Raw genomic sequence first — 65,912 nt, 5'->3', positions numbered from 1 at the left:
AGCTGTGATAAGAGACTATTTGGCAAAACAAATTTTCCCTCATGTGTAACCCATAGCTCGTCTTGTCTCTTTATACATTGTGATTTAATCCAGGAATCTCTTTCATCCTCCCTGACATTATTTTGTAGTGCTTTTAGTTCTTCTATTGTACCTACGACCTTCAAGGCAAATGCTTCAGCTGGTTCGAGTTCTGGTTCACTTATTGTATTCCAATCATCCCTTAGCAATATACAGTTCAAAGCACAAAATCTTGCGACTTGATCTGCATATGCATTTCCCAGAGACACGTAGTCCTGACCTTTCGTGTGAGCACTGCACTTTACCACTGCAACTTCAGCTGGCACTTGAATGGCGTGTAACAATTCCCTTATTCTCTCCCCATTTTTCACTGGGGATCCTGAAGAAGTCAGGAAACCTCTCTGTGACCATAGTTGTCCAAAGTCATGCACAATCCCAAACCCATATTGACTATCAGTGTAAATGGTGACTTTCATCAATGCAGACAATTGACATGCTCTAGTAAGGGCTACAAGTTCTGCTACTTGTGCAGAATAGACTCCTTGGAGCCATCCTGCTTCCAAGACCCCTGTTACAGTACATACAGCATATCCTGCTTTCAAAATTCCTACCCCATCTCTTAGACATGAACCATCAACAAAAAGAATTTGGTCATTTTCATCAAGTTTTGTGTCCTTGATGTCCGGTCGGGGTTTTGTGCAAAATTCAGTCACCTGAAGGCAGTCATGCTCGACGTCTTCAGCGTTCTCAATTTCAGCATTTTCTCCAGGAAGCAAGGTAGCTGGATTCAACGTAGTGCACCTTTTCAGCTGCACATTCGGTGAGCCCAGAATAGTCGTTTCATACCTTGTGAGTCTTGCTCCAGTCATGTGCTGCGTTCGGGAGCGGGTCAAAAGTATCTCGACTGAGTGAGGGACCATGACTGTTACTGGGTGTCCCATCACTATTCCTTCACTCTGAGTGAGGCTGATACCAACTGCTGCTACGGCGCGCAAACACCCTGGGAGTGCTGCTGCAACCGGATCCAAAGTAGCTGAAAAATACGCTACTGGTCTGTTTACGCCACCATGGGCTTGAGTCAAGACAGACAAAGAACATGCATCACGTTCATGGCAAAACAATGTGAAAGGCTTTGTGTAATCAGGCATACCTAAAGCTGGAGCCCTGCACATGCATTCTTTCAATTCAACAAAAGCATCCATCTCATCCCCTTTCAGTTCGATCTGATCCAAGGCATCCTTCTGGGTCAATTTCAGTAAAGGCTTCGCTAGAGTCGAGAAGTTGGGAATCCACTGACGACAGTATCCCACCATTCCCAAAAACTTCCTCACCTCCTTCCTTGTCTTTGGTGGACTCATTTGAAGTACACTTGTAATTCTTTCCTTCATTATTCTCCGTGATCCTTTCTCTATCTGGTGACCCAAGTATCTCACTTTCTTCTGACAGAACTGTAATTTGGAAGGAGACACCTTGTGTCCATTCCCTCCCAAATGGTTCAACAGAGCAATGGTATCGGCTGTGCAGCCACTTTCTGTCTTTGATGCAACCAGTAAGTCGTCAATGTACTGTACTAAGGTTGACTCGAATGGCAACTCTAACTCTTCCAAGTCTTTCTTTAGAACCTGATTGAATATCGACGGTGACTCAGAGAACCTTTGAGGAATTCGACACCAACTGTACACTCTGTCTAGGAATTTGAAACAAAAGAGGAATTGGCTATCCTCATGAAGAGGCACAGAAAAGAATGCTTGTGACAAATCGATGACTGAGAACCACTCAGCTTCGCAAGGGATCTGAAACATTATCACAGCCGGATTCGGTACGACAGGACAGCACTTGATTATGATGTCATTTATTTTCCTCAAATCCTGTACAAGTCGGACTTTCCCACTTGGCTTTATTAGTCCCATTATCGGTGAATTACATGGGCTGCTTAATACTTCTTTCAGTACTCCCTGCTTCACGAATTCGTCAATAAGTTGGGCAACTTTCATGAGGGTATCTTGTGGCATGTGGTATTGTGGGGTCTGGGGAAAGATCGCATTGGGCTTTACCATCACTTTTACTGGTTCTACTCCTTTCATCAATCCCACCTCTTTCCCTGTCATGTCCCACACTTCCTTTCCGACTGCTTCCCGTAATTCTGCTGGGATATCTTCTTCAGTTATCATTGGTAAAAGACAAATCAGAGGATACTCTTCGTCAACTGTTTCCATCTCATCGCCCTCTACACTGTCCTCTTCTTCCCCATCACTGCTCGTCTGTATTGTTATTCCCTCGTTTGAACACATTATCGAACAACCCAATTTGCACAATAGGTCTCTTCCTAACAGTGCAATCGGGCTTGAGTCACACACTACAAACTGATGTACCCCTTGATAGTTACCAATGTTGACTGGTATCGGATCTGTTATTGGGTTCGTCAGATGTCTGTTTGCTACCCCCACCACTTGAACTGTCCTCCCTGAGAGTGGCAAATTTGGTATTTCACTGCTCTTAACAGTTGAACGTGTGGCTCCCGTGTCAACCAAGAATGAGACACGATGACCCATTACTCTTCCCTCTACGTACGGACCCCTTTGATCAACTTCTAGGGATGCCGCAAGCACACAATCTCCTTCCTCTTCCGAGCTTTCACTCTCCCATACATTGTTTATTCCACTCTCACTGTGTAATGGGAACTGTTGTACTGTGCCGTTTGTGCTCATTACCTGACCCGTTACCTGTGGAGGAACCATCATTTGCTGCTGACTCATTGGTGCCAAAGGTATTTGCATTTGCTGATTAGGTACCATAGGTAACTGCTGTTGCATCGGCTGCATTTGCGTCATCTGCACACGGGGCATCTGCATCTGCTGCGGCTGCATAGGTTGTAATCCCTGCAATTGATTTATGGTCTGAAAATTTGGGTTTGGACCTCTCATTTTCGGTCCTCTCATTGTCTGAAATGCATTGACATCATTGTTTTGCTGACCAACACCTACACCTGCACCTGCACCTTCCTGCACCACCATCGGACACTCGCGTTTCCAATGACCTACGTTTCCGCACGCGTGACACGGCATCACCTTCTTCATTGCCTGCACACCCGTCACAACAGTGTTCAAATCCGGACCATTATTCACAAAACCTCCTCTGCCTCTGCCTCTGGCCTGTGGCTGAAACGCCATGTTTCCTTGCAACTGCGGCTGCTGTTGCTGAAACGCCATGTTTCCCTGCAACTGCGGCTGCGGTTGCGGCACCTGCTGTTGGAACCCTTGCATCCCTGGCAACCCTTGCAGTCCTTGCAGACCTTGCAAACCTGTTTGAGCTGCCTTAAGCTGCATCATCATCACCTTCTCTTTCAGCTTTTTCTGTTTCACCTCAATTTCGTCGCTACAGTATTTCGCATAAGTCAAGACTTCATCAATCGGTTTCGACTGCCAGCAGATCAAATGCGATTTTATCATCTGACTTATCTCTGGTCTCAGCCCTTCCACAAATCTGAACACAAAATGAAGCATATCTTTCGCCTCTATTGCTTCCGTGCCACTGTAATTCTTGAACGCCTTCAACAACCTCTCATAGTAACTATGAATCGATTCTTTAGCCTCTTGGGCAGTTCGATCAATTTTCTGCCAATCCACATTTTTCGCGGCAACCTTCGTCTTCAAATGCTCAATCACCTTATAGTACAGACACATCACCATAGGTGATGGTGCACCCGTCTCTCTGTCTCTCTCTGGTTCACTTGTCGGCCAACCTACAGCTCTTTTGCAATCCTCCCACAAATCTGCCGGAACCACGATCTCGAATAGAGTGTTCAGGTCTTCCCATAGACATTTTGCAAGCTTCACAAACCTATCAGTCTGTTGATACCATTCAATTGGCTTCTCTCTCAGTTTGGGAAAATCATTCGTAAAAGACTGAATATCGCTCCTGTGCCATGGTACATGTACTAATTTTCCCCCTGCTGTCTCCCTCATTGGTAACATGGTTACCGTCTCGATGCTCTGCGGTCTTCTCTCATTATGCTCTGTAGCACTGTCCCTCCTCTTATCCTTCCTCTTTACCCATCTGCTTTCCCACTTGTCTAGGCACCTCCACACTTGGGCACTCTGTAACAATTCTCTAAGGTGTGCCTTCATGCCTGCTGATCTCATGTGTTCAAAATCTGTGGTCCCAAAATCCAACCTATAGCTCCTGCTCAAGTGTTTCGTCTTGCCTATGTCAATCCCGTTCCTGTCTGCTACTTCCTGCAAACTTTTATGTACCTTGTTTACTTCTTTCGTGATCTTTGGACATAGATACCTCAACTCCTCTTCCGTGTAGGACTCCAACCTGTTCACACCCATATTCCCTTCCACCAATTCTTGTGCTTCCATGTTCAGCCTCATCCTGCTCAAGTAATCTTCTCCTTTCCCACTGTCTGAACTTTGTGTGGAATTTAGACTGTTGAACCACTGTGTCAGCTGTTGTGCATTTACCCCCATCAGTGTAGCATTCACATCGACTGCCATCGATGGTTGCGGCAACTTTTCAGTGTTCGATGTTAATGGTATTATCAGTGGGGGGCTCGACCTCACCAGTGTAGACTGAGCACATACGGGACTAAATTCCATCAGGGACCCACACCCAGTTGGCTGAGTCGCTATCGGAATTATCCCTGGAATGTTTTCTATGCACCTTCTTTCTGTCCCATTTTGCAGCATTGGTCCCTGACTGTTCATGCCTAAGTTAGGCTGACTATACAGAGGTACCACTGGACCTACGGTAATGGGCAGTGATATTGCATCCGGATTCTGTCCATTTCCCATATTCTGAGGCATGTTCATCCCCATATTATGGGCCATCATTGCCGGCATGCCCATCTGACTCCCCGTCATTTGAGCATGAGCGTTTCCTCCCTGCATCTGCTTTTGAGGCATCATAAACTGAGTTGATTCAGCTTGTGCCATTGTTGGGTTGTAACCATTCTGTACGCCCCTTACGGTTGAATCTAGAATCATCCCTCCACTGTTATCGCTGCTGTAGTACCCTGGCATCTGCGGCTGATAATTTTCTGCTGGTTTCAATACGGGCACATCTGGATACATTCTCCTAACCTGCGGTATCTGCGGGGTGCGCAGTAAACTCGGATCCTTAGATCCCGATGGTACTCCTGAACTCTGGGTTTCACTGTTCTGTACCGATCCCGGAGGGGCAGAACTGGTACTTGGACCTTGTCCATTCTCCGCATAGGGTGGTGGACGGTCGTTCAGCAATTGCATTATCAACTCCTCATCCTCTAACTCCTCTTCTCTTCTCAACTTTTCCTCGTCCTCTCTATCCTTTGAACACTTCCTGTCTGTCTTACAGGCAGCTTTCTTACCTGTCTCCTCTTCATCCTTAGTAATTGCGGGGAACAATTTTATTCCCTGCAATACATCTGACCTCCACACCTTCTGCTCATTATCCCACCTAGCATCCGCTAGTGTCTTTTCTACTTTCCTCATCCTCGTTTCAAACTTGTTCTTCTGTTGCTGTCTAGCCATGAGTTCCCATATTGCTAGAGCCTCAAACTGTGCTGGCCTTGGAGGCACCTTCATGTCATACATTGTGAATCTCAAATTCTCTAGGACCCTTATATTGAATGTCCCGTGTATCGGGAATGCTACGCTCCCATGTTTCTCTGTCCACTTGTGCCATTGTTTTAGCCAAAGACACGGAGCTACCCCTTTTTCCTCCATTACAATGTAAGCTGGTGTGCCCTCGGGCGGCGTCTCCTCCCCTACGCTCGCTTTAATGTAAGACTCTCCCTTCATCGCGCTCCTGAATGCTTTAAGGAATTTCATTTTTCTCGTCTTTTAATTCAAAAAAGCTTATAATCAACCGGTCACTTTTATTCCACAAAATTTGTAATCAATAGGTGACTTTAATTCCCGGAATACTCTTCACTTGCCTTTCCTCTTCCAATCGAGTCCCACGGACTGCGTCCAATCCGTGCGCGACCCTTCTCTCCAACCAACCTATCCCAGCGCGGCTCTTAGTGACGTCACACTCACACACACTGCGGCTGACAAAGCCTCGCGGCTAGTCCTCCTTCACTCAGCTCCTCTCGTAACAACTTTTTGCATATATCGCGAGCTACCAAAACTAAAACAGATCTGTCGGTTTACTACAGGAAGGGTAACGTAATCGCTTCAGGACCTTAGGGACCTTTCACTAACCTCGGCCACTATTCGATCTCTTTCACCAGCCTCGGCCGCTATTCGGTCTTTCTCAGTCCCCACATTCGCAAGCAAATCTGACCCGCAGACCTACTCTCAACTTGTCAATGATCTGTTCTAGTGCACTTAGAATCTTGTCAAAGCCCGAAGTCGAAGTTTCTATCACTCCCTAACACACTTACCCACTCGTTGACCACGCCCGATCAACCTACTAAACCGCCCAGACCACAACATGGATCAACATACTCCGGAGTCTCTTGACCTCGCAGGGCCCGTCTCAACAACAACAACCACGTGGACCTTTTTATGCACAAAGCGCCAGACGCACATGAAGTTCGACGACTTCCCTACTCTCACACTCGGAGCCGCACCTCCGCTATCTCTATGAAGTTCGACGACTTCTCTACTTCTACACTCGGAGTCGCACCTCCGCTATCCTTAAAAGAAAATCCTCGCAACCTTTTCACACACCCTGCGGCAATAAGCTGTGCAAGCGCAAAACCCTAACTTCACTCATACCATCACTAGTACTGCCAACGCTGTTTCCACATCTCCTTTCTCTCCATTCGCAAGCTTCGAGATCCCGGGAAAGTCGCGGTGGACCTAGCCCATCATCATCTTGTCAATCAATTTTATCCAAGAAAAATCTAATTCAACTTCTCGAATGAGGCCTCAAAATGCGTAACCGTTAATTCGACACCATGTACTTTAATAGTACAGGGTCCCAAAAGACGTAACCGTCCTCTGCTACCATCTACTGATAGAGCGAACCGTGGTAACAATTTTACCTGCGTTCGGACGCTCTTTAGGTCGATGAATCTTTTGACTATGTGGGAACTCTCTGTACTCTTAATCGATCAATCACCTCAAATCGATAATCAATAACGTACATAAGCAACACCTTGAACGACATAACACTTAACAATTAATCCAGAATACATGTCGGCGAAACCCTGACCTTTCAGCCAGGAATAACCACACCAGTTTATTGCAAAGTTAGTGAATTTATTTCCCTATATTAACAAAGTTAGCACAATATAAATGTGTCTCAACACTAAATGATAAACATAAATGAACATTAATAGCTGTCCATATCGTCGAAACAAGTGTAATCTATGTAGCATTTGAATCACAAGGCATTCGATAATGGCAATGCAAAGCACTAACACGATAATCTGTAATGGGCTAATTGCGTACATCTAGTCAGCATAACAAGATCTCAAATTGCATCATGCGACATATGGAATCCTCATCTAACCTCAAATTAGCATCAGCATGTGGGACTTCATGCAAAAACAATTTGGCAACATCAATTTAGAAAACTCCTAGCTAGGGTCCTTATCAAAGTCAGCAGTTGGTTACCTAAAAGAAACACAATGCAATTTTACAATTTCCTTTCATAATTACCAATTCCGATCAGCAATCAATGAATTCTTCGTCTCACAGGTATCGTTTCTCGATCAGCATAGGGCCGGGACGAAAGGGGCAAAGGTGAACGGGGCAATTGCCTCACGGCGGCAAGATAAAACTACTACTTCATGCAAAGGGGCAAATCAAAGTTAAAGTCTCTAGGGCAAGAATCATTAAGGTCTCTTTCTCTCGATTAGAGAAAGCATCAAAGTCTCTCAAAATGGCGTCGCAGCAAAATGGGTCATAGTAGCTACGAAGTCAAGATGGTGGGATGTCCGAAGATCGAGAGAGCTTTCCTCTCGTGCACCTGGGTTTTTATAGACAACAGTTCAAGTCCAGTAGGGTCTCCATTGGAGGGTTCATAGGTTAGCTTCAAATTGACCAATCAAAAACGACAGTTCTCAAGCTTTTACTTAAGCATACATTATCCTTGGAGATGGGTACGCAAATTGCAACATTGTCTCTCGATTAGCTTACTCTCAGAGCCTCCATTGTCCGCACCTGCAAGTCGACCTTGAATTAAAGAGAAAATATGCCAGGCTGGCACTAACTTTAAGATAAGCATGTGAACAGTTTCTGTGGAAAAGTACAGCTTCAAGCAGAAATACACGTTTAATAGCACAGTGGAAAAATACGAACATCTAAACCGTGAGACCAGGCAACTAGGCCAAAGCCTCCGTTAAAGTAATGCTAAGCTAAAACATTTCAAACAAGCAAATCGTAGCACACGTTTATGATTATGTCGGATTAGTGCAATTCTAATACACCACGTTATATAAAGCACGCGTATAAATGATGGCAAACTACTCTGAGGGCACATTTTGTCCCTGTACAATTTTTATTAGTTCGGTTAATATCACACATGATTGTTTTACACTACGTTTATGCGTTAATAAATCAAAACCTTCATTTTCTGCTTCATCACAGTTATCAGCTAAGCTGGCCATGCTGCTATGCCTAACAGCTTGTCGACTTTCTTCGGATGTGGTAGCCTTGGATCTTGCAGGTAGAGTTTTTACACTGGAAGGTGTCGCTTTTTCCATTTCTAGAAGAACAAAAACAATGACTACCTGTATAGAATACTTTGCTTTTCCTTTTTCTAAGAAATTGTGTGTTGTTGCTTGTCTAAAAGAATATGAACAATGTACTAGATCCCTTAGACAGAGTCTGACAGGCCAATTATTGATTTCTCTTTGCAAACCTTTCAAACCTGTGTCTATGGCTACCATTGCCAGATGGTTGCAATTTGTAATGGCTGAAGCGGGAATTGATACGCAGGTATTTGGTGCGCACTCGGTTCGGGTGCGGGGGCTTCAAAAGCTGTAGGTTTGGGTATGTCAGTGCTGGATATTATGAAATCAGCAGATTGGTCTTCAGATTCCACTTTCAAACAGTTTTATTACAAACCTGTGGGTGATTTTGCATATAGTGTGTTTCAAGCAGCTTTGAACTAGCACAATCTGAGCCTACGGTCCTGACATAGAATGAAAAATTTGCTAGCATTCGTGCCAAGAATTTTCAGTTCTATGAAGGACACAGAGTCGAAGATTATCCCGCCCAAGAGTTGTGTTTGTTTAGGCAACCATTTTCGTTAAATGCAGTTTTTCTGTTGAGATGTGTCGTCATGTTCCCTCCCAACTTTATACTACTGTTATGTCGATAAACTTATTGATGCTAATAATATTTACTAGTATGATTGTTATTATCATTATTGTTGTTATTGTTATGATCTTTCTTGTCTACCTAGGATCGGAGCAAAAAGTGGAGTAAGACGGAATGCCACCGGAAGCTCTCTGCTGGAGGAATGTTATCTTCAGTCAGCTGTTAATGCTCCCAGGCATTCTTCAAGTTCGTGTTTATGGAATATTACTATCCAGTTCGTCACGCAAAGAAAGAGGAAGTCCCTGAGCGTTTGTGGACTCTAATATGATTAAAGGGCTGTTGATTGATGGACATTTTTCTGCAATGATTTTTGGGAAATGTAGTTTGTATTTTGATTGGCTGCTGATATTTGAGCAGTAAAGAAAGAGAAGCATAATCTTCACCTCCGTGTCCTTAATAGAATTGAAAATTCTTGGTGCGAATGCTAGAAAACTTTTCATTCTGTTAGGACACAGAAGCGAGTATTATGCTTTCCTTCTTTGCTGTTTAGTAAATGTAAAGAAAACACAGCAGCCAATCAAAATAAACTTTTTCCAAAGACTACATTTCCCATAAGCAATACATTATTTCGTCTTATTTGTGTGCAAGGTCTCATAAATCCTTTTTAATCTGTTACATCTTGGTGTCAGAGATCTTTCTGCGGTATATGATTACATCTGCCCAGATTCTCGAAGGTTTGGTTTTTTGCTATTTGTAGTCTTGAACGTGATTGGTTGTGAGGCTGCTCCTATTGCTGCTTTGATGTTATGGCTTGGAATGTGGGATAACGTACACCTATCCTTATATTATAAGAATATAGCAAGTTACAGAGGCATTGCATGACTATTCAGAGCAATGGGGCCTAAAGGAGGGCTCCTTTATATTAAATATAAATATAAATGATGTAAGTGATGAGTGATGTAAATATAAATAATTATGGCAATTTTTTTTTATTTTTGCTGCAGAAAGAGGAAGAATGTAAATGTTTAGTTATATGCAAGGTCACTGGAATTATCTGGCAGAAATGACAAAATTATGCAGCAGGGCTGAGCAATTTATGTGGCAAGAAAAGTCCAGTTATGTATTTAAACCAACAGCTCTAACTCAGACAAATGTGAGACCTATTGCATTGCAAATGCTTGTTTTACATTTAATAAATAGCAAAGAAAGAAAGCATGATATGAAGCCTCCGGTCCTGACATAGAATCCCTGACACGCCTGAGAAGAGCTTCCTGCATTCGCTGCTGGTGCTGACTCTGCCGCCGCTGGCCCGGAAGTGATTCTCTGGATCGGCTCATGAGGACCTCCAGGGTATTTTCTGTTGGTGCTGACTCTGCCGCCGCTAACCCTGGAGTGATTCCAGTGACATGCCTGAGGCGAGCTTCCTCGCATTCCGTACTCGTGCTGACTCTGCCGCCGCCGGCCCGGAAGTGATTCTCTGGATCGGCCCATGAGGACCTCCAGGTTATTTTCTGTTGGTGCTGACTCTGCCGCCGCTAACCCTGGAGTGATTCCACTGACATGCCTGAGACGCACTTCCTCGCATTCGCTGCTGGTGCTGACTCTGCCACCTCTGACCTGAACACTGTAACACTTCAATATCCGAGAGGCCCTTATCGGTATCCGTTGCTAGTGCTGTCGCTGCCCCAGCTTACCCGGATATTATACTCACGTGCCTCAGAGGAGCTTCGCAATATCCGGTGCTAGGCCTGACGGGCTCCGATCACCCGGAAGGGAATCTGTTCAGCAGTTCCTCGCAGAGGGTGAAGTGGAGATTTCCAGACCAGACTGAGGTGAGTCTTGGGGGGGCTCGAGGCAGATGGAAGCGGGGGGGACACTGCAACGGGGGTAGGAGGGCCTGGGGTGGGGGAGGAGCCGGTGCAGGAGGGGAGGAGGCGGACACTGAAATGGGGAGGAGGCCCGGGGTGGTTGGGGAGGTGGGAGAGGAGGAGGGGCTGGGGCAAAGTGTGTGTGTGTGTGGGGGGGGGGGGGTGCCTAAGGGGAAGGGGCTGTTTCAAAGGCAGAGGGGCAGGAGGAGGGGCTGGTGCAGAGACGTTGATCTGTGTTGTTAGCTGTTGTGCCCCTTGGGGTGTTAACTCCAACAGCATCAATTATTGTGATGTCATCAGAGTCACCTACGACACTTCCTGGGAGAATTAAGTGACAACTCTCATATGTTGTCACTTCCTGTGTTGGCATCAGGGCAAAGGGCAAGTGATGTCACTTCCTCTGTCCCTGGTATCTTGATGAATACAACATTTTCTAGCTTCGCGTTAAGAATTTTAGATTCTATTAAGGACAGAGAGGCGAGGATTATGCTTCTCAATCTTTACTACTCAAAAAAACAGCAGCCGGTAAAAAAACAGTAAACACGCACTAAATGAGGCTTTGAACCACGCCTCTCATAAACCACCAATAGTAGTCCAACACAGTCAATAAACTGGAGAGGCACAATCTGACTTCCTCTTTTTTGTAAAAATTCAATACCACTCTCAGACCATATCCGGAAAAGACTCTCCTGGACGGCTTGAAATCATCAGACTCATTGTCATTTCTGCCAAAAACAAACTCAGAAGATCCACAAAACTTTACCCCTGTTTGGAATCTGTTTCTGAAAGAGAAAACAATTATGAGACTCAAATCTAATACAACTGGTAAATTCAAGGAGGGGTAAAAATACCTTCATAACAATGCAAAGTATGCAATTAATTTTATTTACTGGGTGGGATAATCATCTCCTCCTTGTCCTTAATAGAATCTAAAATTCCTAACGCAAAGCTAAAAAAGTTTGTATTCTATGTCAGGACCGGATGCTCCGAATCATGCTGGTTCAAAGCTTATCCACCATTAAATTAGAAACATGTACTACTTACTTATAATAAAACATTTTAAACATGGAATCACTAGACCAATAGGCAGCTCTAAGAATATCTTCTAGCCTAGAACCCAAAAGAAAAGCTTTTGATGCCATAGCACCTCTGGTGGATTGAGCACCATATAAGGACATATCAATGCCTGCTTCTGACATTACCCATCGAACCCAGCATGCCAAAGTGGCAGCTGAGACCAGTCAGAAAGGTTTTTGAATGGATAGCACAAGAGGTCCAAGAGGATCTATTCTATAACTAGCAGTGTGTTCCTCATAAACCTTTAAACACTTAACCACACAGAGATTTGCATTATGAGGAAAAGCATGATAATCAACAGAAGTAGACATGCTTTTTGTACGTTTAGATATAAGAAAAGAAAGTCCAGAAGGAGAGAATACCTACCTGCTAGATCTAAGGCTTTCACATCTGAAACTCTGCGACATGAGATCAAACACACCAACATGGTCAATTTGGCCGATAATTGTTTCATTGATAACAAATGATTTTCAGGCCAGTTGCTCAAGAAGCATAACACAATATTTACACCCCACAGCTGTAAGTAATGTGGTTTGGGTGGATTCGCCACCCGGATACCTTTAAGCAATTGACATACTAAGGGATGTTGACCTACTGGTTTATTATTTATCCATGAATGTCCTGCAGAAATAGCTGGTCTAAAGTTATTTACTGACCTGTAACACAAGCCTGATCTAGCGCATTCAGACATAAAGTTTATAATGTTTTTGATCTCGGATCCCACTGGATCCACCTCCCTTCGAAGGCACCAACCCACTCACTTTTTCCATGCCAGAGAGTATCTTTTGTGGGTGGACAGAGCCCAAGCTCCTCGTATAAAAGAGGTAGCTGAAGACGAAATGCCTTGCACTTGTGAATGTCTCCGGATATATTCAAGGCCCTGAGATGCCCTGATAGAAGAAGGGGATGAGGAGATCCCACAGAATCCAGAAGGAGCTGAGCAAAGACCAGGAGCTGCAGAGGTAGAGCAATAGAGAGTTCTAGAAGAGATGGAAACCACAGCTGACTCTTCCACACCGGAGTGATGAGACCCACAGATGCTGCTTTGCGTCGTGTGAGCACCGCTACTCTTGGGATCATGGCAAATGGGGGAAAAGCATCATTCATTTGTATTGACCCATCCTATAAAAATGCATCTGTTGCCAATTCCGACAGATCCGGTCTACAGCTGAAACATTTTAGAATCTGAAAATTGAGATGAGATGCAAACAGGTCCACCTGACACAGACACATCAAAGACGTGATCTTCTGAAACACAGAAGGGTGAAGTATCATATCACTGGAATTCTTCAGAAACCGGGAATTCCAATCTGCCACTAGATTGTCCTTGCCCAGAAGAAATTCCGCTATCACCATGATCTTCTGAGCTAGACTTAGATGCCAAAACTCTGGCAATATTCGCCAAAAGGCGTGACCTGGTCCCTCCCAAATGATTGATGTATCTCACCATGGACACATTGTCCATCCTCAGGAGAATGCAACAAGTGCTCTTGAGCAGGAGAGGGATCTGTTGGCAAATGAACCCGCTAGGAGTTCCAGACAATGGATGTGAAGCTAAAGCTCCTCTGAAGACCATCGACCTGTCAAACTGTCCTCACCTCGCTCCCCAGCCCCAACGACTCACATCTGACTCTATCACAAACTCTGGAGACCCTCCGAAAATGGCTCTGCCATTCCAGGCTTCCATATGAGAAAGCCACCACTGGAGTTCCTCTCGGGCTTCGAGAGGGAGCGGAACCAAATGATCATACGAAAGGCCATGTTGAAGGTAGTGAATCTTCAGTCTCTGTAAGGCCCTGTAATGCAGAGGCCCTGGGAAAACTGCTTGAATCGACGAAGCAAGAAGGCCCACAATCCGTGCTGGTGATTTTAAAGATACAGGGGGTCATTCTAACTCTGGCGGGCGGCGGAGGCCGCCCGCCAGAGTTCCCCCCTCCGAAATACCACAACGCGGTCAGTAGACCGCGGAGGGTATTCTAAGTTTTTCCCTGGGCTGGCGGGCGGTCGCCAAAAGACCGCCCGCCAGCCCAGGGAAAAACTCCCTTCCCACGAGGATGCCGGCTCGTAATCGAGCCGGCGGAGTGGGAAGGTGCGACTGGTGCTGTTGCACCCGTCGCGTATTTCACTGTCTGCCAAGCAGACAGTGAAATACTTGTAGGGGCCCTCTTACGGGGGCCCCTGCAGTGCCCATGCCAGTGACATGGGCACTGCAGGGGCCCCCAGGGGCCCCGCGACCCCCCCTACCGCCATCCGGTTCCCGGCGGGCGGACCGCCGGGAACTGGATGGCGGTAGGGGGGGTCGGAATCCCCTCGGCGGCGCAGCTAGCTGCGCCGCCTTGGAGGATTCCAAAGGGCGGCGGTACACTGGCGGGAGACCGCCAGTGTTGCCGGTCCGACCGCGGCTTTACCGCCACGGTCGGAATGCCCTTGGGAGCACCGCCGGCCTGTCGGCGGTGCTCCCGCCGACCCTGGCCCCGGCGGTCTTAGACCGCCGGGGTCAGAATGACCCCCACAGTCTGATTCGATAATGTCACTCTCAATTCCCTCTTGATCAACTTTATTTTCTGGGAAGGAAGTAACCATTGAGCTTTCACTGAATCCACCTGGAATCCCAAGAATTCCATTTGCTGAGACGGTATCATGGATGACGTCTTGTAATTGATCACAAATTCTAGGTCCTGAAACAGAGAACGCACCCAATGCATGTGAGTCAGCAACAGGGACTGATCTTGTGCCAGGATAATCATTTCATCTAGATAGATTATCAGGGGAATACCCCTCCCACGAAGGTGTTCCACCACATGTTTAAAAAACTGAAGACAGGCCGAAAGGGAGCATCAGATATTCGTACCAACTGTCCCTCCAATTAAACTGAAGAAACCTTCTGTGTGAAGGGGCTAGAGGAACCGATAAGTATGCATCCTTGAGATCCAGACAAACCATCCAGTCTCTGTCCCGAAGTAGGTCTCACAAAAGATGGATGCCTTCCACCTTGAAATGGCGGTAGACTACAAACAGATTGAAACTTCTGAGGTTGAAGACTAACCTCTGACCGGCTCCTTTCTTTTGAACCAGGAAAACGCTGCTGCAAAAACCCACTGGGTGACGGAAAGTTAATGCGATAGCTTTCTTTGCAAGCAGATCTCGAATTTTGCAATCTATAAAGGGTTTGGTCTAGTTGGGAAAAAAGGATAGGAGGCAGAAGCGCAGGTTGCAGAGGGATGGAAGTTAACTCTATGGTGTACCCTTGTACTGTATTCAGAACCCATACGTCTGAAGAAATAGAGGCCTAATTTTGAACAAAATACATTAGTCTGCCTCCTAAAGGGATTGAAGGAAAAGGAAGTTTTATTACATGCAGAGGTGTTGTCAGTGGCTCTGAAACCTATGCCGGACCCTCGGGTGTTGTGCTTGCGTGGGCCTCTGTATCTGGAGGGGTAAAAACCTGCTGTGAAGCCTCTTGGGCATAACCCCTGCGTCATGAAAAATGTCCCCTTGAAGGACCTTGCTGGTATCCTCGGATGGTCGAACATCCTCAAAATCGACCAGCCCTCCCAAAAAGGGAGTTCTTCATTTGTTTGAGGGAAGACTGAGACTTATCCAGGGATGTGAATGTGTTCACAAATTTTGCAATATCCTTCACAAATCTGTCTCCAAATTATTGCCTCTCAGCCAGGGGACCTGCTTCAGCAAAAGCCAGATCTACCAACCGCGGATCAATGCACAATAAGACAGATTTCCTTCTTTCTGATGCCAAAGCACAGTTTACATTCCCAAAAAAACAAATTGCTCGTTGAGTCCACCCAGCCAGAACTTCTGGGTGGATAGCGGCTCCTGTTTCCTGACCCTAAAGGTCTAATTCTAGAGTTTTAGCAAGAGGTCCTGAAACATCCAGAAGCTTGTCCTGACAATCCCTGAGAGCTCTATCTATCCCTTTTTCAGATCTTTATTATATTTCTTGAGGAAAGTCACCATGGTATTATCAATTTCAGGGGTGACCGCAGTTTTATGGGGAAGATCAGGGCGAGGACATTCTGACTTCAATCTGAATCTGACATCTTTTTCAAACCCTTTCCTAAAATGCAACTGCATATAATCTGCCTCCACAGGGGCTGGGGCCCAGTCAGAAAGGTTCAAAAGCGAAGGGAGAAGTAGTAGTAGAGGAGGAAAGTTTGAGCTTCTTAGCTTGTTTCTTAGCTTTAAGGGAGTCATGCGAAGAAGAAAAGTCGGAATCAGAATCTGCAAGAGGAAAAGATAAAGGAGATTATTGAAGCCCCAGCCTTCTTTGGTCAGGGGCGTCAAAATCAAAAGGAAGCTGCGCTAGTCTTTAGGAACAATAAATCCTTGAAGGAGACGAAGCGATTTGACAGAGGAGGATAGTTATCTTTAATAATGTTCAAAACTCCTCCATTATTGCAGCCTGGGACTGGCATCACTCGACGTATGAAGAGGGAAGTTGACAAATGTTACTTCCCCTCCCAAAGACCGTGCTCGGGTGTGTAGCCCAATTGGGCTATACGACGCGTCTTGCGGTGCGCTTCACTAAAGCGAACCGGAAGTCAGGCAAAAGCTGCCTGACCAACCGGTCACGAACAAAAAAGAAAGGATTCCTGGATGCCTCCGATGAGGCGAACAACCGCTTCAGAAGTGGCCAAACAAGACTGATTTCTGTCATTCATCGACAGGGAACCAATTAAATAGAATGCGACGCTAGCAACACCCACCCAGACGCGCACACAAGAAGAGGAGCACGCGTTATCAACAGGAAGACAATACCATGAAAAACAAGAAATACTCTAAGAAATACCGAGTATACACAATATAACACCTTGAGTGAAATAGATCAGTGAGATGGGGAGGGACTTATCTGACTGCGGAGCAGCAAAGAAATAGGAAGTCAGATTGTGCCTCTCCAGTTTATAGAATGTGTTGGACTACCATTGGTGGTTTATGAGAGGCGAGGTTCAAAGCCTCAGTTAGTGTATTTTCTGTGTTTACTGTTTTTTTATTGGCTGCTGTTTTTTTGAGTAATAAAGACTGAGAAGCATAATTGGTGCCTCCGGGCTTGACATAGAATCCAACAGCCTGCCAGGCCCTCCCCGATCAATCAGGTTCACTACTTAACTAACTGAGGTTCCTTCGTTATAGACTTGGACTCTAGTCATCAGCATGTCTAGGGTGAGTGACCTAGAGCCCTCATTATGATGCTTCTATGCCCTTCTGGTTTGATCTGTCAGACCCAGACCCTCCCTACTTAAGCAGGTTCAGTACTTAACTAACTCAGGTTACTTGGTTATAGATGTAGACTCTAGTCATTAGCATTGCCAGGGCTGTGAGTGACCCTGAGTCCTCATTACAATGCGTCTGTGCCCTTCTGGTTCTATCTGTCAGACCCAGGCCCTCCCAGTTGAAGCAGGTTCACTACTTAACTAACTCAGGTTACTTATAGACTTGGATTCTAGTCATTAGCATGTCCAGGGCCATGAGTGACCCTGATCCCTCATTATGATGCTTCTGTGCCCTTCTAATTTTAACTATCAGCCACAGGCACTCCCAACTGAAGCAGGTTCATAGCTTCACTAACTCAGGATCCTTGGTTATTAATGTAGACTCTAGTCATTAGCATGTCCAGGGCAATGAGTGACCCTGAGTCCACTTTATGATGCTTCTGTGCCCTTCTGGTTCTATCTGACAGACTGGGGCACTCCCAGCTGAAGCAGGTTCATAGGTTTCAGACCCATAATCTGCAGCTCTGCCATGGTCATTAATCACAGACCTACATTCCAGTCCTGTGCAGGCCCAGACAGTGCCAGGGCTGTGAAGCACCCTTGACCACATTAAGGTTCGACCGTGCTTTGCAGTGTTCAAAAGACAAGAGTTTCTATTCATCACCCAACAGATCAGTACACAAACCGATAACATAGAGCTCCACCCAACCTTGAGCCAACATATCCCAAAGCAGAATACATGGTAGGTCCTAAACACTACTTTGTGGACATCATAGTCCTAATTTCTTTGCTTCTTTCTGAAACATGCATTTAATACCTTCATTCTGCCCAGAGCCACTTTCAGCACTACCAGTGATGGACAAACTACCCTACAGAGTCTTCCTAAAAAGTTCAAAAGGTATTGTCCCCAGTTGTAGTATGTAATGCGTATCTGTACGATTCACCCTGTTCCAAATCTCTTTTAAGAATAGTTTCTATATCTTTGGAGGTCAGCTGATCGCCATTATCAGCCAAAAGAACTTTCTGATTACTCTCTTTATGACAACCTCCTTTGGAAATGTGATCACAGAACACGTGGAGACCTTATTCGCAGTATCCATTTCAAGCCCCTAGAATGCTCAATCGTTAACAAAAAGAGATAAATGGGAATCATACGAAGTAGTAAAGGGCAGAGAATGTCCAGAGCAATTTGATGCCAGGGGTGAGTGGTGTACTCTCTGCACACTGATGGGATAATCCGCACCTTTTTAGTCTTATCACTCTTACTGCACTCTAAACACTCCCTCCCGTTGCACCCAATCTGGAGATCCATACCTGGCCACCAGTAACTGCTTCTCAACCTTACTTTTGTCTTGCACATCCCGAAATACCTTACGTGATCTTAATCGATAAGCTGTCAGTGCAGAACAGTGTGCTCCCAGGCAACACTGTTCTGCACTGACAACTTATCCTTGATTTTTGCTGATAACAGTCTTTCAGTGCCACGCCCATGGCTTCTTTTCGATCGTGCCCCTGTTTCAGTTCCACTCCTAGGCCCTTGCACTGGAATCCGTAACAACACAATGAGGCAATTCTGTGGCAAAACTATGCAAATTGTGAACATTCACAAGATACTTCTTAACATCTTCAAATTCCTTCTCACGTTCCTTACTCCACACTTAGCCTACACCCTACCTCAGCTCGGCTCCTATGGCACAAGTGAATAAATGCAAACTCAGGACAAAATCTGGCTTAACAAAAAATCTTTGTGCCTCTTCTTCTTTCAGGAGTCTAGGTATTTCTTCTATGGCTTTAAATAAATCATCTTTTGGGGCAGACCCCATATCAGCAGAGATTACATGACCTAGGTGGTCCAATCCCTGAGAGGTAAACTTGTATTTTTTCCTTTAATTAAAATCCATTATCCCTCAAGACTCAACTACAAAAGTTTGTTAAATGATAGGTTTATGGTTCATCAGATCATACTGACAAATATAAAAGCTCTGGATAGGGCAGTCCTTTCAGGCAGGGCAGAGCACACATGAATGAATTATAACTATATCACAGAGGGGCAGCACTGACCAGGATTTAGATGTGCAACAGAGCAACTCCTGATACTGGTACTGCCAGAAGTAGTCTGCTCAGAACTTCACAACCTGCACATGATGAGTCTTATTTGTGCAGACACCTTCAGTTGAAAGAAGTGTCTTTGTGATGCTTGTAATGTTCCTCGAGAGCAGCCTGACCTCGGGTAGCGTGGATCCTATCCAGCGCTTGACATCAGCTAGTTGTTTTGTTTTAGCGACCAGTGTTTTATGCTGATTTGGCTACTGCTGTTAGAACTCCTAGAGGTGGGGGTGAGAGGTTGGTGGAGGCTAAACAAGGTTCCAAAGAGTTCTACATTCCAACAGCATACATAATTAATTCAAATTTTACCAATTTGAAAAGGACGGCATATAGCATTAAAATAATGAATCATTAATTTGACTTAAAGCCCAACTGAGAACACAGGGGCTTGGCAAGACAGGAATAAGAATTTTGGCTTAATTCTCCTGTGGTAACGTGTTTTCTTTTCTCTTTTCCTTCCTTCCCCGACACTTGAATATCAGAATGGGGCGAAGACAGGCTCCAGGGAAAAAAGAAGATTACAGTGGTCACCTTAATGTGTAAGAGCCACACTCCCGGTTTCGCCTGTCCTTAATGTGTCAGCTTCAAGAGCACAAAAACATGTTGAGCGGGACCATGAGCTGGAGCCGCTATCGAGGAGCCTGCCCAATGTGATCCTTTTATCTATGCTAGAGCAGTTGTAAGCCAAACTGGATAACTTGCAGAATACCCTAGAGGACATACCATCTAGAGTCACTGGGCTTATGGAGCAAATCTGTATAGAAAAGGGTCAGTGTGGTGGTGTGTCCTTGGGGATGGTCAGTCCGGTGACAGTTAGAGATTGTTCTTTCAGAAGATCCCCTCCAATCAATCTTTCAGTCAGGGCAAAGGACCTGAACCAGTGCCTTCAACCTACATCTCCACATGGTTGTGAACCATATCAGATCCAGTGTCTTCAACCTACATCTCCACATGGTTGTGAACCACATCAGATCCAGTGTCTTCAACCTACATCTCCACACTGGCTTGAAGCACAGCAGAGCCAGTGCCTCCAACCTATGTATCTGGATGGCCATGGACACCAGCAGGACTGTACTATCTCCAGGTACCCTCCTCTGGATTTTCCTGTCAACCCAGGTGAGCCAAACCTTCGTCTCACACCAGCGTTTGATGATGAAGAGGAACCACAACAGGACCAGTGCACACAGCCAGAAACAGAGGAACTTGTGAAGAAACAATTGTATGCAGATAGTTGGGACCCACAACAGAACATCTGCCTGCATCTACCATTTCACGAAGGACATGAGCGACAGCAAAACCACTGCAGACAACCAGTGCTCCCAGATGAGAAGGAATCAGATGAACGCATAAAGCAAGAGTTGCTGTGCTTTGATGGTGAGGGTCCACAGCAAACCCACTGCAGACAACCAGCATTTCAAGAGGAACAGAGTCTACAGCACAACGCAAGCCTGCAGCAGGTGCTCTCTGATGCACATGAACAACATCAGAAGTGCAAGACGGAACCAATGCACCCTGAGGCACAGAATGCAGATCAGCACTACATGCTGGAACCACTGTATCCTGAGAACTGTGATCAGAACTACAAGCAAGAACCACTGCATCCTGAGGACTGGGATAAGAACTCAAACCTACAACCGACATGTACTGATGTGCAGGGTCTTTCGGTATCCTGCTCATTCCTGGCACAGAATACTGCTAATACAGATGGAGCTATCGCCACAGACCCATTGGAGAGAGGAAAATCCGATCTATTGCTGTTAAAAGGCATCCCAGGTATTTGTTTTTTAATAAATAAACATTCAGAACATGGACTAAAATTGTCTAGTTCTGAAATAATGTAACAAACAGCATCTCCAAATTGGATGTTTCCAGATTCTTAGTAAGACTTGCAAGGGGCCAAATCTTAGTTGTGTGGAGGGGCATCTTTGGAGGCTGGTGGCTCTTTCAGAAATAGGCTGAGAATTGGGACTCTGCATATGAAAAATGACCTGAATTCTGGTCTATGCATGATAGTCCATAACCCAGGCTCAAGAACTTTGCGGAATTAGTGGCAGAATCTGTGATTTCAATCCAAGTGCCGTACTACTCATCGTCCCCTAAGTGTCAGATTCAACTTATTCGCTGAGAGTAGTAGAAACATTGCCCTTTGTTCTTGCTAGTGGAAACTGAGGCACTTTAAAGATTGGGCAGGGTCTGTGTGATGTTTGAATGTAGAGAATATAAGAGGATGTGTGGGTCTGTCAGGGTCTGCGCTTATGAGGTGAGGATGGCAGTGAGAAGAAAACAAGTGATCTGTAAATTAGGTGTAATCTGTAGTGATGGAATGGATAGAGCAAGATCCACTGCACCCCAGAGCGTTCAATACGACGTGGTCTGTTTTTCTGTAATGCATAGGTGCATGTGGATAGAACTGGGGGGCATGCAAGACAAACTGCACGCTATTGTCTGATAGCATCTCACACAGAAAACCCCCTCTGGGAAAAAAGTCAGTAAGAAAAGTGATGACACTTTGAGTGTTTGGTTCACATACAAATCTTACTTCTTACCACTTTGACTTGTAGTCCCCAGCACAATGGCAAAGTTCTGATGTATGCACTGGAAGGAAACAGACCAAAATAAATCAATGTAGCCTTTGTTCCACACTCTGTTACAGGCCAAACAACCCAGGTCTGTCACAGGCTGAACTTTATAGATCAGTTTTTTATCGTTTTGCAAAAACATGTCCACTCTCTAGCAACCCTTTCCACATCCCTGTCCATGGCAGTCTACCAATATTGCATTGTCAATCTTTTCTTGTTAGATGTCATGCTGTCGCGTAGGCTCTCATTATTCTAATGAGACTACTGGATTTGAGCAGCAGAATCGCCTGTGGTGTGGGAGACTGAATCTTAACACACTACAGGTGACACCTGTCACCCTAATCCGGGTTTTGCTCCGGCTATCTAGCAGTGCCTCATCTCTACCCAAGAGCAGAGATGATTGGGCAGCCAAACGCATGACATAATTGACTCCTCAAGGAAATTGTGGTAACCCAGGTCTCATCCGTTTTCTCTCATTTACATTAGCCTCACATACACAATGACAAACAGAGGCAGTATATGTTTCAATAAGGTTTTAATGAAGCGACTGCATCTTAGATAGCAAAGCATGTGCTGCAATAACCAGGACAATACAGTATGACAAGATTAGAATTGTGACAAGGAGAGTGAAACACAGAAATAACGCTACAATATTGTCACTAGAGTCAATAGACTAATTCCTCCCTAGGCGATAATAGAGCACAGCATGTTAAGCTCTAATTCTGCCCTTCAGGTTCCCCTGGGAAGACATCATCCCCCATACCTGAGCAAAGGTTTGAAGTCTGCATAAGCAGCTATAGTGAAGCGTTCATCAATCAGCATACATTCGTGATCCTCTGGCTCAAATCTCCCTCTAACGTGTAAGAGACAAGGAAGTGTTTTTATAATAAAACAGCTGATGGTCTGAGAAAATCTCCCTATGTAAGGATGTGTACTTTTCCATGAATACCAGAGACAAAACTTTTACCACGTTCACCGGCAACCTATCTTACTGCAGCCTTGAAAGAAGCACAGAGTGAACAAGAGTGTCTTGTTTGAGAACGCAGTGCTGGCCTAGCTAAAATAGCTAGATAGAGAGGAATACAACAAGACTGCAAAAGTGGCTATTGTTAAAATAATAAACAAAGCTGAATAAAATGTATCTAGGTTAAAGTGCACAGCAGTAGGCCTAGTGTGCAAAAATAACGTGCATGGAGCTATAACTAAAATGGCTACACAACAATGCCTAAAAGTCTTCATAGCTCAACTCCAACAGTCTTGATCAAGTAGGGTGGAGCAAGTGTATCCTTACGAAACAATACTCCACCCACCAATGATAACTCTGGCTGGACTTTGCAATTCTGGGCTCAGGAACTCTGAGAAATTAGTGGGAGAATCTGGGATTTCTATCCAAGCGTCGTCCTACTCATCATCCCCAAAGTGTCAGATGCAAGTGAGGTGTTAATCATTGAGTGTGACAGAAACTGTGCATTTTTTGTGCTAATGCATACTAAACATTTTAAACATTGAGCAGGGTCTGCGTGATGTTACAGAATATAAAGGGATTTGTGCATCAGTCAAGGTCTGCTGCTTAGGAAGGGAGGAAGACAGTGTAGGAGGCTGGCCTGGCTTATAGTGGGCACCTGGTGGTACTTACACCTTGTGCCAGGTCCAGTTATCCCTTATTAGTAGTGTTCTAGCAGCTTAGGCTGCTCCCGGAGACATGCAACGCTCATACTATACGACTTATATCATATAGCTCTATATCATAACAAACACAATACTCAGAGTTACTAAAAATAAAGGTACTTTATTTTAGTGACAATGTGCCAAAAATATCTCAGAGGATATACTCCCTTAGGAGGTAAGTAAAATACACAAAATATACACACAAACCAAAATCAGGTAAGTAAAACACTTAGAAAGTTTGAGCAAACACTGTAGAACACAATAGAATGCAAAGGAGACAATAGGCCTAGGGGCAACACAAACCATATACTCTGAAAGTGGAATGCAAACCACGAAGAGACCCCAGGCCTAGTGCAGTGTGTAGAGGGTCGCTGGGCGTGTAAGAAAACACTAAAGGTGTCCAAGATACCCCATCCCAAGACTCTGAAAAGTAGGAGTAAAGTTACCCTACTACCCCAGAAAGACAGTAAAGTCGAGATAGGGGATTCTGCAAAGACAACAACTGACTGCAAAGCACTGAAGACGGATTCCTGGACCTGAGGACCTGTAAAGGAAGGGGACCAAGTCCAAAAATCACAAAAGTGTCTGGGGGGGGGGGGGGCAGGAGCCCACTAAACCCTGGATGAAGGTGCAAAAGGGCTGCCTCCGGGTGGAAGAAGCCGAAGATTCTGCAACAACGGAAGGTGCCAGGATCTTCTCCTTTGGTCAGAAGATGTCCCATGAAGTGCTGGAGAATGCAGAGTTGTTTCTACTCAGAAGGACTGCAAACAAGCCTTGCTAGCTGCAAGAGTCGCGGTTGAGGATAAAGGATGCTGCCCGGGCCCAGGATGGACCAGGAGGTCACCATTGGTAGAGGAGACAGAGGGGGTGCCCAGCAGAAGCAGGCAGCACCAGCAGAAGCACTTGAACAGACGTTCAAGAAATCTGAGCACGACTGTCGACTCACCAACACAAAAGAGGGTCCCACGAAGCCAGAGGTCAACTCAGCGAGTTGGGCAGTGCAGGATGGAGTGCTGGGGACCTGGGCTAGGCTGTGCACAAAGGAATCCTTGCAAGAGTGCACAGAAGCCTTAGCAGCAGAAGTTCACGCAGTACACAGGATTACTGTCTGGTGTGGGGAGGCAAGGACTTACCTCCACCAAACTTGGACAGAAGGACCACTGGACTGTGGGGGTCACTTGGATCCAGCTCCTGTGTTCCAGGGACCACGTTCGTCGAGATGAGAGGGGACCCAGAGGACCGGTGATGCAAAAGTTTGGTGCCTGTGGTAGCAGGGGGAAGACTCCGTCAACCCATGGGAGATTTCTTCGGGATTTCCAGTGCAGGGTGAAGGCAGAAGGCCCTCAGAGCATGCACCACCAGGAAGCAGTCGAGAAAGCCGACAGGATTAGGTGCTACAATGTCGCTGGTAGTCTTCTTGCTACTTTGTTGCAGTTATGCAGGCGTCCTGGATCAGTCTGCGGTCAATCCTTGGCAGAAATCGAAGAGAGAAGTGCAGAGAACTCTGGTGAGCTCTTGCATTCGTTATCAGGAGAGACCCTAAATAGCCCTCAGAGGAGGATTGGCTACAGAGAGAGGTAAGCACCTATCAGGAGGGGTCTCTGACGTCACCTGCTGGCACTGGCCACTCAGAGCTGTCCATTGTGCCCTCACACCTCTGCATCCGAGATGGCAGAGGTCTGGGACACACTGGAGGAGCTCTGGGCACCTCCCCTGGGGAGGTGCTGGTCAGGGAAGTGGTCCCTCCCCTTTCCTTTGTCCAGTTTCACGCCAGAGCAGGGACTGGGCGATCCCTGAACCGGTGTAGACTGGCTTATGCAAGGAGGGCACCATCTGTGCCCTTCAAAGCATTTCCAGAGGCTGGGGAGGCTACTCCTCTCAAGCCCTTTACACCTATTTCCAAAGGGGGAGGGTGTAATTCTTTGTTCTGCCTTCCTGGGACTGGGCTACCCAGACCCCAGGAGGGCAGAAACCTGTCTGAGGGTTGGCAGCAGCTGCAGCTGCCAGGAAAACCCCAGAGAGCTAATTTCGCAGTACCCGGGGTCCATGCTGGAGACAGGGGATGCATGGGATTGGCACCCCAATACCAGAATGGTATTGAGGGGACAATTCCATGATCCTAGACATGTTACATGGCCATGTTCGGAGTTACCATTGTGACGCTACACATAGGTATTGACCTATATGTAGTGCACACGTGTAATGGTGTCCCCGCACTCACAAAGTCCGGGTAAATTGCCCTGAACGATGTGGGAGCACCTTGGCTAGTGCCAGGGTACCCTCACACTTAGTAACTTTGCACCTAACCTTCTCCAAGTGAGGGTTAGACATAATGGTGACTTATAAGTTACTTAAGTGCAATGAAAATGGCTGTGAAATAACTTGGATGTTATTTCACTCAGACTGCAGTGGCAGTCCTGTGTAAGAATTGTCTGAGCTCCCTATGGGTGGCAAAAGAAATGCTGCAGCCCATGGGGATCTCCTGGAACCCCAATACCCTGGGTACCTAGGTACCATATACTAGGGAACTATATGGGTGTTCCAGTGTGCCAATGAAAATTGGTAAAATTAGTCACTAGCCTGCAGTGACAATTTTAAAAGCAGAGGGAGCATAAACACTGAGGTTCTGGTTAACAGAGCCTCAGTGATACAGTTAGGCACCACAAAGGGAACACATATAGGACACAAACATATGAGCACTGGGGTCCTGGCTAGCAGGATCCCAGTGACATACTGGGGCCCTGACTAACAGGATCCCAGTGAGACAGTAAAAACACCCTGACATATACTCACAAACAGGCCAAACGTTGGTGTAACAAGGCCAGAAAGAGGCTACCTTCCGACGGACAGGTTGTAGAGGACAAGGTAATGTGTAAATCAGGCGTGGTGTGTAGTGGTGAAACGGATAGGGCAAGGTCCATGGCATCTAAAATGTTTTTCAAAACATTAATTTTCTGTAGTGTGTAGGGACATGTGCATAGATAGAACTGGGGCACCTGCAGGTCAGAGATGGTCCCTTGTATCATAACATACTCTATGATATAGAACAACTTACTAGTTCAAGGGGTTTTCAAGATCAGGTAGTGCCTGTGGTGCTGTGGTCTCTAGGGTTATGTACACCATGGTCTGAATGTCAAGCTGGGTTAGTTGTATTGCAGTAAACAGGATTAGGTGATATATTTGCCTATTTTTATTTTATCTAATATATGCCCCATAAAAAGGTCTAGATATGTCTGCCTTTATGTCCTTTTACGATTTTGTCTGTATTTCCTCCCGCTAAGTCACCAATATCAGTGGTACAAATAACTCTGCTGGGTGAGTCAGTGAAGTTAATGGTGATTACTCTGAGATATGTGGAATTACTGGGGAAATTTGGCATCTGATTCCCCTTGTAATTCCTGAGCAGTATGATTGTTTAACAAATAATTGGCTATGTGATCATGTCATTCTGAACAATAGCTTTACAATATCATATGCATCTCTTGATGGTTGATCGATCTTTAGATGGCTAATGTATCTTAGCCCCTCTTTAGGCTGTCCAATGAACATTACGTGGTCCAAATCATGCAAGTTTCTACCTTTCTGTGCACTAAATGGTGCAGCATGGTGTGTTACGGTAAACCCAAAGGAAAGCTCTGACCACATCTTCCACTTTGAAACTGTTGGGAGGTTATTTTAGTAGCTTTTATGGCCAAGTTATTTTAGTGGTAGGCCTGCAGCTTGTGGCTTATAGCCTAGTACCCCCAGCACTGCCTAAGATGGCCAGGAGGACCTCCTCCAAGGTAATATTTAAATAAGTGGGATACCCACACCACTGCTCCTGTTGTCCAGATAGGTCTACCACCCCTCTCTTTTGCTTAAAAATCAAAGAGAAGTGGGCCACCCAAGCTTCACAGGACAAGCTGGAGCCTAATTCGGGAACCACCTCATTAGACAAAAAAGGCTTGTTAACTGTTTCCCAGAACAAATTGTTATTATTTGTTTCTGTGGCCAGGGCTAATTTTTACCAGGTCTATTTCTTCAGCAACTTCTTCCTTCACTCTAGGGCTTACCAATATGTGCCACGTAATGACCTAATTGCCACAGGATCTCTAGGGGAGATATGGAGGGATGACTTAAGTTCCCCCCGAGCTTTAGTACATGCATGGTCAAACCATTCTTTTCCTCTTGAGCTGCCTAGCTTTTGGTTGGCTTGTCAGAAGAACCTTGGGATAAGTAATAACATGATTAAAACAACTAACCAACCTTGTAGGTTCAGTTTGGTCTTGCGGACAATAATTAAATTCAGACAGACATTCTCCCCCCCACAATATTCTGTAATAGGCCATCTGGGTCAATGTCTTTCCATTTCAATCTCACTCCGTTAGGCCTATTAGCATCAACCTGGTTCATAATGGTATGAGACTCTCGCTTAGAGCCCCAAAGTAGGGTTGGGAGGATAATCAGGTGATGGTCATTCAGTGATGATTGAGCAATATGGGGGGTGTCACATGCATTATTAGCAGATGAGGACATTAAGATGTGATCAATAACGGATGAGGAGTGATTACCTCTAAGGGATGGAATCATTTCCCCTTCCCCATTATCTCCATGTTGACATCTCAATTGCATCAGGTCATATATGGATAGGATTAAATTAAGAGCCTCTCCATATTCATTGTGACAAAAATGGTCATGGCTGACCCCCTCATGGCTATTGAACCCCCAGGTCTGAGATAGTGGCAAAAAACAGGGTTGAATGCTAAAATTTGATGAAGGTTGAATGAATTGGGCGTAAAAATGTATACAGACCGTGATCCATAGTGTGAGCTACTCTACAACAGGTAGAATCAAAAACATTGTTATAAAAGTTGATTAGTACCACATCAGCCGTACTCCTAGATATTAACCACAGCAATTGAAAATTACAGGTCTCCCAAGAAGTTTTTTTAACTACTACAGGGAGTTTATTTGAAATAGTTACCTGGAGCCCTCCCTTTGCCCTCACTGATTGAAAGGCAGTGGCACACAGGAAATGTGAGGTAAATCCTTGTACATGAATCGGGGCACCACACCACGATTCTTGGATACAAAATATCAAGGTCATTGACAACATTACACCACTCCTCTACCTCAATCTTATTGCGTAAACCCTACACATTCCATGTGGCGAATTTATGGCACTTGCTGTTGCTACACTCACTGCCCCCAAGTGCCACCTCAGGCAGGCTAATGGTACGGGGATTCCCCCCCCAATATTCCCCAACCAAATGACATACTAACAGCCCCAACTGATTCTAGAATCGTTGAGGGGGGCCCTACTATGACCCCTAGACATTATGTCCCCAGTAGGCCCCTCCATAGTGAGCCCCCCAGCCTGATTATCCACCCGCCCATTATGTGTTTGTCAATCATTCTCTGATAGTGAACCCAAGACCTGATATCTGTTACTCGTAGGCACTGGTAGAATGTTATGTGGCTCAATGTGAGAATGAACCAGGGGGTGCGCAGATTGCAGATGTGGATAAAATGCACCCAAACGGCAAAATAAAGGGGAGGTACCACATAGTGGGCACAAAGCTGCCCTGGATAGAGTATCCTCACAAGTCTAGGGTTCTGAAAGTTAATAATTACACAATCACCCCCAAAGATTCTCGCAGATGGACCAACCCAGCCCACTCTCCTAGTTGAAAGAATTTTTGTTAGCACTGTCGAGTGAGAATAGGTTATTTTGGGTCAGCCAGTGCATAACTTTGTTCTTTAGGGTTCAATCTAGCCTGGCCGTAAAGGGGGAACATTAGCCATAACGATTACATAAGGGCAGCAGGCTGGTGGTAGATCAATGGTAAGAAGTTCCCCCATGGTGGTTGGGGGGGCATGGTGGCAGGCACAGACTTTTAACTGTTTCACGGCTGAAGTGGGATAATCTCTGCAGGAGTTATATTAGATCTCGAGTCACCCAGTGACAAACCATGCAACTTATTATTGGTGGTTGCGCAGCGCCAAGTGGTTTGGCCTACGCAACAGTCCTCCCTTGACTACCCAATGTCGGGGGTCCTCAATCTAGCCTCCTCAGAATTTTCAGCTACAGAATCTGTAGCCTGTGAAATAGCGGTGGGACCTAGCCCATTTTGTAAAACACCTGCCAAGCATTTAGAAACCAGAGTGGATAAGGAAAACTTCTGGCAGATGGCAGTACTTTTTTCTACCTCCCCTTCGAGTTCAACTTATTTTTGAGTGGCGTAAGCAAGTCGCTGATAGCGGATAAAAAGTTATTCCAAGATGTATCTTCAAGGTTGGCTGGTGCGGGGTTGGGGGAATGAATCACCAACAGCCCCCTTTCTGCAACGTCTCATCCTTTTAGCAGCAGGTGAATGTTTGACTTTTATGGAAGTAACATTGACGGGATCCATAGGTCCTAAAAGAAATTAGTTGCACCTCCCTGCCAATTTCCAAGCCATGATTAGCATCAGTGGCTATGGCACTGGACCAAAAGGCATTCCTGTAGCTTCACTGAGCCCAGCCACCCCAAAGATAGGCACCTTTCTGCCAGGTCTATTTCCTTGGTAATATCCTCCACTGCCCATACTAGAAATGTGTCAGTGGTAGAACAAGTTGGTTCGGGGGCTGGCTTCTGGCTTCCAGTTGTACACTTGCCCATATTTATGCTAAATATTAGCACCCAATTCCACAAATCAGGCTAACAGCTATGGTGAGCAATCAAAGCACCTAAATAGCCTCAGTCCCCGTGGCAGGAAAGGGCAGGATGACAGGGGCAACACAATTTGGCGGCACAATCACTTATTTTGCTCTTCTTATTCTCCGTCTCATTAGATATATATGCACAGCAATACTAGTAGTTGTCCGGTGACTGTGGCCAGAAGCCAAGAGAGCAGGCCCAGCCCAGCCTCGGCTGGCCGCGGATGGGCACAGACGGGCCCACTCCGGGCACGTGCCGCACAGCAGAAGCACAGGTGCAGCTTTATGCGCCTCTGGGCGCAGCAGAATGGAATTGGCAACCCCCTTCCGCCGGGATGTCAGGGAGGTGTAGTCTTCTCGAGTCCAGGTCCCCTGTTCCAAATGCAAAGTGTGCTGCACAGCAAAAGTGCATGTGCTGCTTTATGTTCTTCTGGGCGTGGCAGAATGGCATTGCAGGCCTCCTTCCGCCAGGATGCTCAGGAGGTGTAGTCTTCTTGGGCAGAGGCCCCCGTTCCAAATGCAGAGTGTGCTGTGCAGCAGAAGTGCAAGTGCTGCTTTATGCACCTCTGGGCGCGGAAGAATGCCATTGGCGGCCTCCTTCTGCCAGGATGCTTGGGAGGTGTATACCTCTTGGGCCCAGGTCCCCCGTTCCAAATGCAGAGTGTACCACGCAGCAGACGTGCAAGTGCTGCTTTATGCACCTCTGGGCACGGAAGAATGCCATTGGTGGCCTCCTTCTGCCAGGATGTTTGGAAGGTGTAGACCTCTTGGGCCCAGGTCCCCCATTCCAAATGCAGAGTGTACCGCGCACCAGAAGGGCAAGTGCTGCTTTATGCACCTCTGGGCGCGGAAGAATGCCATTGGCGGCCTCCTTCTGCCAGGATGCTTGGGAGGTGTAGACCTCTTGGGCCCAGGTCCCCCGTTCCAAATGCAGAGTGTGCCGTGCAGTGGAAGCGCGAGTTTATACGCTTCTGGACGCAGCCGAATGGCATTGCCGGCAGTAAATATTTGTTAGGCCCCCAAAGGCAAGATTGTCATTATCGGAGTTTCCCTGAGTGCAGTGAATATTGTAGTCTTGCTTTGCCCTTAGGGAATTCTTCCTATTTTAACCTTTATCTCTTTCTGATGTTTTGTCAGTCTATCAGTTATCCCTTTAATGAAGTTAACCACGTTTGTCATTCTCATTCTCCCTATTATCAGCTCTTAGTCTTGAGTACTACAAATGCAAGATTAAAGAACACCATTAGACCGCAGACTATGAAAAAACAAGTTAGCAGGCCTTTTCTATCTATATATCCTTTGTCTGGAACAACATCCCCATAGCCATTAAGGCTGCCCCAACACTGCCCCAGTGAGGGCTCAACTCTTTAAAAATGTATGCTTGTCTTTGTCCCTGTACAGCACTCTGCAGCTTTTAGGCTAGGTCTGTACTATAGGAATAACATATTGTTACATATATAGCTGACCTAGCCCACACTTAGACTTCTGACTGTATTTGACAAAACTCTTGTGAAAGCAGTCATGAGATGGTTGAGAAGGGTTAGCCCTCCTAGAGCACCTCTTGTATCCAGTTTAGATTTTAATATTGTCTTATCAAGAGTAATATGTCCGCCTTTTAAGCCACTACATCCTAGTTAGTGTATAGTTTGCTCAGTTTAACTAAGCAGTTTATTTATTATTTTACACATATAAGCAGACAAATGTACTCTGATGGAGAAAAAAACACAATAATTTAAGTTGGAGTCAGCGTGCTGATGCATTATTCAGCTCAATCTAAACTAAAGATGTTCTAATATTTAAAACCCAAACTATGACAGCGGGATAGTGCACCCCATGTGACCTACAATACAATAAGCAGCAAACGATTGTTTACAGGTAGTAACATTTGCATAGTTCCCTAGATATAACTGTCCACCTTTCACATATTATAACAGCACAGTTTTTTCAAGAAATATTTCCCATGTGTAATTTTCAGTCTTCTTTTTATTCCTCAGCACAGCAGCCGCAGAAAGAAAGTATGAATAGTAAAGAGAAACTTAAAGCGTCTGGAGGAAGGAAGAATTTTACTCATAAAATTAATGAAAGAAAACACCAAAGTATACACAGGAGTGAGAAATTTAACAATAAAATACTTCTAAGGCAAAAAAGAATATACACCGGCCTAGGACAGTATTGCTGTGCTGAATGTAAGAAGACGTTTACTGGAAAGACACATCTTTTACTGCACAAAAACACAGCGCTAAGACAGCATCCCTGCACTGAGCATGAAACAAGGTTTGCTGATGAGGCAACTCCTATACGTCTAGAGAAAACTCCTTGCAATATCTTTGAGAAAAGCTTTACGCAGAAGGTACATCTTCAACAACCTCAAAGAAAACACACAAGAGAGAGACTTTATCAATGCGATGTGTGTGTGAAAAGCTTTCTTGTGAAGTCAGACTTGGTACAGCATCAAAGAATTCACACAGGAGAGAAGCCTTATAGCTGCACTGTGTGTGAGAAGAGCTTCAATCAAAAGGGAAATCTAGTAGACCACCAAGGCATACACACAGGAGAGAGGCCTTATAGCTGTGCTGTGTGTGAGAAGAGCTTCAATCGAAAGAGAATTCTTATGGACCACGAAAGAATACACACAGGAGAGAAGCCTCATAGATGTACTGTGTGTGAGAAGAGCTTTACTTGTAAAGGAGCCCTTGTGCAGCATCAAAGAATACACACTGGAGAGAAGCCTTATAGCTGTACTGTGTGTGAGAAGAGCTTTAAACAAAAGAGTAATCTTGTAGGCTACCAAAGAATACACACAGGAGAGAAGCCTTATAGCTGTACTGTGTGTGAGAAGAGCTTTAATCAAAAGAGTACTCTTGTAGACCACCAAAAAATACACACAGGAGAGAAGCCATATAGCTGTACTGTGTGTGAAAAGAGCTTCAATCGAAAGAGAGCTCTATTAGAGCACCAAAGAATACACACAGGAGAGAAGCCATATAGCTGTACTGCGTGTGAAAAGAGCTTCAATCGAAAGAGAGCTCTTATAGAGCACCAAAGAATACACACAGGAGAGAATCCTTATAGCTGTAATGTGTGTGCCAAGAGCTTTACTCGTAAAGCAACCCTTGCACGTCATCAACTCATACACACAGGAGAGAGGCCTTAATCACTACACTGTCTTCAGCAAGATCTTTAATGGAAAGTCAATTCTTTTATAGCACCAAAGAATATACACATTAGAACGCCATGTTATGAAAAGAGCCTTAAACAAAAAGCGTCTCCTCAGCAACATCAAGTAAAACACACAAAAGTCTTCTCAAAGCACTGCCAAAAGGCATCTAAGATTCTACAGCTGAAATTAGACCTGCAACATCTAAGACTACATCAAGGCTGAGGTACTCACTTTCCTCTGAATGTCTCAAAAGCTTTAAATTTAAGGACAAACTTCAGAATTTGCAGCATCCCCAAACAGAATGTGGACCCTTCAGCTATTCTCCATTAAGCAACAAACTTCACTGAGAATTGCTTCACTGCACATGAGAATTTTTAGACACATATGAAATGTATGCAGGAGTGATGACATGTTACCAAGTGTGGAAAATGTGGAGCAAAATATCTTGAGGGACATAACTTTGAGGACTCAACAAAGAAGTATTGAAAACCTGGGCAAATAAAAAAATAAGAATCAAAAACCATTTGAGGATGAAAATTCAAAACTCATTTCATCACTAAAGTAGGGATATCTACTTCCTATCAGCATCTTCAGACAAAGTGTGTAAAAATTCTGTACAACCCGTCCAGTCGGATAGATCAGAACAGAATACATGGCTGTGTAGATTCTAACAACATACAAAGGTGGCATGAACCAAATTATTCTGAAATTTTAACTGCCTAAATTGTTACATGATTCATGCAGTTTTGAGATGGTTTATTCTGTTGAGAATAGCATTACACATACAGATTGTTAGATAAAGACACTATAAGGATTATTTCATTGCATGCTGTGATGTGTTTTGTGAGGTCAGTTGTGGTCCTGTTCTGTGTGAGGAGTGAGATTGGCAATTAGACTAAGGACACTGCAGCAGTGAGATGTTCACCAAGAATCTTATTTTATACAATCAGCCTTTGCTAGTAAACCAGCCTGCCTGCAGGTTTCACTTGGAAAAAAGACGGAGCATACTTCAAACCCATCAGTACGTTCAGTATATTTTCTCTGTTACGGGAAGGGGTGGGAGAAACGTATGCTAATCTGAAGCTCTTCCACCACCGGTCCCTCAGAGGTGCGGCATTCTAGTGTGTAGTTAGCACTATCACTGTGTTTATTAGAGTAGTGCAAGCGTTACAAGTACAATTTGCATTGTTGATGTTTCCAGAGACAACTTATTAAGTTTAACACTCGTGTTCCTTTGACCTTTCCCTTCACTGAGTTCATGGGTTGGCGTAATATATGTGGATTACTCTGGACCATGTGGTATCAGTGAGTGTACGCAGCTTGCCTCCAAACCATTACATCGAAGTGCACTGTGTATGCTCTCATGAAGCATACTGTTAATGTGTTTCTCCTTCATCCCCCAGCAACTCAACACACAAAAGATCCACCTGCAGCCATCAATGACCATGGAACAAGGGACATACCAACGCCTGGTGCTAGGCTTTCTGCGAGGCTGCTCTGGTGTCACTCAGACTCCAGTGACCAAGTCACCACCAATATTTGGGCATGTTGGGGTGCTTGCTGTAGCTTGTTTGATTGGTTCCGCATCCCGTCCATCATTTGTGTTTGTTTGTTTTTGTCGCCATAAGTGCACCGGTTATGCCCAGGCGTGGGTCCCGGACTCACTATGCCACTGGATTCAAGTTAGCCTGGCTGATGAAGGATGATACCCTGAAACCGGTCCCAGAATCCTTATTTCCGGTCTAGGCAGAACCTGGCCTGGTAGTTCGGGCTGGACTCTTCCCAAGGAGAACAGGGGCAAGACTGATTTGCATATGGCTGGATCCAAACTGGGGTGGCATGGTGAGCAAAAGAATTGATGGATTAAACCCAGATCTGTGACTGGGTGTGAATTGGTTCCCGCAATCCATCCATCATTTGTGTTTGTTTGCTTTCGTCGCCATAAGTGCACAGAGTATTTCCAGACGTGGGTCCCGGGCTCACTATGCCACTGGATTCAAGCTAGTCTGGCTGATGAAGGGTGATACCCTGAAACTGGTCCCAGGATGGTTGTTTCCGGTCCAGTGAGAACCTGGCCTGGCAGTTCGGGCTGGACTCTTCCCATGGGGAACAGGGTCAAGACTGATTTGCATATGGCTGGGTCTAAACTGGGGTGGCATGGTGAACAAAATAATTGATGTATTAAACCCAGGTCTGTGACTGGGTGTGAATGCTTGATTGGTTCGGCATTCCATCCATCATTTGTGTTTGTTACTTGTAGCAAGGCCTGGATCTGCAGTGACACGTTGATCTCCACAAATGAACTAAGTAATAATGGTAGCACGTATGTGTGGGCAATGCTGAGACATGCACAGCACTAAGTGAAAGCTGCCAAAAATTGGGGGCCTCAGCTGAAGCTTTGATACTGTATTATAGTCAAGAGCACATCAGCGGGCAGCAAGATTGTTACAGCTGTGGTGGCATATTTAGAGCGTATCATGTTTACACAGTGGTGACTGCTGCTTTGCCTTTGGGGATCAATGGCCACTTCAGTTATGTTCTTTATTGTACTAATGCGAGTGAGGATTTTGTAGCAGGTCACCCCAGGGACGTTCATGTCCACATTTTACATTTTCAGAGTTGAATGGCCTAATGTATCAGGAACCACTATGGTTAGATGTGTTATTTTCATTTGTTGTTTCATCAGTTACTTGTTACATTGTAAACAGTAGCTGTGTTTGCTGTGTTGGTTTGCCTTTTTAAGAATATTGCTCGCTGGTTCTAATTTGTCATTTTAGAACATTTCAGACTCTCATACAAAGCCAATTGGTTCTCATCAATGTTTGCTGAGGATGCAGTGAATCCTCAGGTTATTGTGGTACAAAGTAAACTATCTTATGTAGCGTCTCCTGGAGGGACAAAAGTGAAAACGCCCAGTAGTGGTGTAAGTGGAAGGTGCGGTTCTGCTATCCAGTATTCCGGTGCCAAGGGGTCACCGGTATATATAAGGTTGTGCACACGTGCAAAAGACCAGCCGTGCACAAGAGTAGTTTGTGGAGTGCGGCTAGTTGCCTTGTTTGTGAATGTGCAGAGAGCTTGTTGCGTGCACTACTGCAGGCTGGGGCAGTGGAAGTGACATTGACTCCATGGTGTTGGTTGATTGAGTAGTGGCTGCTAAAGGAAAATGTTAGAGCATAAACAGCTGCCCTGAAAAACACCCAGTGATCAGAGCACGCTAGCCCAGGTCTTCCAAGGGCAGATTGTTGGGAATTGCACTGCATTTTCCCAGTGCATAACCTTTAACATGGACAATTATGCAGTTTAACATATTCCCTGTGGGCAGATAAGAAAGATGCAAGATGAACTGGAAAACCATGTATGATGTGGGGGCTGCAGCCCTGTGTGTGAAGCACAAGAAACAAAAAGGGGGGAGGAGCACGTGCTTCCTGTGTGTAGCACAGAGACCGTAGCCTTGGACACTTCACCGGTTTCCTTGGTTGGGTATTCACAGGAGTCTTCAGTTCCAGTCCATAGAAACAATGTGGTAGTACGGTGGAAAACTTTACTGAAATCGTGAAGTGTACTGGCTGCGCACCTGGAGCACCATAGACATAGGACTGATCTGTGAGTGCATCTATTTGAGTTAAAATAATATCGCAGAAACCTAGCTGGAAAACACCGTAGTGGTCATGATACAGAGTGGGATGTAGGGAAGGAGGGAGAGGGAGGTCTTCCCTCAGGGCTAAAGGATGGGGGTAGTCACATACAGTTTATGTTGCCTTTACATTATCCTTTTAAAGCAGCAGGGAAAGGGTGACTCCTCCATCCCAGAGCTAGGATACCAACCTACTGATCACTTAATATATGACGCCTCCTTCATATTGATAAGTTTTCTGGATTTATATACAATACATTCTGAGCTATAGATTCTCAAGACTATCTGGCAGCACAGACCAAGGCAACATACTAACATTACAATAGAGACAATGTGAACAGTAAACCACAAGGCCCCTTTATTTACTTAAGGTTGCCATTCTTATTTTCTGTAATACATGAAGTAATTGTTACAAAACCATGCTTGGTGCCCTTGTTAAACCAACGGGAGTTCTAAGTCGCAATAAGATTCCTAATTAGGAGGGAAAGCAGCGCTCTGTATGTAAGAACATTTGCAGTGTTGGGATCTACAGGATCGAAGTGTAGACAGGAAAAACATATTTCAAAATGAAAAGCAGCATTTACAACAAACATAACCTCCCCTCCTGTGGCCCCTTTCCATAAGGAGTTGTGTTACTGGTCCCCTAAAGTTTACTGCTAATGTGATATGTTGTGCTATTATATAACTAATTCAAAATCAGTTTCAACTTCACTGGCACCCGCACATTATAAGGATGGCGTGTCCTGGGCAAGGATCAGCCCTGTGAAACTCACAGGAGTATTTGTTATTATTAATGAGTTCCCAAACTTTTCATCAAGAATAGACACACTCAGGAATATACACAATGTGAATATACTTTTACTTTTTTATTAAAAGTCTGATTCTAATGCATAAAATGTGTATAGTTGTAACTATAAAAATAAACAAACCAGTGGCAACAGTAAATCTCAATTTATGAACCAACCCCTCCATTCATCCGTCTAAGCTAGACCTAGCACCCCCAAGACCTTATTTGAGTTTCTTAGGTGGACTTCCTCTCACCCACGTACCTTAATGGATGAATTGAGGCAGAGTTCCGTATGAAGAGAGATGTTTTTTCTTTCCTGTTCTGCTCAGTAGCTAAAATGTTCCAGCAAGCCTGTAAGGACCCATCAGTAGACACCTTGAAGGCACGTGTATCGTTTGGAAGTGTTTACAGCTTCTGTCTGTTTGGCTTCTTTCTACACAAGCTCTCTAATGAAAATTTCTCTCTTCCACATACTTTTATGTGTCTTAAACTTAAATCTATTTATAAATAATTTTGTGGTAAGGACAATAATCTATATAAAACCTTTTTGCATTGATAAAAACCATGGAAATATTTTGGCCCTCATTACAACCCTGGCGGTCGGTGTTAAAGCGGCGGTAATACCGCCAACAGGCCGGCGAATAAAAAAATGGGATTACGACCAAGGCGGAAACCGCCAACATAGACAGCCACTTTAACACTCCGACCGCCATGGCGGTACAAACAAACAGCGTGGCGGACACCGCCAACAGACAGGCGGGAGACAATGTACCGCCCACCCTATCACAACACGGCTAACCACCACCTTTTCCGGGGCGGAACCAACGCGAATAAAAACACAGCGGAAACAGTACACAGAAGGGAAAACACTCACCTCCCCACACCCCACGAGGAACCAGGAGGCCATGGAGCCCGAACTGCAGATCATGCCGGCAATGGTCTTCCTGCTCCTCTATCAGGAGCTCCAACGACGGCGGTGACGACCACGGTGAGTACTGCATCTACAACACAGGGGAGGGGGGAGGGAAAAGAGAGTGACACACACACGCAACACGCAACACCCACACCCTCACCCACAACACCATAAACACAAATACATGCTGCAACATTGCATATACGCCCCCCACCCTCCCTGGAAGAACACAAGGACAAAAGGAAATGATTGTAAACATTGTAATCATAAAAAATCCATTAGTCAAAAGTGAAAATCCAGTATATACAAATATGTACACCAACTACACAAGTCCGGATAGTGCACCAATCATTGTCCGTGGACTACTGGGCCCAAAATGCATGGGCAAGGCCCACACATGATACCTGACTCCAAACGGAGAGAGCACTGGAGGGGCATCACATAGAAAATACACAGGCACCTCGGCCTGATGAACGCATGACGCCTCTGTTCCACAAGGGGGCTCCATGCTCATTGATGTATCCTGGGGAGTGCAAAGCCACAGTCTCTAAAGTCTTTCCAGTGGGTGGTTTGCCCACTGCTTTATCATGGGAGGTGCAAAGCCACAGTCTCAAGTCTTTCCAGTGGGTGGTTTGCCCACTGCTTTATCCTAGGGAGTGCAAAGCCACAGTCTCTCAAGTCTTTCCAGTGGGTGGTTTACCCACTACTTTATCCTGGGGAGTGCAAAGCCACAGTCTCTCAAGTCTTTTTAGTGGGTGGTTTGCCCACTGCTTTATACTGGGGAGTGCTAAGCCACAGTCTCTAAAGTGGATAACAGTCTCCACTGAATCTGGAGGGGGCTTTGTGCCCAGAGTGCTTCATCCTGCCAAGGACTGAGGTAGTGGATGCCGTTCTCCACTGGTTCTGGAGGGGGCTTGGTGCCCAGAGTGCTTCATCCTGCCAAGGACTGAGGTAGTGGATGCCTTTCTCCACTGGTTCTAGAGGGGGCTGGGTGCCCAGAGTGCTTAATCCTAGCAAGGACTGAGGTAGTGAGTGCCTTTCTCCACTGGTTCTGGAGGGGGCGTGGTGCCCAGAGTGCTTCATCCTGCCAAGGACTGAGGTAGTGGATGTCATTCTCCACTGGTTCTGGAGGGGGCTTTGTGCCCAGAGTGCTTTATCCTGCCAAGGACTGAGGTAGTGGATGTCATCCTCCACTGGTTCTGGAGGGGGCCTGGTGCCCAGAGTGCTCCATGTGCAGTGTGGCGGGTACAATTCCCTCACCTGGGTGTGTGTGCCAAGAGATTGCCAAGGTACAGGTAGCATGATACACCATGGAGGCAGCAACATTCCCCACACTGCTGCGGCTTTGCATTCCATATGCAGGTGACAACTGTGATGAGAGTGATACTTCATGGAAGCTGCCCAGGGTCCTGGAACTCACCACCAGCCTCGGACGACTGACCACTGGGGATGGTAGCCATGTCTGCGGTGGTGTCATTGGCTGATGATGTCGCGGGGCCGCTGGCGGTGTTTGCGGCGGTGGCAGTCGCGGCTGTGCTGGCTGTGGGCTCTGTGGCAGCGGTGCTGGCTGCGGGCCCTGTGGTGGCGGTGCTGGCTGCTGGATCTGTGGTGGCGGTGCTGGCAGTGGGGTCTGTGGCAGTGCAGGTGCCGTTGCAGGTGGCGGTGTTCTCCACCGTACAGGTTGGCGTCGACGTGGACAGAAGGCGTGAGACTGGTTCCTCAGTCAGTGCCACCATGCCCTCTCCTGACATGCCCTTCAGTTTTTGGCCCTTCCCCGCTTCTGATGGTGGCACAGCTGTCTTGCCACTATCCCCTTTCGTTTTCCCTGACCCCTTGGTGGCAGGTGTTTTTCGGCTTCTCCCTCTGGGATGTGGGCACCTTTTTCACCTTGGCAGGTGGCGGAAAGTCCTTGCCCTCGCTCCGTGGCACACTTGCAGCCCTGATGGTTGGCGCACTCCATGACCCCGCAGTTGCTGGCACCACTGTGCCTGGGGATGTGGTGGCTGAGGTGCTGGGCTGGGACCTGGAAAGCCTGGCCCTAGGGGAAGGACGGGGGGGGGGGGGCGGTGTAGGGAAGAGGTCAATATTAGCCAGGAAATGTTTTTTAGACACACTGGGACGGGTAGAGGGAGGGGGTTTGGGAGTAGAGGTAGTGGTAGTAGGTGGTGTACGTCTGCTGAATTTGGGTGAAAGGGCAGGGGCTGGAGGCTGTTGTGAGGTGGATGGCTGTTGGGTGGGTGTGTGCCTGCGTTTGTGTACTTTGGGAGGAGGGCTCACAGACTGGGAGAGGACACTAGGGATGTGTGAATGGTAGTAGGGGTGGTGAGTGCACGTGAGCGGTGTGTGGTGATGGGTGTGCTGGTGATGGAGACAGTGGATGAAGATGTAGTGCATGCAGGTGTGAGTGGAGACGAGACAGGGAGGGAGGAGGGAGACGTGGAGGAGGGGGACACAGTGGAAGCAGTGGATGTTGATATGTGTGCATGGGTATGATGCTTGTGTGAGTGCCTGTGGGATGTGTGGTGCTTATATTTGCCTGAGCCACCCTTGTGTGTTGAGGTGTGTGCATGCTGGTCTGATGGTGTGCCTGGGATAGGCTGAGGTACAGGGGATTGGGTCTGGGGGGAGGAAGTTAGAGGGGGAGACTGGACACAGGGACAATGGCTGCCAGCAGTGCTGAGGCCAGAGCCTGAAATGCTCTCTGTTGGGCTGCCTGGCCAGAATGAATGCCCTCCAGGTATGCATTTGTTTGTTGCAAATGCCTCTCAACACCCTGGATGGCATTCAGAATGGTAGCCTGCCCAACAGTGAGGGATCACAGGAGGTCAATAGCCTCCTCACTGAGGGCAGCAGGGCTGACTGGGGCAGGGCCTGAGGTGCCTGGGGCAAAGGAGATGCCCACCCTCCTGGGTGAGCGGGCACGGGACACACGCTGAGGGGCTGCTGGGAGGGCGGTGCTGGTAGGGGGGGTGGCGGCTGTACCTGTTGATGCGGGGGGCACAGAGGGGCCCGCCACCGCAAGGGAGCTCCCATCAGAGGAGGAGTTGCTGTCCCTGTTGTCTGCTCCTGTCCCCGCCGTGGAGCTTCCCTCACCCTCCGTCCCACTGGTGGCTTCAGACTCTGTTGTTTCGCCCTCCAGGGCCAAGTGGGATGCAGCTCCCTCCTGCTCCAGTGCCATTGCTCCTCCACCTGATGATGCTATTGGACACAAGAACAGGGAGACCACAAAAAAGGGGGGGAAGACAGAAGAAAGACATGTTCAGTGCATGCAACACCACTACCGTTGGCGGACACTACAGACACAGCAGCGCACTCCACTACGCCATGCACTTATAGTTCCTAGAGTTTTCACATGCCCATGGGGTACAAGGCCTAAGCCTGATTGCTGCACACATGGAAGTCACAGGAACCTGACTAGGTGTAGATGGCACTAACCACTAGTGTGAGTCTGCCTCACAAGGGACCTTGCCTACCAAGCTCGCCCTGGCCTAGGAAAAGCCACTAAGACACCTCGTAATGCACGCAGAGTCAGATGAATGAGAGTGTACTCGCCCCCTTGTGGCTGCTGTGATGCCATCAAGCGCACATCCAACTCCGGATACGCCACCGCACGGATCCGGAACATCAGGGGGATCATGGTGCGACGGGCACCCCTCCCACGTTGGGAGGCCATCCCCAGCTGGGCCTCTGCCGTCTTCTTGCTCCAGCGGCAAAGGTCCTCCCATCTTTTCCGGCAGTGGGTGCTCCGTCTGTGGTGGACCCCGAAGGTCCGGACGTCCTTAGCGATGGCACGCCAAATAGCCTTCTTCTGGTGGGTGCTGACCTAGAAGAATAGTACAGGGGAAAAGGAAAATCTTTACCCGTCCGGACCGTCATACTCATTGGCCCACGTTCCCACCCTTGCCCTGACGCACATACACTCAGCATCCTCACATGTAGGCCTCAGTCCCCCCAACATTTATCTTCCATCCACACCACTCCAAACAGGCATTGCCCATGCAGCATGCTCACAATGTACTCACCTGTTTGTCTGGAGGACCGTACAGTTGTGTGTACTGGGGGAGTACCCCATCCACTAGTTTCTCCAACTCCTCCGAAGTGAAGGCAGGGGCCCTTTCCCCAGACACATGAGCCATTGTCGCTTCCAGATTGAGGTCACAGCACCACTTGCAGTGTAGGTCCTTGTAGGAGGCTGGACTGGCTTGTAGTGAGTACCAAGGGGTACTTGCACCTTGCACCAGGCCCAGTTATCCCTTATTAGTGTATAGGGTGTCTAGCAGCTTAGGCTGATAGATAATGGTAGCTTAGCAAAGCAGCTCAGGCTGAACTAGGAGACGTGTGAAGCTACTACAGTACCACTTAGTGTCATATGCACAATATCATAAGAAAACACAATACACAGTTATACTAAAAATAAAGGTACTTTATTTTTATGACAATATGCCAAAGTATCTTAGAGTGTACCCTCAGTGAGAGGATAGGAAATATACACAAGATATATATACACAATAGCAAAAATATGCAGTATAGTCTTAGAAAACAGTGCAAACAATGTATAGTTACAATAGGATGCAATGGGGAAACATAGGGATAGGGGCAACACAAACCATATACTCCAGAAGTGGAATGCGAACCACGAATGGACCCCAAACCTATGTGACCTTGTAGAGGGTCGCTGGGACTATTAGAAAATAGTGAGAGTTAGAAAAATAACCCTCCCCAAGACCCTGAAAAGTGAGTGCAAAGTGCACCAAAGTTCCCCTAAGGACAAAATAGTCGTGTTAGAGGGAAAATGCAAGGAAAACACAAATCAGCAATGCAACAACGATGGATTCCTGACTGAGGGTACCTGTGGAACAAGGGGACCAAGTCCAAAAGTCACAAGCAGCTCGGAGATGGGCAGATGCCCAAGAAATGCCAGCGGTTGGTGCAAAGAAGCTCTTACTAGGCTGAAGAACTGTGAATACTGCAGGAACGACAAGGGCTAGAGACTTCCCCTTTGGAGGATGGATCCCCCACGCCTTGGAGAGTCGTGCAGAAGTGTTTTCCCGCCGGATGGACGCCAATAAGCCTTGCTACACGCAAATCGTGCGTTTGGCGTTTTTGGACGCTGCTGGGGCCCAGGAGGGACCAGGAGGTCGCAAATTGGACCTGCAGAGAGAGGGGACGTCGAGCAAGACAAAGAGCCCTCACTGAAGCAGGTAGCACCCGGAGAAGTGCCAGAAACAGGCACTACGAGGATGCGTGAAATGGTGCTCGCCGAAGTTGCACAAAGGAGTCCCACGTCGCCGGAGACCAACTTAGAAAGTCGTGCAATGCAGGTTAGAGTGCCGTGGACCCAGGCTTGGCTGTGCACGAAGGATTTCCGCCGGAAGTGCACAGGGGCCGGAGTAGCTTGCAAAGTCGCGGTTCCCAGCAATGCAGCCCAGCGAGGTGAGGCAAGGACTTACCTCCACCAAACTTGGGCTGAAGAGTCACTGGACTGTGGGGGTCACTTGGACGGTGTCGCTGGATTCGAGGGACCTCGCTCGTCGTGCTGAGAGGAGACCCAAGGGACCGGTAATGCAGCTTTTTGGTGCCTGCGGTTGCAGGGGGAAGATTCCGTCGACCCACGGGAGATTTCTTCGGAGCTTCTGGTGCAGAGAGGAGGCAGACTACCCCCACAGCATGCACAAGCAGGAAAACAGTCGAGAAGGCGGCAGGATCAGCGTTACAGAGTTGCAGTAGTCGTCTTTGCTACTATGTTGCAGGTTTGCAGGCTTCCAGCGCGGTCAGCGGTCGATTCCTTATCAGAAGGTGAAGAGGGAGATGCAGAGGAACTCGGCTGAGCTCATGCATTCGTTATCTAAAGTTTCCCCAGAGACAGAGACCCTAAATAGCCAGAAAAGAGGGTTTGGCTACCTAGGAGAGAGGAAAGGCTACTAACACCTGAAGGAGCCTATCACAAGGAGTCTCTGACGTCACCTGGTGGCACTGGCCACTCAGAGCAGTCCAGTGTGCCAGCAGCACCTCTGTTTCCAAGATGGCAGAGGTCTGGAGCACACTGGAGGAGCTCTGGACACCTCCCAGGGGAGGTGCAGGTCAGGGGAGTGGTCACTCCCCTTTCCTTTGTCCAGTTTCGCGCCAGAGCAGGGGCTAAGGGGTCCCTGAACCGGTGTAGACTGGCTTATGCAGAATTGGGCACATCTGTGCCCAACAAAGCATTTCCAGAGGCTGGGGGAGGCTACTCCTCCCCTGCCTTCACACCATTTTCCAAAGGGAGAGGGTGTCACACCCTCTCTCAGAGGAAGTTCTTTGTTCTGCCATCCTGGGCCAGGCCTGGCTGGACCCCAGGAGGGCAGCTGCCTGTCTGAGGGGTTGGCAGCAGCAGCAGCTGCAGAGAAACCCCAGGAAGGGCAGTCTGGCAGTACCAGGGTCTGTGCTACAGACCACTGGGATCATGGAATTGTACCAACAATGCCAGGATGGCATAGAGGGGGCAATTCCATGATCATAGACATGTTACATGGCCATATTCGGAGTTACCATGGTGAAGCTACATATAGGTAGTTACCTATATGTAGTGCACGCGTGTAATGGTGTCCCCGCACTCACAAAGTTCAGTGAATTGGCTCTGAACAATGTGGGGGCACCTTGGCTAGTGCCAGGGTGCCCTCACACTAAGTAACTTTGCACCTAACCTTTACCAGGTAAAGGTTAGACATATAGGTGACTTATAAGTTACTTAAGTGCAGTGTAAAATGGCTGTGAAATAATGTGGACGTTATTTCACTCAGGCTGCAGTGGCAGGCCTGTGTAAGAATTGTCAGAGCTCCCTATGGGTGGCAAAAGAAATGCTGCAGCCCATAGGGATCTCCTGGAACCCCAATACCCTGGGTACCTCAGTACCATATACTAGGGAATTATAAGGGTGTTCCAGTAAGCCAATGTAAATTGGTAAAAATGGTCACTAGCCTGTCAGTGACAATTTGGAAAGAAATGAGAGAGCATAACCACTGAGGTTCTGATTAGCAGAGCCTCAGTGAGACAGTTAGTCACTACACAGGTAACACATTCAGGCACACTTATGAGCACTGGGGCCCTGGGTTACCAGGGTCCCAGTGACACATACAACTAAAACAACATATATACAGTGAAAAATGGGGGTAACATGCCAGGCAAGATGGTACTTTCCTACACAACCCCCCCCCAAACGAAGGACAATAAGACTAGCCATTACCTGATGAGTCTTCATTGTCTAAGTGGAAATATCTGGAGAGTCCATCTGCATTGGAGTGGCTACTCCCAGGTCTATGTTCCACTGTATAGTCCATTCCCTGTAGGGATATGGACCACCTCAACAATTTAGGATTTTCACCTTTCATTTGTTTTAGCCAAAGTAGAGGTTTGTGGTCTGTCTGAACAATGAAGTGAGTGCCAAACAGGTATGGCCTCAACTTCTTCAGAGCCCAGACCACAGCAAAGGCCTCCCTCTCAATGGCAGACCAACGCTTTTCTCTAGGGGTCAACCTTCTACTAATAAAAGCAACAGGTTGATCCTGGCCCTCAGAATTAAGTTGTGATAGGACTGCCCCTACTCCTAATTCAGATGCATCAGTTTGGACATAGAATTTTTTAGAGTAACAAGGGCTTTTCAGGACAGGTGCAGAGCACATGGCCTGCTTCAGCTCCTCAAAAGCTTTCTGACAGTTTGCTGTCCATAATACCTTTTTAGGCATTTTCTTGGATGTGAGGTCATTAAGAGGGGCTGCAATGGAGCCATAGTTCTTAATGAACCTCCTGTAATACCCAGTGAGGCCTAGGAAGGCTCTCACCTGAGTCTGAGTGGTAGGGGGAACCCAATCAATAATTGTTTGGATTTTCTCCTGAAGTGGTGCAATCTGTTCCCCACCAACAAGGTGTCCCAGATAAACCACCTTACCCTGCCCTATCTGGCACTTTGAAGCCTTGATAGTGAGGCCTGTCTTTTGCAGAGCCTCCAAAACTTTCCATAGGTGGACCAGGTGATCATCCCAGCTGGAGCTAAAGACAGCTATATCATCCAAATATGCTGCACTGAAAGCTTCCAGCCCTTGCAGGACTGTGTTCACCAACCTCTGAAAAGTGGCAGGTGCATTTTTCAGACCAAAAGGCATTACAGTAAACTGGTAATGTCCTCCAATGGTAGAAAATGCAGTCTTAGATTTAGCATCTTCTGACAATTTGATCTGCCAATACCCTGCAGTCAAATCAAAAGTGCTTAGATATTTGGCAGATGCCAGTGTATCTATGAGCTCATCTGCCCTGGGTATAGGGTGAGCATCAGTTTTGGTTACCAAGTTGAGACCTCTATAGTCGACACAAAACCTCATTTCCTTCTTTCCATCTTTAGAATTGGGTTTTGGTACCAGTACCACAGGAGAAGCCCATGGACTGTCAGAGTGCTCAACCACTCCTAGTTCCAACATCTTCTGAAGTTCTTGCTTTATGCAGTCCCTGACATGGTCAGGCTGCCCATAGATCTTACTTTTGACAGGTAAACTGTCTCCAGTATCTATAGTGTGCTCACACCAAGAAGTGGTGCCTGGCACAATGGAGAAGAGTTCTGAAAATTGTCCTAGGAGATTTATGCAATTATCTTTCTGCTCAGCAGTAAGACAATCAGCCAAAACTACACCTTCCACAAGAGCATCTTGTTCTGTGGAAGAGAAGAGATCAGGTAGAGGATCACTGTCTTCTTCCTGTCCCTCATCTGTTGCCATGAGCAGGGTGAGATCAGCCCTGTCATAGTAGGGTTTCAGGCGGTTGACATGGAGCACCCTAAGGGGACTCCTGGCAGTGCCTAAGTCAACCAAGTAGGTGACTTCACCCTTCTTTTCAACAATTGTGTGGGGTCCACTCCATTTATCTTGGAGTGCTCTTGGGGCCACAGGCTCCAAGACCCACACTTTCTGCCCTGGTTGGTACTGAACCAAAACAGCCTTCTGATCATGCCATTGCTTCTGGAGCTCTTGGCTGGCCTGAAGGTTTTTACTGGCCTTTTTCATGTACTCAGCCATCCTTGATCTGAGGCCAAGTACATAATCCACAATATCCTGCTTAGGAGCTTTTAAAGGTTGTTCCCAACCCTCCTTTACAAGTGTGAGTGGACCCCTAACAGGGTGTCCAAAAAGAAGTTCAAAGGGGCTGAAGCCCACTCCTTTCTGGGGTACCTCCCTGTAGGCAAAAGGAGGCATGGTAGAAGGATATCCCATCTCCTGCGGAGTTTTTCAGGGAGTCCCATAATCATGCCTTTGAGAGTTTTATTAAATCTCTCCACCAGTCCATTTGTTTGTGGATGATAGGGTGTTGTGAACTTGTAAGTTACACCACACTCCTTCCACATGGCCTTTAAGTATGCAGACATGAAATTGCTTCCTCTGTCTGATACTACTTCCTTTGGGAAGCCCACCCTGGAAAATATTCCCAGGAGGGCCTTTGCCACTGCAGGAGCTGTAGTGGTCCTTAAAGGAATAGCTTCAGGATATCTTGTGGCATGGTCCACTACCACCAAGATAAACCTATTGCCTGAAGCAGTAGGAGGGTCAAGGGGGCCAACTATGTCAACCCCTACCCTTTCAAAGGGAACCCCAACCACAGGCAGTGGGATAAGGGGTGCCTTTGGAGTGCCACCTGTCTTGCCACTGGCTTGACAGGTTTCACAGGACTTACAAAATTCTTTTGTGTCCTCAGACATCCTAGGCCAATGAAACAATGGTACCAATCTCTCCCAAGTTTTCATTTGACCCAGGTGCCCAGCTAAGGGAATGTCATGTGCCAGTGTTAGGAGGAACTTTCTGTACTCCTGAGGAATCACTAATCTCCTGGCTGCTCCAGGTTTAGGATCCCTATGCTCAGTGTACAAGAGGTTGTCCTCCCAGTAAACTCTGTGTGAGTCACTGACATCCCCATTAGCCTGTTTGACAGCTTGCTGTCTGAGACCCTCTAATGTGGGACAGGTTTGCTGTGCCACACTCAGCTCCTCTCTGGCAGGCCCCCCTTCACCCAAAAGCTCAGCAGTGTCTGCTTCCAGCTCCTCTGGTGTAGGTTCTGCACAGGGAGGGAATTCTTCTTCCTCAGAAGTAGAATCCACTGTAGAGGGAGGGATAGTAGGAAGTGGTTTGCTTCTACTAGCCCTAGCTTTAGGGAGCACTTGGTCCATTGTTCCAGGATCCAAGCTTCCCTGTCCTTTTTGCTTTTTGGCCTGAGCCCTTGTCAAAGCAAAAATATGCCCTGGGATGCCCAGCATTGCTGCATGGGCCTCCAACTCCACATCTGACCAAGCTGATGTCTCCAAATCATTCCCTAATAGACAGTCTACAGGTAAATCTGAAGCTACCACAACTTTCTTTGGACCAGATACCCCCCCCCAGTTGAGATTTACAACAGCATGGGGTGGCTTTGTGTTATGTTGTGAGCATCGGTTACTTGGTACTGGTGTCCAAGTATGTGTTGTTCAGGGTGCACCAGTTTCTCAATCACCATTGTGACACTGGCACCTGTGTCCCTGTAGGCCTGGACCTCAACACCATTTATTAGGGTTAGTTGCTTGTACTTCTCCAAGTTATGGGGGCAAGCAACCAAAGTGGCTAAGTCAATAGCCCCTTCAGAGACTAAAGTAGCCTCTGTGGTCTCCCTAATCAGACCAACCCCAACTAAATTACCAAAAGTGAGCCCAGCTACTCCCTTGGATTGGCTATTAGTAGGTTTGCTCCCACCACCACTGCTATTAGTAGGGACACTAGGTGTAGCAGTAGGGGTTGTAGTGGTAGGAGCTGTGGTGCCTTTCTTTGGACAACTGGGATCTGTTGTCCAATGGCCTTTTATTTTACATAAATAGCACCATGGTTTCTTTTCCTTATTCTGATTAAAGGAGGATTTGGACCCACCACCCCCACCAGAGTGTTTTTGTGGGCCTGATGAAGACTCATTTTTAGATTTGTCCCCACCCTTGTCAGAAGACTTACCATCCTTCTTTTTGTTGCCATCTTTGTCACCCCCTGTATGAACTTTTCTGTTCACTCTTGTTCTGACCCATTTGTCTGCCTTCTTTCCCAATTCTTGGGGAGAGGTCAGATCAGAGTCCACCAAGTACTGGTGCAACAAATCAGACACACAATTATTAAGAATATGCTCTCTCAGGATCAAGTTATACAGGCTGTCATAATCAGTAACTTTACTGCCATGTAACCACCCCTCCAAGGCCTTCACTGCCTGGTCAATGAAATCAACCCAGTCTTGTGAAGACTCCTTTTTGGTATCTCTGAACTTTATCCTGTACTGTTCAGTGGTTAAGCCATAACCATCCAGGAGTGCATTCTTAAGAACTTGGAAATTGTTAGCATCATTTTCTTTTACAGTAAGGAGCCTATCCCTACCTTTTCCAGTAAATGATAGCCATAGGATAGCAGCCCACTGCTTTTGAGGGACATCCTGTACAGCACAGGCCCTCTCAAGTGCAGCAAACCACTTGTTAATGTCATCCCCCTCCTTGTAAGGGGGAACTATCTTATGCAGATTCCTGGAATCATGCTCTTTTGCAGGATGACTATGGGGAATACTGCTGCTGCCACCATGGGTATCTAAACCCATCTTCTGTCTTTCCCCCTCTATTTCTAAAGACTGTCTATCCAAATCCAGCTGTTGCTTCTTGAGCTTCAGTCTGGTTTGCTCCACTCTCAATCTATTGAGCTCCCTTTCTAACAATCTGTCATCAGGGTGGGTGGGAGGGACATTTCTAGATACAGAGGTATGATGGGAATGAACAGAAGGAGACCTGTCCCTTACAAGGGGCACCCTAACAGCTTGGCTACCAGTATAATGTGAGAGCACATCATCAGTATGATGTGATTCAACCTCTGTACCAACTATGCTAGACTGTCTAGTAATGGGCAGGCTGAGAAGTTTCTTTCCTGAACCTTTTCCTGGGGGAGTCCCTGGATCAGATTGAGAACCATTAGCTACTTTTTCTACAGATTGGGCACTTATGGCCTTATCCTGTACTCTAAGCATATTAATTAACAGTTCTAAGGAAGGATTCTTCCCTACACTCAAACCTCTCTCTATGCAGAGACTCCTTGCTCCTTTCCAGCTAAGGTGATCATATGCAAGTTTGGACAGTTCAACTTTTTGGCCTGTGCCAGACATTTTTAGAGAGAGTTAAAGTGATAGACAAAGAAAAAAAAGTTTTCAGAACTTTTTGGAAAGACAGAAAAAACTTTTTAAACTTTTAAGAACTTTTTGAAAGTTTAGAAGTACTTTTCAGCACTTAGAAAAGAGTGAAAAGAGGAAATGCAAAACTTTTTGGCTATGTGTATATACACTGACCTTGTTTTGTATATTTTTCTCTTATGAAAAGTACAATGACAAGAGTGGTAAGTAGTCTCAAAGCACTTATCCCACCGCTGCACAACCAATGTAGGAGGCTGGACTGGCTTGTAGTGAGTACCAAGGGGTACTTGCACCTTGCACCAGGCCCAGTTATCCCTTATTAGTGTATAGGGTGTCTAGCAGCTTAGGCTGATAGATAATGGTAGCTTAGCAAAGCAGCTCAGGCTGAACTAGGAGACGTGTGAAGCTACTACAGTACCACTTAGTGTCATATGCACAATATCATAAGAAAACACAATACACAGTTATACTAAAAATAAAGGTACTTTATTTTTATGACAATATGCCAAAGTATCTTAGAGTGTACCCTCAGTGAGAGGATAGGAAATATACACAAGATATATATACACAATAGCAAAAATATGCAGTATAGTCTTAGAAAACAGTGCAAACAATGTATAGTTACAATAGGATGCAATGGGGAAACATAGGGATAGGGGCAACACAAACCATATACTCCAGAAGTGGAATGCGAACCACGAATGGACCCCAAACCTATGTGACCTTGTAGAGGGTCACTGGGACTATTAGAAAATAGTGAGAGTTAGAAAAATAACCCTCCCCAAGACCCTGAAAAGTGAGTGCAAAGTGCACCAAAGTTCCCCTAAGGACAAAATAGTCGTGTTAGAGGGAAAATGCAAGGAAAACACAAATCAGCAATGCAACAACGATGGATTCCTGACTGAGGGTACCTGTGGAACAAGGGGACCAAGTCCAAAAGTCACAAGCAGCTCGGAGATGGGCAGATGCCCAAGAAATGCCAGCGGTTGGTGCAAAGAAGCTCTTACTAGGCTGAAGAACTGTGAATACTGCAGGAACAACAAGGGCTAGAGACTTCCCCTTTGGAGGATGGATCCCCCACGCCTTGGAGAGTCGTGCAGAAGTGTTTTCCCGCCGGATGGACGCCAATAAGCCTTGCTACACGCAAATCGTGCGTTTGGCGTTTTTGGACGCTGCTGGGGCCCAGGAGGGACCAGGAGGTCGCAAATTGGACCTGCAGAGAGAGGGGACGTCGAGCAAGACAAAGAGCCCTCACTGAAGCAGGTAGCACCCGGAGAAGTGCCAGAAACAGGCACTACGAGGATGCGTGAAACGGTGCTCGCCGAAGTTGCACAAAGGAGTCCCACGTCGCCGGAGACCAACTTAGAAAGTCGTGCAATGCAGGTTAGAGTGCCGTGGACCCAGGCTTGGCTGTGCACGAAGGATTTCCGCCGGAAGTGCACAGGGGCCGGAGTAGCTTGCAAAGTCGCGGTTCCCAGCAATGCAGCCCAGCGAGGTGAGGCAAGGACTTACCTCCACCAAACTTGGGCTGAAGAGTCACTGGACTGTGGGGGTCACTTGGACGGTGTCGCTGGATTCGAGGGACCTCGCTCGTCGTGCTGAGAGGAGACCCAAGGGACCGGTAATGCAGCTTTTTGGTGCCTGCGGTTTGAGGGGGAAGATTCCGTCGACCCACTGGAGATTTCTTCGGAGCTTCTGGTGCAGAGAGGAGGCAGACTACCCCCACAGCATGCACAAGCAGGAAAACAGTCGAGAAGGCGGCAGGATCAGCGTTACAGAGTTGCAGTAGTCGTCTTTGCTACTATGTTGCAGGTTTGCAGGCTTCCAGCGCGGTCAGCGGTCGATTCCTTATCAGAAGGTGAAGAGGGAGATGCAGAGGAACTCGGCTGAGCTCATGCATTCGTTATCTAAAGTTTCCCCAGAAACAGAGACCCTAAATAGCCAGAAAAGAGGGTTTGGCTACCTAGGAGAGAGGAAAGGCTACTAACACCTGAAGGAGCCTATCACAAGGAGTCTCTGACGTCACCTGGTGGCACTGGCCACTCAGAGCAGTCCAGTGTGCCAGCAGCACCTCTGTTTCCAAGATGGCAGAGGTCTGGAGCACACTGGAGGAGCTCTGGACACCTCCCAGGGGAGGTGCAGGTCAGGGGAGTGGTCACTCCCCTTTCCTTTGTCCAGTTTCGCGCCAGAGCAGGGGCTAAGGGGTCCCTGAACCGGTGTAGACTGGCTTATGCAGAATTGGGCACATCTGTGCCCAACAAAGCATTTCCAGAGGCTGGGGGAGGCTACTCCTCCCCTGCCTTCACACCATTTTCCAAAGGGAGAGGGTGTCACACCCTCTCTCAGAGGAAGTTCTTTGTTCTGCCATCCTGGGCCAGGCCTGGCTGGACCCCAGGAGGGCAGCTGCCTGTCTGAGGGGTTGGCAGCAGCAGCAGCTGCAGAGAAACCCCAGGAAGGGCAGTCTGGCAGTACCAGGGTCTGTGCTACAGACCACTGGGATCATGGAATTGTACCAACAATGCCAGGATGGCATAGAGGGGGCAATTCCATGATCATAGACATGTTACATGGCCATATTCGGAGTTACCATGGTGAAGCTACATATAGGTAGTTACCTATATGTAGTGCACGCGTGTAATGGTGTCCCCGCACTCACAAAGTTCAGTGAATTGGCTCTGAACAATGTGGGGGCACCTTGGCTAGTGCCAGGGTGCCCTCACACTAAGTAACTTTGCACCTAACCTTTACCAGGTAAAGGTTAGACATATAGGTGACTTATAAGTTACTTAAGTGCAGTGTAAAATGGCTGTGAAATAACGTGGACGTTATTTCACTCAGGCTGCAGTGGCAGGCCTGTGTAAGAATTGTCAGAGCTCCCTATGGGTGGCAAAAGAAATGCTGCAGCCCATAGGGATCTCCTGGAACCCCAATACCCTGGGTACCTCAGTACCATATACTAGGGAATTATAAGGGTGTTCCAGTAAGCCAATGTAAATTGGTAAAAATGGTCACTAGCCTGTCAGTGACAATTTGGAAAGAAATGAGAGAGCATAACCACTGAGGTTCTGATTAGCAGAGCCTCAGTGAGACAGTTAGTCACTACACAGGTAACACATTCAGGCACACTTATGAGCACTGGGGCCCTGGGTTACCAGGGTCCCAGTGACACATACAACTAAAACAACATATATACAGTGAAAAATGGGGGTAACATGCCAGGCAAGATGGTACTTTCCTACAGTCCTCTCCTGTTGAAGGTCAGGTATCATGTGAGGGAACAGATATAAAATGGCGGTCACGTCCGCGGCGGTGCGTACCGTCACCGCCGGCGTACATCGTCATTCACTCCTCGGACCCTTAGGGTCCAATGTTAACCAATGCAGGATTGCGCTGCGGTCTTCAATGGCCTACCGCGACAACGCCAGCGCAGTTACCTCATATCCCCTCGTCCCACCTTACAGGTCAGGCAGACGCCATGTCAGGGGGCCACATGGCATTCATCTTACTGCATCACACCAATGTAGGCATTGAATACACACAGTAACTGGCACATTGCGGATTAATAAATGTGTGCAAATGACATTTGTGATACCTCAGTGTTGGTTGACTCTCTGCTCGCTGTTCTCCTTCATAGGGCACATCCGCTGGGGCAGGTGATGAGATGGCGGCATCCTCCGGTGTACAGACCGCTAGTGGATCTGTCGACAATGGAGGAGAGACACGTAATAGTCACCTACAGACTTGATCGTGCAACAATCCCAGTTGGAGCCAGACCTGATGTCAGCTATCCGCCATCCCACAGGAATCCCCCGTGTTGTCCAGAGTGTGGTCTGCCCTGCTGAAACACATGCGCAGCTACATCGTGTTCCCTCAGGTGGAGGATTTGCCCACAGTGAAAGGTGACTTCTATGCCATGGGGCATATCCCCAACATCATAGGTGCCATTGATGGGACACATGTGGCCGTGGTACCCCCCGCAGGAGTGAACAGGTGTACAGAAACCGGAAGAGCTACCATTCGATGAATGTGTAGATGGTGTGTTTGGCCGACCAGTACATCTCCCATGTGAATGCCAAATTTCCTGGCTCAGTGCATGATGCTTATATTTTGAGGAATAGCAGCATCCCTTATGTGATGGGGCAACTCCAGAGGCACCGTGTGTGGCTAATATGTGAGGACAAGGACCCTATACAGTGTGAATAGTTTTCTGGGTATAGGGTTGTCCCTATCAATCAATCAATCAATCACAAAATTTGTAAAGCGCACTACGTACCCGTTAGGGTTTCAAGGCGCTGGGGGTGGAGGGGGGGTGCTGCTACTGGTCAAAGTGCCAGGTCTTAAGAAGTCTCCTGAAGGTGAGTAGGTCCTGGGTCTGTCGTAGGTAGGTCTGGGGGGTGTTCCAGGTTTCGTCGGCGAGGAAGGAGAAGGATCTGCCGCCGGAGGTCTTACGTTGGATGCGGGGAACGGTGGCGAGGGCGAGGTTGCCGGAGCGGAGTTGGCGTGTGGGGGTGTAGAAGTTAAGTCTGTTGTTCAGGTAGGCTGGTCCCGCATTGTGGAGGGCCTTGTGAGCGTGGGTGAGGAGCTTAAAGGGATCCTCTTGTCCACAGGGAGCCAGTGGAGGTCTCTCGGGTGATGGGAGACGTGGCAGCGGCGGGATACATCGAGGATCAGTCGGGCGGAGCCGTTTTGGATGTGTTGGAAGCATTGTATGTTTTTTGCTGGGATGCCTGTGTAGTGTGCGTTGCCGTAGTCTAGCCTGCTGCTGACAAGGGCCTGGGTCACCGTTCTTGTTTCTGTCGGGATCCACTTGTAGATTCTACAGAGCATGCAGAGGGTGTTGTAGCAGGAGGAAGAAACTGCGTTGACCTGTTTGGACATGGAGAGGGAAGAGTCGAGGATGAAGCCCAGGTTGCGAGCGTGGTTGGTAGGTGTTGGCGGGGCCCGCAGAGAGATGGGCCACCAGGAGTCATCCCAGACGGAGGGGGTGCGTCCGAGGATGAGGACCTCCGTCTTGTCAGAGTTCAACTTCAGGCGGCTGTGTCTCATCGGCGATGGACTTCATTCCCTCGTGGAAGTTGGTTTTGGCGGTGTGAGGGTCTTTGGTGAGGGAGAGGATGAGCTGGGTGTTGACGGCGTAGGAGAGAATGTTGAGGTTGTGCTGCCGGGCCAATTGTGCGAGGGGGGCTATGTAGATGTTGAACAACGTCGGGCTCAGTGAGGAGCCTGGGGGGACGCCGCAGATGATGTTGGTGGCTTCAGAGCGGAAGGGTGGGAGGCGGACTATCTGGGTTCTGCCGGAGAGAAATGAGGAGATCCAGTTGAGGGCATTTCCTTGTATTCCGGATCCGTGGAGGCGTATTTTCAGGGTGCGGTGGCAGACCGTGTCGAAGGCGGCGGATAGGTCCAGGAGGATGAGGGCTGATGTTTCGCCATTGTCCATTTGCTGTCTGATGTCGTATGTGGCGGCTAGAAGGGCAGTCTCGGTGCTGTGGTTACGTCTGAAACCGGACTGGGAGGGGTCCAGGATGGAGTTGTCCTCAAGGTGGTGGGTTAGCTGAGCGTTAACGATGTTCTCGGTGACCTTCGCCGGGAAGGGGAGCAGGGAGATCGGTCGGAAGTTCTTGAGGTCGTTGGGGTCTGCTTTGGGCTTCTTAAGGAGGGCGTGGATTTCGGCGTGCTTCCAGCTTTCCGGGAATGTCGCAGTTTCGAAGGATATGTTTATGATTTTACGGAGTTGGGGGGCGATGGAAGAGTCGGCTTTGTTGTAGACGTGGTGAGGGCATGGGTCTGATGGAGATCCTGAGTAGATGGAATTCATAATCTTGCGTGTTTCTGAGTCGTCTACGTTGGTCCAGGTGGTTAGGAGGTTGGTGCAGGTGGACTTCTTAGGGGTGGGGTCCGTCGTGGGCGTGGTGTTGAGGCTGTTGTGGATGTCGGCGATCTTTTGAAAGAGAAATGTGGACAAGGCGTCGCAGAGTTCTTGGGATGGTGGGATGTCGTTGACATTGGCGCTGGGGTTGGAGAGCTCTTTCACAATGCAGAAGAGTTCTTTGCTGTCGTGTGCGTTGCTGTTCAGGCGTTCTGTGAAGTGTGATCGCTTGGCTAGTCTGGTTAGTGTGTGTCTAACAGTTGTCCCTCGATATTTGCAGGTGACTCTGGTTACCCCAACCTGTCATGGCTACTGACCCCAGTGAGAAATCCCAGGACAAGGGCAGAGGAACGCTACAATGAGGCACATGGGCGAAGTAGGAGAGTGATTGAAAGCACCTTTGGCCTCCTGAAGGCCAGGTTCCGGTGCCTCAATATGACAGGTGGTTCTCTCTACTACTCAGCAAAGAAGGTGTGCCAGATCATCGTGGTCTGCTGGATGCTGCACAGCCTGGCTTTGCGACGGCAGGTGCCTTTTCTGCAGGAGGATGGTCCAGCTGGTGGTCTTGCGGCAGCTGTGGAGCCTGTGGACAGTGAAGAAGAGGAGGCAGAAGAAGAGGATAACAACAACAGAAACAACATAATCATGCAATACTTCCAGTGAGTCACAGGTAAGAAGATGTCACTGCCTCACACATCTCATACTATTGTTGGAGCTAGCATAAGTCTGTCATTTTCACTCAGTGTATGGACCCTGACTTGTTACTTTGGCTTTCCATTTCACAGATGTTGGTCCCATTTTGTGCCCTCTGCTATATTTCCTCCAGTCCTACAGCTGTGTTACATCAGTATGTGAACAATTAAATTGACATTGCTATATTCCATGGTTATTGCAATTACACGTTTGTGAAAGCACAGACTGACTCCAGATTGTTTTGTGATTGAAGTGTGTTTATTTCTGTGCAAATAAGTGGAGAGGGTTGTAAAATGGGCAAGGGGGATGGTGGAGGAATGTCCATGGCAGAGTCCAGTCTACTTGTTTCACAGGTGCATTGTCCAAAGGGGCATAGGGAGTGGAGCAATGACAGTTGAAGGAAGGACAGGGTGACAAAGTGGGACAGAAGGGTGACATTCAGGAGGGTCTCATTTCCTGGCGGGGGTCTTTGCAAAGATCTCTGTCTTGTTCCTGGATCTCAGGGACCATTTGTGGGGTGGTTCACCATATGCAGGGGGTGGGGTGCTGGTGTAATGTTCCTGTGGCAGTGCCTCCTGTCCACTAGCGCCGGCAGAGGTGGAGGGCTGTTCATCGTCCAGGTTAGTGTCAGGGGCCCCTTGTTCTGCCATAGTGTCCCTCCTGGTGTTGACAAGGTCTTAAAGCACCCCTACAATGGTGACCAGGGCGTTGTTAATGGACTTCATGTCCTCTCTGATCCCAAGGTAGTGTTCCTCCTGCAGCCGCTGGGTCTCCTGAAACTTGGCCAGTACCGTTGCCATTGTCTCCTGGGAATGATGGTAAGCTCCCATGATGTTGGAGAGGGCCTCGTGGAGAGTGGGTTCCCTGGGCCTGTCCTCCCCCTGTCGCACAGCAGTCCTCCCAGTTTCCCTTTTTTCTTGAGCCTCTGTCCCCTGAACCGTATCCCCACTGCCACTGCCCCCAGGTCCCTGATTGTCTTGGGTTAGTGGGTTTTCCTGGGTACCCTGTAGTGGTGGACACACTGCTGATTGACGTGTCCTGGAGACAGAGGGATTGCCCCGCTGGGTGGGTGCTGTGCTGTGCTGGTGTTTCCTTAGGGGGTAGGCTTTGAGGTGGCTTGTGCCAGTGTCAGAGGATCCAACTGTCCAGAGGTCCCTGATGGGCCGGGCTTGTCATTTTGATCCAGTTGTGTAGAGCTGCTGTCATCACTGTGGGTCTCTTCTGTGGGGGGACTGGACATGTCTGGTACCTCCTGTCCGGTGACGTTCGGTTGGGGTCTTGCAGGGGTGTAAAGGCATGATTATTGCATCTGTGTGTGCCATTGTGTGCAATGGGTGAGTGACTCTGTACTCCAGTGCTTGCATTCTTGTCTTGGTCCTTGTGTGATATTTGGGTTGGGGTCAGTGTGGGTATCTGTAGTGGACATGCTTTGGTGATGGGTGTCCATTCTTTGGTGTTGCATGCAGGGCTTGGTGTTGGGATGCGTGGGTTGTGATAGTGGGGCATATGTGAGGTGTTGGAGTGATAGGGATGAGGGTTAGGGTGGGAGTATGTAATGGCATGCAGGTAGGGTGGGGGATATAATAGTAAAGCTTTGACTTACCAGAGTCAAGTCCTCCTGCTACTCCTGCGAGGCCCTCAGGATGCAGTATTGCCAAGACCTGCTCCTCCCATGTTGTTAGTTGTGGGGGACGAGGTGGGGGTCCACCGCCAGTCCTTTGTACAGCAATCTGGTGTCTGGAGACCACGGAACGCACCTTCCCCCGTAGGTCGTTCCACCTCTTTCTGATGTCATCCCTAGTTCTTGGATGCTGTCCCACTGCGTTGACCCTTTGGACGATTCTGCGCCATAGCTCCATTTTCCTTGCAATGGAGGTGTGCTGCACCTGTGATCAGAATAGCTGTGGCTCCATCCGGACGATTTCCTCCACAATGACCCGGAGCTCCTCCTCAGAGAACTTGGGGTGTCGTTGAGGTGCCATGATGTGGTGTGGGTGATGTGTGAGGTGGTGTGTGTTGTGATGTTTGAGGGGATGTGTTGTGTGTTGTTTGAGGTGCATGGATGTTGAGTAAGTGATGGTGTTGTGTGTCTGTGGATGCTGGTGTTGTTGATGGTGGTGTCAGAATTCTGGTAGTAAGGGTTGTGGGTGATGTGGGTGTGTGTGTTTTATACTGGATTGGGTGTGTGGGCGTGGTGTGTGTATGTGTATCAGGTGTGTGTATTTCGAATTGTCCAATGTGGTTGTGTTTTGTAAATGTGTGTGTATTTTGAGCGTGGCGATGTGTACCGCCAATGGAATACCGCGGTTGAAAGACTGCCATGTGGATTTGTGGGTCGTGATAGTGTTGGCGTATTCCATTTGGCGTGACGGTGTCGGTTTTGTTATCGCCAGTTTATCACTGACCTTTGGTGTGGCGGACTTGTGTGGGTGTCTGTATTATGGCGGATGTAGGAGGCTGGACTGGCTTGTAGTGAGTACCAAGGGGTACTTGCACCTTGCACCAGGCCCAGTTATCCCTTATTAGTGTATAGGGTGTCTAGCAGCTTAGGCTGATAGATAATGGTAGCTTAGCAGAGCAGCTTAGGCTGAACTAGGAGACGTGTGAAGCTACCACAGTACCACTTAGTGTCATATGCACAATATCATAAGAAAACACAATACACAGTTATACTAAAAATAAAGGTACTTTATTTTTATGACAATATGCCAAAGTATCTTAGAGTGTATCCTCAGTGAGAGGATAGGAAATATACACAAGATATATATACACAATAGCAAAAATATGCAGTATAGTCTTAGAAAACAGTGCAAACAATGTATAGTTACAATAGGATGCAATGGGGAAACATAGGGATAGGGGCAACACAAACCATGTACTCCAAAAGTGGAATGCGAACCACGAATGGACCCCAAACCTATGTGACCTTGTAGAGGGTCGCTGGGACTATTAGAAAATAGTGAGAGTTAGAAAAATAACCCTCCCCAAGACCCTGAAAAGTGAGTGCAAAGTGCACTAAAGTTCCCCTAAGGACAAAATAGTCGTGTTAGAGGAATAATGCAGGAAAGACACAAACCAGCAATGCAACAACTGTGGATTTCCAATCTAGGGTACCTGTGGAACAAGGGGACCAAGTCCAAAAGTCACAAGCAAGTCGGAGATGGGCAGATGCCCAGGAAATACCAGCTGCGGGTGCAAAGAAGCTTCGACTGGACAGAAGAAGCTGAGGTTTCTGCAGGAACGAAAAGGGCTAGAGACTTCCCCTTTGGTGGACGGATCCCTCTCGCCTTAGAGAGTCGTGCAGAAGTGTTTTCCCGCTGAAAGGACGCCAACAAGCCTTGCTAGTCGCAAATCGTGCATTTGGCGTTTTTGGACGCTGCTTGGGCCCAGGAGGGACCAGGAGGTCGCAAATTGGACCTGAAGAGAAAGGGGACGTCGAGCAATACAAAGAGCCCTCACTGAAGCAGGTAGCACCCGGAGAAGTGCCAGAAACAGGCACTACAAGGATGCGTGAAACGGTGCTCGCCGAAGTTGCACAAAGGAGTCCCACGTCACCGGAGACCAACTTAGAAAGTCGTGCAATGCAGGTTAGAGTGCCGTGGACCCAAGCTTGGCTGTGCACAAAGGATTCCCGCCGGAAGTGCACAGGGGCCGGAGTAGCTGCAAAGTCGCGGTTCCCAGCAATGCAGCCCAGCGAGGTGAGGCAAGGACTTACCTTCACCAAACTTGGGCTGAAGAGTCACTGGACTGTGGGGGTCACTTGGACAGAGTCGCTGGATTCGAGGGACCTCGCTCGTCGTGCTGAGAGGAGACCCAAGGGACCGGTAATGCAGCTTTTTGGTGCCTGCGGTTGCAGGGGGAAGATTCCGTCGACCCACGGGAGATTTCTTCGGAGCTTCTGGTGCAGAGAGGAGGCAGGCTACCCCCACAGCATGCACAAGCAGGAAAATAGTCGAGAAGGCGGCAGGATCAGCGTTACAGAGTTGCAGTAGTCGATTCCTTATCAGAAGGTGAAGAGAGAGATGCAGAGGAACTCGGATGAGCTCTTGCATTCGTTATCTAAAGTTTCCCCAGAGACAGAGACCCTAAATAGCCAGAAAAGAGGGTTTGGCTACCTAGGAGAGAGGATAGGCTACTAACACCTGAAGGAGCCTATCAGCAGGAGTCTCTGACGTCACCTGGTGGCACTGGCCACTCAGAGCAGTCCAGTGTGCCAGCAGCACCTCTGTTTCCAAGATGGCAGAGGTCTGGAGCACACTGGAGGAGCTCTGGACACCTCCCAGGGGAGGTGCAGGTCAGGGGAGTGGTCACTCCCCTTTCCTTTGTCCAGTTTCGCGCCAGAGCAGGGGCTAAGGGGTCCCTGAACCGGTGTAGACTGGCTTATGCAGAATTGGGCACATCTGTGCCCAAGAAAGCATTTCCAGAGGCTGGGGGAGGCTACTCCTCCCCTGCCTTCACACCATTTTCCAAAGGGAGAGGGTGTCACACCCTCTCTCAGAGGAAGTTCTTTGTTCTGCCATCCTGGGCCAGGCCTGGCTGGACCCCAGGAGGGCAGATGCCTGTCTGAGGGGTTGGCAGCAGCAGCAGCTGCAGTGAAACCCCAGGAAGGGCAGTTTGGCAGTACCAGGGTCTGTGCTACAGACCACTGGGATCATGGGATTGTGCCAACTATGCCAGGATGGCATAGAGGGGGCAATTCCATGATCATAGACATGTTACATGGCCATATTCGGAGTTACCATTGTGAAGCTACATATAGGTAGTGACCTATATGTAGTGCACACGTGTAATGGTGTCCCCGCACTCACAAAGTTCAGGGAATTGGCTCTGAACAATGTGGGGGCACCTTGGCTAGTGCCAGGGTGCCCTCACACTAAGTAACTTTGCACCTAACCTTTACCAGGTAAAGGTTAGACATATAGGTGACTTATAAGTTACTTAAGTGCAGTGTAAAATGGCTGTGAAATAACGCGGACGTTATTTCACTCAGGCTGCAGTGGCAGGCCTGTGTAAGAATTGTCAGAGCTCCCTATGGGTGGCAAAAGAAATGCTGCAGCCCATAGGGATCTCCTGGAACCCCAATACCCTGGGTATCTCAGTACCATATACTAGGGAATTATAAGGGTGTTCCAGTAAGCCAATGTAAATTGGTAAAAATGGTCAATAGCCTGTTAGTGACAATTTGGAAAGAAATGAGAGAGCATAACCACTGAGGTTCTGATTAGCAGAGCCTCAGTGAGACAGTTAGTCACTACACAGGTAACACATTCAGGCACACTTATGAGCACTGGGGCCCTGGGTTACCAGGGTCCCAGTGACACATACAACTAAAACAACATATATACAGTGAAAAATGGGGGTAACATGCCAGGCAAGATGGTACTTTCCTACAGCGGATTCCGAGCTGTGGGTCGTAATAGCCGTAGTGGAATTCCACAGGTGCAGCGGTATGTTGGCGGTCTCTGCACAGTGGTAAGTGGCATTTACCGCCAGGGTTGTAATGAGGTCCTTTGTTCCTAAGTAGACTAAGCAGCTCAGTGCAAACGTCAAAAAAGTAATTTGACCCAAAAATGTATTTGTACCATCATGAGAACACATGAAAGCTTTTTCAAACTGACAAACATTTGAAAATAATAGGAGAGTACAGATTTGCTTGTTCTGTTGATAATGATCCAGCCATGATTTAATAAAAAAAACAAGATTTGAAGACAATATATGAATAAGATGGCAAGGATGGAACCAAAGATGTAATGGTACTTGCTGGAATTGTTGCAGAGCAATGCTGATTGCATCTGAGAGTGTTGAAACTTTTGGTGGGGTTGTGCTAGTTGGTGTTACCACGTGTGGCAGCACAAGTCTGGAATAGTACATCACATCTTTAATGATGGGTAATTGCATTGCACTACTGGGTACCTGATGCACACTTATTGGTGGAATTACTTTCCAGACATCGATAGGCAATTTAGCTGGTTCTTCCAGAGGAATGTCGATAAAACCTATTTTAAAGCAATTTTTGTACAAGAACACAGGTTTTGCAGACCATTTATGTTGATCATTTATGTTAATTGTATTTCTTCATTAGGTACAAAATAAGAATTTCACATTGAACTACAAAAGTGTAACTGATATTTTACCAAATAGATTGAAAAGTAAAGAACTAAAGAAAGAGGGAATAAATCCCAAAATAGTTTTAAAGCCAGTCAACAGACCAGGTCCAGCAGTTTTAAAAACATGGACAATACATGTTGTTTCTGAAGCATGAAATATAGTATGTAATAGATCAGCAACATGTGTCTGGGACTGAGTCTGCAGGAGTTGTTGAATTTTGGATACAGACTAGGAGTTTTGCAAGTCTCATGTTACTGCTGCAGAGGCTAAAGGTACGTCTTTTTGAGTTAAAATTGCAGCGTTTGTTTAGTTTATCAAAGTGCATATTTATCATATCTGTTTTTGGCCAGGAGTGTTAGCCATGTGCAGTAGGCAGACAGTCAATAAATGACACACAACTCAAAAAGGAGATCCACACCAATTTACCCAACTAAAAAGTATCTTTATATATGCTTAGGCACCAGAATCAATACCTTCTGGTAAGTATGTTTTGCAGTAAAAAGTATTACAGTTTTGAAAAGTTGACACTGCAATTTTCTGAAGCTGCAATGTTATCCTATGGACGAAATACAAATGTTCAAACAGGGACTCAGCAGTGACTGACAGGACCAATCTTCCAGACTTAATGTGAGTATGGGGCACGGTCCTGGGCTGAAGGTCATCTCAGGCAGCACAGGGGCAACCGTGTTCAGAGGTGTAGTTCAGCCTTGGGTGCCCCGTTAATAACCATGGGGATCGGTCCAGTCATAAAGGTGCTTCAGGCAGGGACTAGGGGTCCAGTCCACGTGAACCAACTAGAGGGTTAAAATCTTGAAGTGTTTGGGGCTGTGGGGACACCTTTGGTCCTTTTCTCCTAGGGCCAAGACTGCCAGGTGCAGGGGTGATCTTAGACATCAGGTTTCTGTCCCTGAAGCAGTTGTGGTAGAGGGGGCCTGCAGAAAAAGGCTGCAGCCGTGTACTAAGGGTCCAGTCCAGTCAAGTCTACAAGATGGCTCAAGTCTCACAAGGCTCGGAAACGTGGAGACACCCTTGGTCCTCTTCCCCTCAGTCCGGGGCAGATGGGTGGAGAAGTGTCCTGAGGCGCCGGGTCTTTGTTTCTAGGTCACCCGCAGTAAATGGGGTCTGCACAAAGAGCCTGCAGGCGTTGTCGGGAAGTCTACAGCTGGCGATACCAAGGTGGGCTTTGTCTTTGGAGGGAATGGGTACGACCTGGGACTGTTGGCCTACTTCGAGGTGCAGTGGTGCTTTCCAGTGTCGGGTTTTGGCGGTCTGGAGTTCTCTCAGTCCTTCATGCCTGCTGGATGCATGTAAGCAGCTCTGCAACTCCCCAGGAGTTACTTGCGCTGGGGTGAAGGTTGGCAGTCCTTCTGGTGTTTGAAGGCTTCAGCTGCTGGAGGACAAGGCGTCTTTCTCACAATTGTCGAAGTCAACGTGGCGCCTGACAGGGCTGGGCCGAGTCAGTCCTTGGTCTTCAGTTCTTGCGTTTTGCATCTCTGGGGTGTCCGTCTTCTTCTTCAGGTCAGTAGGATCTGATTTCCTGGTGCCAAGGGCTCCCGTAAATACTGAATTTAGTAGTGTTTAGGGTAGTGTGGAATAGGAGACAATGGGCCACATACCCCTGGGGTCACTACACCCCCTATATGACCACTTCCTGTGGGGACTGCATATAACCCTTTCCCAAAGTTCCTAGTTCTGCCATCACCAAGTTTGGAAGACTTTGAAATATTGTGTCCCCATGAGACAACTCACCCCTGAGGGAAGTGGTGATGGGGGCGGGTGGGGTTTGGATTTCCCTTGGAATGCTGATTTGTAGGTCATCCTGGTCGGAGGGGTTTGTGAACACCCCTGCCAAAGCAGACTTTGTTCTTGACCATCCGACAGCAAAGGCTCTCACCCTTTGGGGTCAGAAACCTGTCTTTTGGTGGCAGACTAGTTGAAACTAGTCAGCTACCACAAAGGTAAACAGTAAGTTTTTCAGGGTACACCTCTATGCTGCCCTCTTGGTGCATCCATCACTGGCATCAGTGCAGGTTTATTAATATGAGACGTTTGATACCAAACAACCCCATTTTCAGTGAAGCCATCATGTGGTCATCATCCTCCTTGACCTCAGTGCGGCTTTTGACAAGGTCAAACA

General features: G+C 47.4%; 1 protein-coding gene across 1 annotated transcript; it reads left to right on the top strand.

Annotated features, from left to right (window-relative positions):
• The first annotated feature begins 20,042 nt into the window (after positions 1-20,042).
• On the top strand, positions 20,043-34,399 carry LOC138287245 (zinc finger protein 250-like). The gene is made up of 2 exons (XM_069227607.1): positions 20,043-21,270; positions 32,417-34,399. The coding sequence occupies exons 1-2, from the start codon at positions 20,241-20,243 to the stop codon at positions 33,574-33,576; spliced, it is 2,190 nt and encodes a 729-aa protein (XP_069083708.1). The 5' UTR covers positions 20,043-20,240; the 3' UTR covers positions 33,577-34,399.
• The last annotated feature ends 31,513 nt before the right edge of the window (positions 34,400-65,912 follow it).

Source organism: Pleurodeles waltl, chromosome 4_1, assembly GCF_031143425.1.
Source record: "Pleurodeles waltl isolate 20211129_DDA chromosome 4_1, aPleWal1.hap1.20221129, whole genome shotgun sequence".
NCBI lineage: Eukaryota > Metazoa > Chordata > Amphibia > Caudata > Salamandridae > Pleurodeles > Pleurodeles waltl.
The sequence above is the reverse complement of the archived record's forward strand: the minus strand, read 5'-3'. Positions and strand labels throughout refer to the sequence as shown.

Excerpts from the sequence above, each read along its gene's own strand:
- LOC138287245 (XM_069227607.1), top strand. The coding sequence starts at position 20,241 with ATGGAGCAAATCTGTATAGAAAAGGGTCAGTGTGGTGGTGTGTCCTTG. Across the intron at positions 21,271-32,416 it reads GCTGTTAAAAGGCATCCCAG|CACAGCAGCCGCAGAAAGAA; the intron begins GTATTTGTTTTT and ends TTTATTCCTCAG.